This window comes from Neovison vison, chromosome 6, assembly GCF_020171115.1.
Source record: "Neovison vison isolate M4711 chromosome 6, ASM_NN_V1, whole genome shotgun sequence".
NCBI classification, from domain to species: domain Eukaryota; kingdom Metazoa; phylum Chordata; class Mammalia; order Carnivora; family Mustelidae; genus Neogale; species Neogale vison.
The window spans coordinates 204,941,712-205,000,222 of record NC_058096.1 but is presented as its reverse complement, the minus strand read 5'-3'; the positions used below and the strand labels follow the sequence as shown (position 1 = coordinate 205,000,222).

The window sequence follows — 58,511 nt, the reverse complement described above, 5'->3', positions numbered from 1 at the left end:
GCAAATGCAATGTTCTCCCTTCCTTCTTGGCTCTGCAGAGCATGGAAGTCCGGTCCAAAGTCACCCTGCCCTTCCCAACCACTTCCTTCTGTGTGGCCCTCTGAGCCTCCCCTTCCTTGTCAGTAAAATGGGACTGATGATATGGGCACCCATTCACCAGGGCCTGTGTGAGCTTACAAAATAGAGAGCAGTACTACTGGGTATTTACCCTAAAGATACAAACGTAGTGATCCAAAGGGGCACGTGCACCTGAATGTTTATAGCAGCAATGTCTATAATAGCCAAACTATGGGAAGAACCCAGATGTCCATCAACAGATGAATTGATAAAGAAGATGTGGTATATATATACAATGGGGAATACTATGCAGCCATCAAAAGAAATGAAATCTTGCCATTTGCAACGACATGGATGGAACTAGAGGGTATCATGCTTAGCGAAATAAGTCAGAGAAAGACAACTATCATATGATCTCCCTGATATGAGGAAGTGGAGATGCAACATGGGGGGGTTAGGGGGGTAGGAGAAGAATAAATGAAACAAGATGGGATTGGGAGGGAGACAAACCATAAGTGACTCTTAATCTCACAAAACAAACTGAGGGTTGCTGGGGGGAGGGAGGTTGGGAGGGGGTGTGCCGTTATGGACATTGGGGAGGGCATGTGCTATGGTGAGTGCTGTGAAGTGTGTAAACCTGGCAATTCACAGACCTGTACCCCTGGGGATAAAAATATATTATATGTTTATAAAAAATTAAAAATTAAAAATTTTTAAAAATTAAAAAAAAAAAAATAGAGAGCTGTGCTGAGTCCAGTGCTGGGCCTGGCCCAGGTGCTCCATGCTTGCTTCTCCCTCTCTTCCCTGCTCCCAGCCCCGCCTCCCTGCCCCCACCCAGGGGTTCAGGGTCCTATTCTTCCCCTTCTAAGTCTGGACCCTGTGGAACCAGTCTCCCTGCTCTGGTGCAGGGGCTGGACTGTTTCCATGGTCTCTCCTAGAGGGTTGGGGCTCATTGAGAGGGGTGCAGAGTCAGCAGCTGAGGGATTGGGGCCACGCCAGCCTGATTAGAAGGGCTGGGGGCTGAGCTGGCTTCACCTGTCCTTGTCTCTCATTGGCTCTTGGGAACCCCTGGCCCCCAAATCCCACTAAGCAGCCCCACCAGGCCTGCACAGGTCTCTGGAAAGCCAGTCGATTGCCAGTCCTGGGGTCAGAAGGGTGTTGGGAGACCTGAGCCCGGCGAGCCCGGCTCTGGGGATCCCCTCCATCTAGAAGAACCAGCCAACCACTCTGTTCGCCTGCTGCTGGGACCATGGGGGCTGGGGCTAGTGCTGAGGAGAAGCACTCAAGGGAGCTGGAAAAGAAGCTCAAAGAAGATGCTGAGAAGGATGCTCGAACCGTGAAACTGCTGCTTCTGGGTATGGGTGTGGGTCCAGGTGGGGGCGCTACCACCAGGTCGCAGGCAGGGGTGGGGGGCAGGCAGGTAGCTCTTCTGTGAAATGGGTTACTTGGGAAGCAGAATGATCCTAAGAACTGAGTGGAGCCCTGGCCCTGGTGGGCAGTACTCTGACTCCCCAAGGCTGAGTATCCGGTGGAACCCCTCTCCAGGGGGCCCTGACTTAGGCACCCTCCCCTCTGGAGAAGCCCTGGTGGGCAGGGGTCAGGAACGAGGGGCTTCCTTGGGAGCCCTACAATAGGGCTGCTTCCTTGGAAGAAGGAGGTAACAGTCCTCTGGGCGTGGGCATCCTTTAGCACCATCCAGATCCACAGACAACGGCCCTTAGATTCCAGAGCTTTGTTGTGGGCAAACCTAAAGAGGGTGTCCCTCTTTAGAGCTACTAAGACCCCGGGAGAATAGATAAAGCCAAGCACTTTGGTCCCATGGGAGGTGAGAAGAGGTAGGACTGAGGCAGTGCCTCCAGGTCACTACCTTCCACAAGGGGAAAAAGGAGCTGCTTTGAGAGGCAGTGCAGGTCCCACCCCAGGCTCTCCAGGACCCAGTCAGGCATCTGGTGTGGGCAGAGAGACCAAGCCAGAGCACCCCAGGGAGACAGAGACTAAGCCAGAAATCCCATTAACTGTACCCAAAGCCCCGGCAAGAGCAGGCTCAGAGGGGCTGTCCGCTCTGTCTTCTCCCCCACTCAAAGGCCCTAATTCCTTCTGAGCCTCTAGGAGACACTCCCCTCCCTACAACCCCTGAAAAGCGGGGGTTGACCCGGCTCAAATAATCCTCTGCATGCAGTACCAGAAACTTCCACGGTGTGGCGCTCCAGGTTCTCCTTATTTGGGTTTCAGAGCAACCAAGAATGGAAATACCAGGGGTCTTGGAGGCTCTCCAACACAGCTGAGGTCGTTGATTGCCCTTGTCAGCCCCCTCGTCACTCCTGGCATTTACAAATGTGTTTCCTCCAGGGTGTCGGGACCTTGCTTTGGGGTGGGGGGTGGGGGAAACAGGTGGAACTGGGGTTTGGACTGGTACCTGCCTTGAGTCTGCCGGTCCCCATCTTCTGAGCCCGGTTGCGGGGGGGGGGGGGGGGGGGGCACACGAGGGGTAGGGGGTGTAGAGGGTGGGGGGGAGGGTCGTAGAGAGGTGTGGCAAGCGCAGCTCTGAGGAGGAGTTTCCCTTCCAGGCGCGGGTGAGTCCGGGAAGAGCACCATTGTCAAGCAGATGAAGTGAGTGTCCTTGCCCTTTCTGAGGTCCCTGAGGGTGGGCGCACCCACGGGGCCTGTCCTTCCCCACCAGTCCACTTGGCCTTGACCCGGCTCACCCTGGCCACAGGATCATCCACCAGGATGGGTACTCGTTAGAAGAGTGCCTCGAGTTCATCGCCATCATCTACGGCAACACGCTGCAGTCCATCCTCGCCATCGTGCGCGCCATGACCACACTCAACATCCAGTATGGAGACTCTGCCCGCCAGGTGTGCAAGGAGACTGGCTGAGCGGGGCCTCTGGGGACTCGAGGCACGAGACTGGGCTCAAGTCCACGGTCACCACCACCAACTCCTACCCCACCCTCAGGACGACGCCCGGAAGCTGATGCACATGGCGGACACCATCGAAGAGGGCACGATGCCCAAGGAGATGTCGGACATCATCCAGCGGCTGTGGAAGGACTCGGGTATCCAGGCCTGCTTCGAACGCGCCTCTGAGTACCAGCTCAACGACTCGGCCGGCTAGTGAGAGCGCAAGCGGGGCGCGGGGGTGCGGGCGAGGTCCTACCATGCCCCTCCACCACACCCACCCACACCCCGCGGTCTCCCGCAGCTACCTCTCGGACCTGGAGCGCCTGGTCACCCCGGGCTACGTGCCCACTGAGCAGGACGTGCTGCGCTCCCGTGTCAAGACCACAGGCATCATCGAGACGCAGTTCTCCTTCAAGGACCTCCACTTCCGGTACAACCCCGCACCCGCGCCCTGGTGCTCCCTCAGGGGCTGTGGCTGCAAGTGCAGCGCCCCCAGGCCCTATTAGAGGCCCTGTCCCAAAGAGACCCTGCCCCTCCTCAGACACCCCACACTCCAGTCCCATCCGAGTGCCCCCCCAGCCAGCATTAGAGGGCAAGGGGATGCCTGTGGGCGCGTCCATGGCGTTCCAAGCGCGGGTTCAGGCCCCAACTGCTCCCCAGGATGTTCGACGTGGGCGGGCAGCGCTCAGAGCGCAAGAAGTGGATCCATTGCTTCGAGGGTGTGACCTGCATCATCTTCATCGCGGCGCTGAGCGCCTACGACATGGTGCTGGTGGAGGACGACGAAGTGGTGGGTGCCAAGCCGGGCCAGAGTGTTTCCAGGGAAAGCTGGAGACGGTGCTGCGGGAGCCGGGAGGGTCTGAGAGCGAACACTCGTTCCAGAACAGTCGGAACGAGGACACAAGACAGCCAGCAGCCACGCTGAGGGGGACCGTGGGGGAAGCTGACTTGGGGCTGGCTGTCAGCAGGATGGCCCCGGGTGCCCCGGAGCCTCTGGGCCCCGGCCCCAGGGGGATGGCAGCCCGTGCCCCCCCACCCGGTGCCCGACAGCTTCTGTCCTCCTCAGAACCGCATGCACGAAAGCCTGCACCTGTTCAACAGCATCTGCAACCACCGCTACTTCGCCACCACGTCCATTGTGCTCTTCCTCAACAAGAAGGACGTTTTCTCCGAGAAGATCAAAAAGGCGCATCTCAGCATCTGCTTCCCGGATTACGACGGTGAGAACCCCCTCCCCGCGGCCTGGCCGCCAGGCGGCGCCCCAACCCCGTCATCCGGGCCTGCGCTTCTCCCGCCGCGGGACGGAGTGGGGACACGGACGGAGTGGGGACACCGAGGGAGAGCACCCCTTTCCCTGACAGGGCCCAACACGTACGAGGACGCAGGCAACTACATCAAGGTGCAGTTCCTCGAGCTCAACATGCGCCGCGACGTGAAGGAGATCTATTCCCATATGACTTGCGCTACTGACACACAGAACGTCAAGTTCGTCTTCGACGCAGTCACAGACATCATCATCAAAGAAAACCTCAAAGACTGCGGCCTCTTTTGAGGTAGGCTCCTCGTGGGCTGGGATACTCCCCTGTCTTGCCCCTTGGTCTCAATACCTCACACTCCATCCCCAGCTCTCCACCCCACCTCACTGCGGCAGACCCCACCCTAGGTCATCAGGTCCTGCGCCAGCTCTCCAGACCCATACCACGCGGCTGGTGGCTGGTGCCAACCCCCAATTCCCAGGCCCCACCTTGGCCCCTCAGGCTCCATGCCACTGCCCCACCGCCACCCTGCCCTCCAGGGACACAAGGCCCACTCACCTAATCCCTTCTGACTTTGCCCCATCCCTCTGGTGTCCTTGCTTACAAGCCCACCCCAACAGTGCCTCTCGGCCTGTGGCCAATTATTTTGGAGCTCAGGGATGTGTTGACTTGCTTCCTTTTCTCTGTTCACAGGTGCCTGAACTCATGTGTGTCCCTGACACCCTGTAGCCCTAGCCACCTTGTAGCCCTAGCCCACAGGAGCCTATCAGCACACCCCCCCTGAACTCCTGGACCCCAGCCTGTGGTCCCACCAGCCACACACCCAAAACCCTGAGCCCCACTAGCCTTGAGGCCCTGACCCTCCCCCGTGTCTCCCAGAGCCCAGTGCCCCCAACCCCACTGCTGCCCTTCACGGCCTGGCGGCACTGGACTCCAGGACCCACCACAGCCAGCCCCAGCTAGGAACAGGCAGGACTTGGGACAGCTAGAGCTCACAGTGACTCAGCAGTGCCCAACTGACCAATCTCCGGCAGGTCTCTCTCCCCAGGGGGCCCATGACTCACCTGGTGGGTCTGGGTTCAGCAAACAGCCCTCCCTCCCAGGTTCACGAAGAGCGAGGGGCAGGCAGAGATCCCTCCTCCAAGCAGGCCTACTGCTTACCATCAGCCCATTCCAGCCTTACTACCTCCATGTGACAAGTCTGGCACCTGTCTACCCAGTGGCCAGTAACTCCCTCTCAGTAGCTTCAGGGGTCCAAAGTCCAAGCCACTCAGGCCTATGCGGCTCCCACATGAATGAATTAGTGGGTGGGGGGCATGCCTGGGAGCCCCTGGGTGTCAGGAAGAGATTTAAGCTGGACCCTTCCCCATACAGCAGGCTCCGAGTAACCCCCTATCTCCCTCCCCCACATGCTCTTCGCCCTCCATCCTTGGACACCCGATCCATGTCCTACCTCACCCCCACCCACCCACAGCGCTTCAGGCCAGCCAGCCAAGGGGATGGTCTGTTGAGGGAGGGTACTGTTGACACCCGCTGTGGCCAATGGTCAAACTGTGCTGAGGGGTGGCTGGGGGCAGAGTCCGGCTGCATCGATCAGCTCCAGGCAGAGGATTTGGGACATGACTGAAGCCCAGGTTGGGCCCAGAGGGGTCTACCTCAGGTGGGGGCACAACCAAACCCAGGTAATCCTCCCACCCCTGCCAGCAACTTCTCTCACCCTTTCCTTTCAGGGCCCATTCCTTGGCAGGAAAAGCTGAAGGCCATGTCCAAATTTTGTCAGGGACAGAGGCCCATGTCCCTGTACCCCTGCTCCCAGTTCCTCATCAAGCCCCAAGTCCTCGCTGGGGCCCGTGAGCCAGGACTTATGCTAAGTCAAGGACAGGAGCTTCCATCTCTTAAGGCCAGAGGACAGTCCACACTCCCCTCAGGTAGATGCAGACTCAGCAATAAACCTTCGCATCAGGCCCCAGCTGTCCTTTCTTGTGGGGAAGGGAAAAGCGTTCATTGTCACGAGTCATGGGCATTTATGAAGTGCCCAGTGCTGGGCTGGACATCAATGGGAAGATGGAAACTTCCAGGGAGAAGAACCTGGCCTGGCATGGCAGGAGCGCTCCCGGGGGCATAGGACGAACTGGGGCCTCTCAGGAGAGGGCTTTAAGGGGAAAGGAGGAGCCATGAGAAACGTTCACAGGGATAATCTTGGATCAAGACGGAGTTCTGAGGTAGAAGTTTATTCTGTCAGGGAGAGTAAGGGGTAAAAGGCCCAGAAACGAGGCTTGTGGGCCATAGCTCAATAGGGCAAGAGCAGGCAAAGGGGACATGGGGTGGGGAGACAATGGGCGGGTGCCAAGTGCCTGCCTGAGGTCCTGGGCTTCCTCCAGAAGCTAATGGGTCTTGGAGGCCCTTAAAGCTAGGACCTAATAGCAGGGCTGGCATTTGTGTGAAGCAAAAGAGGCACTCACCTGGGGTGCAAAATGTAAGGTGGTGCCAAAAAGTTCAGTAATCAAGATAAAGAATTTATTAACGCAGTACTTTTTAAATTCAAAATTACTGCAGGGGATTCTGGCTGGCTCAGTCTGTAGAACATGTGACTCTTGATCTCAGGGTTGTGAGTTCAAGTCCCATGACCTACTCAAAAAAAAAAAAGAAACAAACAAACAAATCACTGCAAAAAACCCATGATGAACAAAATATTAAAATTTTAAATAAAGACAAGATCCAAGAGAACTCTGCTGAGCTATATATTGGAGCCCGAAGCAGAAGGAAAATGTCCATTCCTATATATGTTTTTATGTATTTTTAATGGTAAAATTTTTAATAGACTATTAAATTAGGTGAAAAAAAGATTTGAAAGTAGATATATTCAAACTCAACATTATTTTAAGCTTAGCTATTTTGTCTATATCTGAAACAATTTATAATCTTCTTTTCCTGGCTTTAATGGAAATAAAATGGTCAATAATATTTTAAAATTCTTGTTTCTGGAAAAAAAATCATTAAGATTTTTCATGAAAAAAAATTTATTTTCATGAGAACAGGTATGTAGGGGCACGCATTTTTTTTCCCCTGGGGGCCAGCGTGAAAGGGTATGATGGCAGAGAGCAGCAGGGCTGGGGACTCCATGCTATGTCCTAGCAGAAGGAGGAGGGCAGAGCTGTGAGCCGGAAGTGAGATGGACAAAAGGGGAGTGAGGGGGCCCCGGCCTGAGCACAGTGTGGTAGTAGAGGGACCTGGGATGGGTTAGGGAACTCAGCCATGCTGGTGCTGGTCAGAGGCCAGAGAAGGGGATGGGGCTTGGGCCCGAGGGGAGGCTGGGGTTCGGACCCTCACCAGGTGATCTTGGGCCTGGCTGAGCTAGGCTGCTCACCTCCACTAACGACCCGCTGACAGAGCAGTTTACTAGAGTGAGGGGAGTAAGTTCAGGATTTAGTGGCGAGAGGCAAGGCGGAAGACAAGAGGCTTTGAGGAGCTGGGAGTGGTAGACTTGGAAGGGAGGAGGCTGTAAGGAGAGGTGGGCTAATGGGGTCTTCCGCACAGTCATCTTGCCTTAGAAGAAAAGTAATGAGCTCCCCAGCCTTCCTGAGTCTGGACAGAGAGAAGCCCATACACCAGACAGGGGCTGGACCCCACCCTCCAGGGAGTCCCCTCCACAGACAGTTCTGATCCCAGGGTCGGGGGATTCAGGACTGGGATTCCTGGATCCCATGGGCTGGGGCTTGCCCTGCCTATGGCCACAGATATGCTGGGGTCTGGGGTCGGGGCGGGGTGGGGGGGGCGGGGTCGAGTCCCCCAGCTTGGAGCCCTCCCCGCTGGCCCCACTCAGGCCCCACTCACCGCATGTATAATTACACCCTAAGGAGCAGAGTCAATGGGTGTTCAATGCCTGAGTCACCCTTGAGGGCAGAGGATCAGAGCTAGACCGAGGCAGCATAGGGGCCGCACCCTAGTCTTGTAGGTAAGGGTCATTTACTGTGGGCACCCCCACTCACCACCATCCCTGCCTGACCTGCAACCTCAAGGTGCCCTCGAGGGCCCTCCCGGCCTTCAGCTCTGGCTCTGGCGGGACTAACCTGGCCCGGCCACAGACCAGAGATTAGACAAGCCTGGTGGACGGTTAATGCCGCTGACGTCAGGGCCTGGTCGGGTGGCCACTAGGGGCTCTCGGGCCCTCCCCACAGGCAGTAGCATAACCCACGTGACCTGGGCTCATTAAGCCGCTTCAGTGGCCAGAGAAGCTGGGGGCCAGATCTCGGGAGAGAGGGAGGGCATGCCAGAACTGTGGGAGCGGGCCTCAGCCAAGAGGTCATCAGCTCTGAGGACCCAGGCTGGGGGAGGGCTAGATGGGACTGTCTGCTTATGGGTCCCTCACGGGGTTCCACACCCCGTATTATACCAACTAAACCCCTACTTGTCCCTGAAGAGGAGCCTCCCAGACACCAACCTGGGCAGAGTATAGTCAGGAGCTCTGGGTGTGTGTCCTCAACAGTGGGGCGTGGAGGTGAGAACCCTTCTCTCCTATGAGGCCTTAAAACCCCCCAAAATGACTCCAAGCCACGTGTCCTGCCCCCATGCACACCACCTACTGGTGCAAACTGCACGCTCATACTCACGTTTTCCTGTAGTCGGGCTGTTTCCTCTATCCGAATGCCCTTTCTCTTCCCCACCCTGGCATGTGCCTTTCTTCCCCTTGGCAGAGCCAAGCCCACCGGTTGCTTCTCCATCAGGCTTTTCCTGACTCGCACCCTCCAACCTGGCAGGAGCTTTCCTGTCTAGACAACCCAGAGGGAGCTCTTGGAGACACAGGCTGCTTGGTGGGAGAGCAAGAGGGGCCACGTGAAGTACAGGAAGAGCTGGCCAGGCTGTTCAGAGGCCGCCTCTCCGGGGTGTAGAAGGACAAGTGAGAGCCTGATGAGGAGGTGGGATGGGGTGGGGAACCCGGAGGGCAGAAGGTCAGGGAGAGGAAGAGACTGGCATGTTCTGAGAACAACAGGAACACGTGCAGCCAGCCGGGTGGGGTAGGGGAGGCCAACTGGGACAAGAAGCCAGTTGGGAGGGTGTCCAGGAGGCCACCTGAGTGTGAGGCAGGGCCCTGCAGACTATCTGAGAAGTCAGTGGGCACAGATGCTGGGCTCTGGAGACGACTGGGTTGGAGGTGAAGATGGGGGCTCACTGTCAGAGAAGGGTCCTGGGGTACCATGTGGATGCCGTGCCAGGGGAGGTGGGGACACGGTGAGAGGAAGCCACCTAGATGGAGGCTGAGAGGACATGACTGAAGAGGGAGGAGGAGAGCAGAGGGCTGCCAGGACCCTGGAAGGAGAGTCTGAGCGATCCTGGGACCCTAAGTTCTGCTTCATGTGTCTGGCCACGTCTCGGGCCCATGTCTGAGTTTCTGGAGGTGGAGGACTAGGGGTGGGGGTTGGGCTGAGGGCTGAGATAAAGCACCCTCCCGGCCCTCCACTCCTGGTGGCTGCCTCCACCACTGTGTTACATCAGTGACATTCCCTCTGGTCCCCGGGAGAAGGCGTCCGGCAGCTCTGAGTCCCATCCTGGCTGCCAGCTGTCCTGCCACCACAGGCTGGGCTGGGAGATTCGGCAGGTGGCGGGGGAAAGGCCTCGGGGCTGTGTTTGCCCTGGCTGGGGCCCAGACCTAGCATCAACAAACAGCAGCCCCTCCCCCTCCTGGCCACAACTGGTCTGGCCCAGAGACCCCACATCATGCTGCCTCAGGCCACCCACAGCAGCCCAGCCCAGTTCAGCTGGCCTTTCCTCCTCCTGTCAGGACTGAGGACCCCAACATCCACATGCTGGGGTGACCTTGATGCCAGGTTTGGGCCCTCAGGAACTGCCAGTGAGAGCACTCAGCCCTTTTTGCAAATGGCTTCAGTGAGCATCCAGGATATATATCGCTGGGTCGGGGGGTGGGGATGGGAGGTGCGGACCTGGTCAGTTCCTCACCTACTGACTCTCCAATGGGCAGTCCTCAAGCCCCTTTGGAGAATGAGAGACTTAGGGTCCCTCATGACCAAGGTAAGCTCTGATCTGGGGATTACGCTAGCCCCAGATCAGGAGGGAAAGCCAGTCCCTTCCTATTTTTCAGCCATAAGAAGGGTGGGAGCTTGAGTGGTTTCAGGAATTGACACCATCCCAGGGCCTTTCTCTTTAGCCCTCCCAGCGCCCTGACACTCCCAGCCAGAGTCCCCTGCCCTCGGCTCACACCTTCCCCTTCATCCATTCCCCTCAGGCCAGGGGAGAGAACAGAACCATTTCCCTGTGACACAAGGGGAAACTGAGATAGGCTCAGGCTTGGCTCTGGTAGTGCTGTGAGTCAGTAGGAAGAGAATCCAGGAGTCCTGACTCCCACACCAGAGCACAGGAGAGGTTAGGCCTGTCCTCCGAGGGCATTCCCTCAGTATCAAGAGAGGGGCGGACATGACACAGAGACATCCAGCTTGGCTAGGAACAGCAGAGGCCATGGGATTAATCGGATCAAAGCCAGTGGCTGAGAAGCAAGGGACACAGCTGTGCTGGGAAGCCCCCCCAGCTCACCCCCAAGGTCAAGGCCTCTCCCAGCTCCCTGCTGGCTAGGCCTGGCAGGGGGGGCCTTAACACCAAACACCCACCTCTGAGCACCATGGCCTTGGGTGGGAAGCAGGCAGGGGTGGGATAGGAGCCTCCAGCCAAGAACAAGACAGCCTAAAACCCTTCACCCCACGCCCTAGGGCACTAAGTCCTGGGTCCCACTTCCCATGGGCAGACACAGCTGTCTCTTACTCCTTAGAAATAAGGAAAGGGGAGGGGGGGGCATCAGGGAGAGCCCAGCAAGGCTCATCACAAGCCCATCGGTGCTCCCCTCCTATCTCAAAAGCCCTACCCCTATCTGTTCCAGCCTCAATCTCTTCGGAATATCTGGGGTGAAGACGGAGAATTGATGCAGTTAGCCCCCCGTCCTTACCCGATCCCACCTCTGCTTGGGAAGGGTGAGGCAGGCAGAAAAGACATTTTGTGTCGGACTGATAATCTGAAGTTCCCCACCGAGAGCACCCTTCACCGACGTTAAGCACTGCTCTGTTCTCTTCTGGCTTCGGGGAGGTGAGGGCCAAGCATTTCAGGGGTTAAGGGGCACTCAGAGAGAATCTGCTCCGGACCGAAGCCTTCCTCCCACAGCACTCCGCTAAGCCCCTCTCAGAGCAGCTGCTCTTCTACCTAGGGGCTCTTTAGCGCTCGGGCTGCCCCTCTGCTCCGAGCGGGCCGGACCCCCTCCCCTCCGCCTCTCCCCAGACCAGCCCCTCCTCCCGCCCGCCGCTTGGGATTGGCGGGCCGGGGGCGGGCCAGGGGCGGGGCCGGGCGCCCTTCATCCCCCGCCGCTGCGCTCTGCCGGGAGCAGAGCGGACAGCGCCAGCCAGAGCGGAGCGCCGTGCGTCCCCCACCCGCCGGGCCAGGTACCGCTGGGTGCGCCGACCCCCGCCCAGGGCACCGGGCGGGCAGAGCCCTACTGTGCACTTTCCCGTCTGTAGCCGGGCTCTGGGCAGCTCCCCTCGCTCGCCCTGCCCCGGGCAGGCGCCCCAGCTTCCATAGAGCTGGAACCCCGCGCGCTCTGGGCTCAGGTCCGGGAACCCGCCAGTCAGGGCTCGGCTCCGAGCTGGAGCTGGTATCCCCGGGGAGGCACTTCGTCGCCTCGGGGCCTGTCGGCCGCGGCAGGCGGGACAGCAGGAGATAGCAGCCTTCGGGGCTGGGGCCGCAGGACTCCTTGTCCCGTCTCGGGCGGTGTGCGAGGGGCTTCCCGAGGCAGGACTAGCGGGGACAAACTGGAGAGGGTCCCGGAGCGGGGCCGAAGAGGGGCCGGGAGCGGGCCCTGGAGCGCTGCCCCGACGGGCGCCTGACAGGCCAATCTGCCCGGCTGGCACGCCGGGAGTCCGGGTATATTTATCCCGGCCGCGTTGGGCAGGGGCTTGAGGGCAGATCGGGCCAGGCCGCCTAAGGGGCCGCGGGGCACATGTTGGTCCCAGAGCCGCTGCCATTTGCAGCCGGGCCAGCGGGCACGGCGGGCACAGGGCGCGTGTGGCTCTCTGGCCTGAGGGCGGGGCTCTGTGCGCGCTCCTTGCCGCCTCATTGCCGGGTGGGGGTGTGAGAGCTGGCGCCACGCACACGCGCGGAGGGAATGGACGAGGCCTGGGTTTGCAGGAGCCCGCCCCCGCTCCATTAGCCCCTTGGATTGGCCACAGCGAATGCGTGCGTTTGTTTACACCCGGGGAGGGGGAGGCCAGGGGCGGGGCCTGTGGGAATCCGCCCTCTCCCCCCACAGTGACCTGAGCCCTGAGCGCAGGCAGGTACAGGCTCTAGGACAAGTCTTAGAGGGACTAAGTCAAAGGTCCTTGCACCTTGCACCCTGGGGGACCCTCAACCCAGGCCCATCCTTCCTTCAGCCGGCCAGTCCTGTCCTTCCTTCCGTGGCGGCCTTGGGCCACTGTTCTGTGCCTGGAAGAAGCTTTTGGACCTTCCACCCCTTCCTCTTCAAGTACACAGTCTGGCATGGGAGCTCAGTTCCCTCTAGAAAGGAAGAAAATTCCTCAGAGCTTCTCTTTCTGAAGCATAGAAAGTTGGAGAGATCTGGAGACGGTTCCATTTTGGGAGGGGGAGGTTCTGCACCACCTTGGAAGTCTTCCTGAAGGAAGCACCAGAGGTGGGAGGAATCAGGGGTGGGTGAGGCCAAGCCTGGCACATCTCCAAGAGAGCTGGAATGACTGGAATCAGAAATGAGAATCTCTGACCCCTTGGGGTTGGGGACAGGGGGCTGGTTCTCTGGAGAGGTTGTGGGTCTATGTCTCAAAACTTCACTCTGCCTGGTTTCATTGAGCCCATGTATTCACTGGCTTCTCAAACCCTTCTTTCTTGGGGACTGGTTCTTTCGGCCCCCATCACTACCCCCCATCCCCTACCCCACCCTAGTCCAGGGCTCCAGGTGGCCAGACCATGACAGATTACCCCTGTCCTGGTGCTTGCTGCCCTAGCAGGCGGCCTTGGAGCCGTGAGCAAACTGAGAAACAGAGGCACAAGATAGCCTAGGTGGTTCACAGTCGCTGGGTAGGGCCAGGGAAGGTTTTTGAGCTGAACTGAGGGTACCCTCAAAGCCCAGGCTGGGTGTGGAAACAGGCACTCATTCAGAGGGGAAAGCATGCTTTAGGGGAGTGACTGACCGCAGGGGAGGTTCGGTTTGGTATCTGTGTATGTGCAGAAAGCTGCGGTGGGATGTACAGCCTATGCTGTGGGAAAATAGGAGCCCTGCAGGCACACGGTCTAGTGTAGACACGCATGGCCAGGGGCCACTTGGAGCTAGGCTGAGATGGGCTGGGGGCTGGCCAAGGGCCTTGAACTGGTTCTGTTCACTTAACAGCATGTACTGAGCACCTACCGTGTGCTCTACACACCTTCAGTCTGGGGGGTGGACAGCTGGCCTTTGACTCTGGATAAGAAGACAGATGTGGGGGTGGGGGGTGCACTCTAGAGGACCAGGCGGGGCTTCTGGGGGCTAAAGGGAAGGACCAGCTGCTGGGGCAGGAGGGGCTTTCCGGTCAGCGGCCTGGGGTGGCTTGGTTTTGAATTTCCGCTCTGCGGGCCACGTCCTGTACACAGCCTCTCGGCCGGCACGTCTGCACACGTGCGTGGCTGCTGAGAATGGGGGTCACTTCAATCGACTGTCACCTCTGTGTATATTTTCCATTGTCCCGGTAGACAAGCGCTGGACCGGGAAGGGGGTCTTTCCAGCTGGGACTGGCCGTGCACCGGCTTAGTCCCACCATCCGGATGTCCCTGCACCTAGCTAATAGAGGCCCAACCTGCCCGTTTAGGATCCTGCAAATGCCGTGGCAGCCTTCTTTCAGGCCCCCCCCCAGTTTCTGCCTGGCCGTCCCTGTGGTGCCCGCTGGGCCTGCTGCCCACTCACCTGGGCCTCTGGCTCCCTCTTCCCTTCTCACTCTTTCTGGGGTTCTCTCTGTCTTTCACTAGTTATCTCCCTGTTTCTCTGTCTCTTTCCACTTGGCTCTCTCTGGCTGGCTGGCCAACTCTGTCTCTCACCTCCCTGCTTGTCTCTCTCGCTCTCTGTCTCCTTGTCTGAATGTCTGTCCACCTCTCTATGTGTGTGCATTTTCCTGTTTGTGTACCTCTATATCTATCTGCATTTCTCTTTCTCCCTGTGCCTCCCTGTCTGTCTGTCTGTCTGGATCAGTATGCGTGGACACATGTACCATACATATGTGCTTTCTGTTCTTCCTCTTTCCCAGTCCTCTCTTCCCTCCCTCTGCTTCTCTGCTTCTGCCTGACATTGGATGGTGCCTCTCCTCCAGCCCGACCTTGCCTTTAGCCGCCCCTGCCAGGGTCTCTAACGAGTCCTGAGCTGCCCCAGGCCCCTGCTCCAGCTTTCCTTGGGGCTAGAAGTCCGGCTGTCCAAATATTTGGCCGCCTCCAGGGGATTCCGGGTCAGGAGGGAGGAGGATGGGCTGGCTGGCTCGGGGTCTCCCCTGCCCCTGGGGGGCCACAGGCACGTGATGTCCTGTCCTTTGCCTCAGCTGGGCCTCGGGCTGCACGTCCCTCTCAGCAGGCTGGCCGTGGGGGGGAGGGGGCTGCTCCTGGCTCTGGCCCAGTCTGGAGCCAAGAGGTTCCAGCTGCAGCGTCCACTGGGGGAGTAAGGAGGGTCCTGGGCTGGGTGGGAGGAGAGGCCTAGGTGTCTCGGGGTAGGCCCAACTCTACACGGCTGTTGAGTGTCTAGAAAATGTACCCTGTCACAGGAAAGTCCAACTTCCGGCCCCAGCTGGGCCCCTCAGATCCTCCTAGACACTTCCGGATGCCCAGAACACAGACGCACCGACCCCAGACACCAGGGCCAGGGAGCTGAGACGAGGAGAGATTGGTGTTGCCAACACATCAGCGTTCTGGGCCATCTTCCTTTCTCTGGATGTGCCCCCTCCTGCACACCCCCGCCTCAGGACCAGCCCCGCCTTGACCAGCTACTTACCCAATATTGTGGACAATGAAGGAGTAGTGGATGAGGGACTGGGTCTACTGAGGTCAAAATCTGGATTTGTACACCTGGAGGAGGGGCTAGGGGTGTATAGGGCTTTAGCACTCTCCCATGTTCAGAACACCTTCCTGATATGCCCTATGTCTAGTCCCTGACCTCAGCAATCATCTCCCCACCAATCCCTGGGGCCGGACCTTGAGAACGCATGTCTCAGACACGTCCATTGAATCCCGTTTCCCTGTTGACTGATAAGTTGTTCTAGGATGGTGCTCACCCTCTGAAGCCTGGAGAAGCAGGTGGGCAAGGGGTGTTGGGGTAGGAGGGGCACCCTGTCTTCACCGAGGTGGGGAATAAGGATGGCTGAGCTGGACCTGGGGGCAGGCCTCATCCCTGAGCCCCCAGGGATGACCACATTGGACCCACAGGCCAGGTCAGCTGCCTCGCCCAAGATCTGGGCTGAGGTTAGGACTGCCCGTGCCCCAGAAACCTGGGAGCTGCTGCAGCAAGTTCTATGGGGTCTGTGCCTTTACTAAGCATATGTGGCCGCAGGACTGAGGGAAGGACAATGTGGATGCCTTCCTGGGGATAGCCCTCTACTTCAGACCCACTAATGTCCCTGAACACTGGGGAAGAAAGCGGTGGCCCAAGGATCATGGGACCGAGAGATATGTATCCCACAGCAACTGATGCAAGCAGTGGCCTGGATTCCTGGGCCTCGAAATCTTTAATTAGCCAAACTCAACACCTGTCGAGGTGTGCCTGACAAATTCTCACCCCGTGATGTCCGTGTGGGCGAGCGTTACCTGCGGCACTATCCCAATTGCTCCTGGCCTCGCCTTATCTCCCAGCAGAGCAAACAGGCCCCAGGGCAGTGGCCTAGGCCATCGATTTCCTGCCCAAGTCCATGCTGCCCCCACGACAGATGCCATTCTGATGATCTGCCCAAGGTTGCAGTGATCTCTCTACCCTGGAGCCTGACCCTTCTCTGGGAGCCCATGGCATGGTCTAGGACAAAGGCCTTGGAGAAGCTCCTCTCTCTGTCTCCAGCTTTGCCAAACCTCATGGGACCCTGGAGGAAAGGAGGACACTGCAGTCCTGAGTGGGGATTTCTCTGCCCATGGTCACAGGGTGAGGCAGGGCCAGGCCAGGACTCAGACTCAGAATGTCTGCTCTGGGTTGTCCCAACAGTAGGTCAGACTTGGCTGGCAGCTTGCTTTAGGCAGAAGCTGTCCCTGAGTCTACCCTGATTCCCTGATACAAAGGAGCATGCTAGGCGATAGGCCTGAGGGCTGGGAAATGTCAGAAATGGGCTGCCAGCCTCAGGGAATGGCTGGGGGCCATTCATCTCCACCCTGGCTTCTCAGCCCTTAGCCCTGCCCTACCCTGAAGTACAGAATGCTTGACCTGGCTTTCAAGGCTTTGTCAGCTTTGTTTATGGCAGTGGAACCTTCTACAGTCTGTCTCCCACCACACCTTTGCCCAAGCTGTGCCCACTGCTTCATGTGCTTTTTCCTATTCCATGATTTGGGACTCCTGAGATTTCAGAACTGGTCACAACACCTCCTCCTCCAGGAAGCCTTCCTTGATGCCTCTGTCTCCCCGCCGCCCCGCCTTTTAAAAGAAATTATTTATTTATTTGACAGAGAGAGATCACAAGTAGGCAGAGAGGCAGGCAGAGAGAGAGAGAGAGAGAGAGAGAGAGGAGGAAGAAGGCTCCCCACTGAGCAGAGCCCAATGTGGGACTCGATCCCAGGACCCTGAGATCATGATCCGAGCTGAAGGCAGAGGCTTAACCCACTGAGCCACCCAGGTGCCCCTGTCTCCCCTTTTTTAAGCACTGTATGGCTTACATTTAGTTACTATAGGAGACATAGTGTGGGGGATATGTTTGGGATTTTGTCCCTTCCAGACTGGAAGCCACTTAAGGCAGGATATTCCATGTCCTCTCTGGGATCTCAAGCCATGCCAAGACCCAGCAGTGACTGGTTATGAGTAATAGACAGGTTGTGAAAGTCCAGGCCTAAGTCCTACTGGGGGGATGGGGAACCTGGAGACAGGAACTCGCACTTTGGCCATGACCATGCCATGGGCTGTGGTCTCCCTGGAGGTAGTGCCTGGCTGCTAGGGAAGGATATTAAGGCAGAGAAGGGTGCTTTGTCCAAGCTGCCAAATCAGCACACTCTGAGGGCCTGTCCCAGCCTGCCCAGGGTGGGAGGCCTGAAAAGGGCAACCCCAGCTGAGAGCCAGGGGGCACTCTGGAGTTACTCTGGAGATAAGGTGCTGGTATCACCACACCCAACTGGGACCCTTGGAGAGGGGCTGGTGGTGGGGCTTAGGGCAGGGGCATGAAGACAGCCTGACTTCGGGGGCTCCCGGCCAAGGCAGGAGAGCACGAGAGGAGCCGGTCACATTGTCATGGTCCTGAGTGGGCAGGGCTGGAGGTGCGACAGTTTCAGATGCCAGCATGAGAAGAAGGAGAGGACGGTTGAAGGAGTCCAAGGATGCCAAGTGTGGGGTCCTCAGGACCGAGGTGCCTGGGATCTGCACTCTGGCCTGGGACTGCCTAGGGCAGCGGTGGGCTGGTCCTTTGGTCAGTTCTCTGTGCCTGGGGCCTGAGGCCTGAACCCAGCTTCCTATCTCAACTCATAGCCCTGAATGCTAAGACCCCCAGTGCTCTGGGTTCTAAGCAGACCTGAAACCATCAAGGTTCAAAGGAGGCGGGGCATTCAGCATTCCCAAGCAGACAGGGTCCATGGCATCATGACGACACTCTGGTGGGGTCCCCCGCCCCGGCTCAGTCGGTAGAGCCTGTAACTCTCCATCTTGGGGTTGTAAGTTTGAGCTCCATGTGGGGTGTAGCAATTACGTAAAAATAAAGCCCTAAAAAAGACTCCGTTTTGGCAGACCTACATGGCGGTGCTGTCCCGTCCTTGGTTTCCACTCGGCTCCTAGCTCTCCTGCTGGCCTCTCTGGCCTTCAGGACGTCCTTATAGACCTGGGGCACTGTGTCCAGGTACCTTCTGGGCATGAGGTAGGTGGCTCCCAGCCCCTGTGATGGGAGAGGGGCCAGTGAGGTATGTGGCAGGGGGCAGGGGTAGTGGAGGGGAAAGGAGGGGAGCTGATTCCTTGCAGACCTAGCAGAGCCATGCCCTGAGGGCAGGGAAGGGAGGATGATCCAGTGGCCCAGGCCCCTCTATAGCAGCCTCAGGCCCTGAGTTCCTGGCCTGGGGTTCCAGGAAATGGGGAATCTGCTCAAAGGGTCCACTCCTGGATGGTGACCCCCTAAGGGGTGGGGGTATTCCCTAGCAGGGGAGGAGAGGTTCAAAGGAGAACATGGCCATAAGGCCAGCGCTGTGTGGAGGGTGACGCCTGTGTGGGCCAGAGAAGTCGGCCCTGGGACACTCATTTCCTGGAAGGCCCCCTGAGGGCCCTTCGAGGCCAGGCGGGCAGGGCCCAGGTGTCCAGCCACCCAGCACCGCCTCAGGCCTCCTGGCTCCGGGGGGGTACCCTTTGCGCCTGCCGTTCCCAGCGCCAGCTCTCAGACCACAGAAGGGCCTTTGTTCCGGCTGCCAGCAGTGCCCGCCGGGCGGCTGGGAACAGGGCCCACAGCCCTCACCCTCTCCCGAGGCCTCCAGCCGTCGGGCAGTGCCATTCTAGGTTGGCTAGGAGGCCCCTGGCACACAGGGCCAGCACAGGAAACCGTCTCCCGGTATTAATGTCAGGGAGGGGGAGTCGGTCCGGGGCCCACCCCCAGAGTGCGGTCTGGATGCCTGGAACTCAGCATCCTAGGGTCCATACACCACTGGGCTCTGAACTCAGGTCATCTAGCTGATCCTCGCTGGACAGATGGAGAAATGAGGCCCCAATGGGCTTGCCTGGGCTGACATGTAAGGCAGGGGAAGCAGGGAGCGCTAGGTACGGGCCTAGGGGCATCCCCTCAGGGTGTCCTGGAGAACTCAGGTATCTGAGTTCTACTCCCCCAAAAGCAGGGCCCAGGGAGGCAGCAGACACAGCTGCACATGGCCGTAAGTCCTGAGTGACCTTCCAAAAGGTCTAGAGCCAATATGGCTCTAGACTTCTGGTGGGAATCCCGGGAGCAGGGATAACCAGAGGGACCCATCACTTCACAGACTTCCACGTCACTGTGAGAGCCAGCACTCCTGGCTGTGGCTCCTGACCATGGAGGCGCCTCTGCAGACAGAAATGGTGGAGCTGGTGCCCAATGGCAAACACTCGGAGGGGCTGCTCCCAGGCACCAACCCCACAGCAGGCAACCAGAGGTGAGCCGAGGAGGGACCAGGTCATGGCTTGGGACAGGGCAGGGTGCTGTGCAGGAGCTAGAGCTGAGCTGCCTGCTCTGGCCTGTGCCTGCAGGGTTGAGGGCCCCAGACGGAGCTGCGCAGAGGGCGAGGGCTTCCTCCAGAAAAGCCCCAGCAAGGAGACACACTTCACTGATGTGAGCGGGGGTGCAGCAGCGGGGGCTTGGGATACAGCGGGGAGCACGCCTGCAGCAAGGAAGGGCTCTGGGGCAGCAGCAGGAGGCTAAGGGGCAGTGAGGGGGGAAATGCTGGGAGATCCTCCGTGCTTTGCCGACCCCCCCCCCCGCCAACCTCCCATTTCACTCTGGTGCCCGCAGTTTGAGGGGAAGACCTCATTTGGGATGTCGGTGTTCAACCTCAGTAATGCCATCATGGGCAGCGGCATCCTGGGGCTCGCCTATGCCATGGCCAACACGGGGATCATCCTTTTCCTGTAAGTCCCCTCAGCGAACCCTCTGGAGACAGGAGCCCTAAACAGGCCACCACCAGCCATGACCTCCCAGGACCCACCAGTTTCCCATCCCAAGACCCAGGCTACAGTGAGTGGGCTTAACCCAAACCACAGCTAAAAAAAAAAAACAAACAAACAAAAAAACCCTCCACGGCCAGACAAACATCTCTCATTTCGCAGCAAACCCACTGAGATTACGACACTGGGCAAGCCTAACAGACCCGAGTCTATCCTTCTACCACCTTCCCATGTGATGATCAAGCCTCCATGGCCAGGCCTTGTGCGGGCACACATGTCCTTTACCTGGGAGCTCTGCCCTGCTGCCCAAATGGAAAACATGTTTGTTCCAAGAACATGAGGAGGTGGTGCTCAGAGGCCCCTTCTGGGTCATAGCTCACCCTGGGTCAAACTGGGAGGTGTTCGCCACTGCTGGGGCTTGTTGAACTTGCATCTAGACCTGTTGGGGGTCCAGAGACCTGGGTCGCAGACCCACACACCCTGGCCTCCCAGAGCTCCTCGCCCCTGCCAGCCCAGGAAGACTCAGATGTCTTCCTTTCATCCATCCTCCTCAGGTTCCTGCTGACGGCCGTCGCCCTGCTCTCCAGCTACTCCATCCACCTGCTGCTTAAGTCCTCAGGGATCGTGGGTGAGCCTCCGACCCAGCCTGGAGCAAGGGAGGGAGGGACTGGGGGGAGCACCCCTGACTGTTCTGACTCTTCGTGCCCACAGGCATCCGTGCCTATGAGCAGCTGGGCTACCGGGCCTTTGGGACCCCTGGGAAGCTGGCAGCAGCCCTAGCCATCACACTGCAGAATATTGGAGGTGAGGCTGGCAGGTAGACACAGGCAGGCGGCGGGCAGGTGGGCAGCCCAAAGGCTGGCTGCTTCGGCTGAGCCCAGCGCCTGCCTACCCCTCTCCCCCCAGCCATGTCCAGCTACCTGTACATCATCAAGTCTGAGCTGCCCCTTGTCATACAGACCTTCCTGAACCTGGAGGAGCAAACCTCGTGAGCCCCAGGGTGGGCGGGGCTGGGTGAGGGCGGGAGGCCTCAGTCTACCCCTTCATGTGTACTGCCAGCCCCTGAAACCCAGGCTGGGCTAGTGGGAGTGATGAGACCGTGCTTGCAAGTGGCTGCTGGAGGGGCAGAGAGCTGCCAGCAGAGCTAAGATTCAGTGGACACTCATTTAGGGAGCACATAGGGGAATCCCCCAGAAGGGCCAGCTGGGATAAGGGGTGGGGCGAGGCTGAGGTAGCCGGGCCCCACCTGGGCCTGGACCCAGCCTGTGAGCACGGGAGGGCCTGAGAGCCTTGGGCTTAGCTCTAAGCACCTGCTATTCCTGACTGTGGCTTGGGTGTTAGCCACCCCCCCACCAAGAAATTAAGCCCATGGTGTCCCAGTTGCCCATCGTCAGTTTAGCCAGCACTAATGGCATCAACCATGTTTTGTGGGTGGAGACAGAGAAGACAGCCAGGCCCTGCCCTTGGCCACACAGCCCAGGTAAGCAGATGGATTTGAACTTGAGAGCAGCTCTGGGAGGAACCCGTCAGGATTCTTCCTTGTCCCCCCTACCTCCCCTCCACCCCTTACCCCCAGTCCTGGGGACCTTTCCCAAGGAGTTGGCCTTTAGGCTTCCGTGGGAAGGAGGGTCTCATTCCTTATCCCTTCAGTTCTCTATGACCCCTGTCCCTTGGTGGGGGGGGGTGCAGGATGATGCAAGATACAGATGCCAGGAGGGACCACAGGGGCACTGGAAGTTGGCAAGTGCCTGAGACCCACTTGGAAAATGTCCCACCCCACCCCCAGAGCCAGGTTCTTTCATTCGGTGTCCCCCCCCCACCACCTCCCTGGGGCCCTGGGGGCCACTCCCTGGGGAAGCTGGACCCAGACCTGTGTGTCCTGAGAAAAACAAGAGCAGTGACTCTACCTGTGGTGATCACCAAGCAGGAGCCGAGTGCCCTAAGTCCTCACCTCGCCCAGGAAAGTGCTGAGAGAACATCCATTTTGCAGATGGGGAAAGGGAGACTCAGAGCTCTGAGCGAGTATTTTTCAGAGGTCACTCAGTAGCACCGTGGGTGGCACTGATTAGGTATGGAGACAGGCCCCCACCCCCAAGGCTGAGTAGAGTGACGTTGGCTCCCCCCTCCTGTCCTTGCAGGGACTGGTACATGAATGGGAACTACCTGGTGATCCTAGTTTCTGTCACCGTCATTCTGCCTCTGGCGCTGATGCGGCAGCTTGGTGAGTGCGGCAAAGCCGTGGCCTTGCAGGGGGATGTTGGAGGGGTGCGGGAGGGGACCCCAGTCTCACAGCCCCTCCCCACTTTGCAGGCTACCTGGGTTACTCCAGCGGCTTCTCTCTCAGCTGCATGGTGTTCTTCCTAATCGCAGTGAGTCGCCCTCCATGCTGGAGCGGAGGAGGGCAGGTCACCTGGGGGAGGGTGCGGGGGGGGGGGGTGCTCCTGTGCCAGGCCATGGGGTCAGGCCTTTCTGGGAAGCCTGGGTCAGAAGGCAGCTCCTTCTGCCCTGACCCAGATGTGGCTTCATAGTGATTCTATGAAGCCTGGCCCTGATCTTGCCATCCTTCCCACAACCCAGGTCATTTACAAGAAGTTCCACGTGCCCTGCCCACTGCCCCTCAACTTTGCCAACGTCACAGGCAACTTCAGTCTTGTGGAGGTCACCAAGGAGGAGGCGTCACTGCAGGCTGAGACCCAGACCGCAGCCCTCTGCACCCCGAGCTACTTCACACTCAACTCCCAGGTCCCGACAGGCCAGGGTGGAGATGCTGGGCCCCGTGAGAGTGGGGTGGGCTGCCCTGACGTGGTCCCTGTGTCTCCCCAGACGGCGTACACCATCCCCATCATGGCCTTTGCCTTCGTCTGCCATCCTGAGGTGCTGCCCATCTATACAGAGCTTAAGGAGTAGGTGTCTGTGGCGGGGGGGTGGGCGGGCCCCTGGAGCTGGTTTGGGGAGAACGAATGTGATCCCGACAGGACAGGGGGTAGGGGGTGGGGAACGACGGGGGCCAAGTCACTTTTTCAAACATCTCCATGGCTGCCCTGAGGGGCGACTGGGGGCAAGAGGGAGACATCCTCAGCTGCCAAATGGTGAGGGTGTGGTGCCAGAGAGACCCTAGGGCCCACGGGGACCTCTGGGGTGGCCCAGCTTGGCACCAGTCCCCTCCCCTGCTTTGCCACAGTCCCTCCAAGAGGAAGATGCAGCACATCTCCAACCTGTCCATCTCCGTCATGTATGTCATGTACTTCCTGGCTGCCCTCTTCGGCTACCTCACCTTCTACGGTATGGCTGGAACATGGGGGCAGAGGCAGAGGCCAGGCTGGGGGGCACGGGGCTGGCTGGCAGCCATGGCGCCCTGCATACTATAGGCGCTAAGTAGGTGCGCGCTGCCTGATTGTGCCCTGCAGCTGTGGAGGTGAGTCTGTTGCCACTCCCCACAGTGTCAGGGTCAAGCCAGGCTCAGAGCCCACCCCCCCTCCCCGGGCCGGCTGCTGACCACCCTCCCTGCCTGCCGCAGACGGAGTGGAGTCGGAGCTCCTGCACACCTACAGCAAGGTGGACCCGTTTGACGTGCTGATCCTCTGCGTGCGTGTGGCCGTGCTCACAGCGGTCACGCTCACCGTGCCAATCGTTCTGTTTCCGGTGAGCCGGTGGGTAGGAGGACCAAGGCAGGGTGGGCAAGAGGAAGCTGACAGATTGGTGACTCTTCCCACCCCTCCATCCAGGTGCGCCGTGCCATCCAGCAGATGCTATTTAAGAACCAGGAGTTCAACTGGCTGCGGCACACACTTATTGCCATTGGCCTGCTCACTTGCATCAACCTGCTGGTTATCTTCGCTCCTAACATCCTGGGCATCTTCGGGGTCATCGGTGAGGGTCTGGCCCAGCTGTGTTTAGAGGCAGGGCACTGACGCATAGAATTTCCTATCTGCACATCCTGGCAGATTCCTGAGATCATGCCCTACATTTAAGTGATGGCTGCTGGCCAGGTGCACAGCTTGGCTTCCTGTCTGAGATTTTTTTCCTTAAGGCTATTCTAATCCTTTCTGAGGGCTCAAAACCAGAGACAGCTCCCCTTGCTAGGGGATGGGATGGAGCCCAGGTGCCAGGGACCTCTGCAAAAGATCTCACTGAGTCTTGTCCCCATTTCATATATAAGGAAATTAAGGTCCATCATGATTAGGGGAATAGCAGAACCATACGGCTGTTAAGTAGGGGGCCTTGATTTAGCTCTAGGATCATGGAACTATAGGTTTGGTGTTCTGTCCACTATCCCATCCCAGTTGGGGCTCTGAACTAGAAGATCTGATAATTCTAAGATATCTTTGGGGTGACCCAACTCAGGAGACTCAGAGACCCAAGTCTGCAGGGACCAACACATAGGCCTGGGGGCTGAGTGTCAATGATATCATAGACAGGACTGGAGATTCTATGTATCTGAAATCTGACTCAAAATGATTTAAGCAGAAAGGATGTATTGGCTCAAATAATGAGAAAAACCTTCAGGAAGAGCTGTATCCAGGAGTCCATTATCTTCAGGGCTTTGTCTTTATCTCGTAGCTTGCCTCTTTTCTTTGCTAGCTTCATTCACTGACAGATTCCTCTACTGCCAGCAGCACTAGCTTTCCATCCAGGTAGACAGAGAACAAGGGGAGGGACTGGTAGGCTCTCCAGAATCAGGCAGAGCTCTCAAGGGGAGTCTCCAGGTGAGACTCTGACAATAAGGAACGTTTGATCTCATGGAAGGGTCCACCTCCGGACCTCAGCCAATGTGCGGACATGCCTCGTTCTTTGCAGGTGCCACATCGGCCCCGTGCCTCATCTTCATCTTCCCCGCCATCTTCTACTTCCGCATCATACCCACTGAGAGGGAGCCTGCAAAGTCCACCCCCAAAATCTTGGTGCGAGGGTCCTGGAAGTTGGCGGCCTGGTGTGGGGCTGAGGGGGCTGCCCTGACCTCACCCCTGACTCTGATTCCTGACCTCACAGGCACTTTGTTTTGCTGTGCTTGGCCTCCTGCTGATGACCATGAGCTTGAGCTTCATCATCATTGACTGGGTGTCAGGGACCGGCCAGCATGGAGGAAGCCACTAGGAGGAGACACCCATCCTGTTCTGTCTACTCGTCCAAGTACACCTGCCCAGAGTCTTCAGCCCCTGCTCCCCATCCAGATAAGGGGGAGGAGAAAGACGTGGTTAACACTATGGCATTGGGCCCTGCCTCACGTCCTCTCCATGGAAGGTTTTAGCTACAGCCAGGACCAAGGCCTTTAGGCCACTACCTTGCTGGGCTCCCATACTATCGGGATTCATGGGCTGTGAGCAGGGTGGGGCTGTACCCTTGCTCCCTCCCTCTTGCCTCAGGCCCCTCCAAGCCTCTGTTCACCTTGCACAGATGCATACACTAAGGTCCAGCCGCTGCCTCTTGAGGTCACACAGCCTGTAGGGTAACTAGAGCTGGAACCTAGACCTGCAGCCATCTCCCCACTTGCTGCTGGGGCGTGGTCTGCACCCTGGGGCCTCATCTCCCTCAGCACACTTGCCTTTTTCCACTTCTGTCCCCCAGGCCCCTTTTAGGCACTTGGACTCAGGCCCTAGGCTACTCTTGTCTCCTTCTCCTGGCCCCGTCACCAGAAGCAGCACCCCCCCATACCTGGAGCCAGCAAGTTCTTTTGAGTGTGAGGCTGGTGTGGGCACCCCCAAGGGACCCCTACCCTGGCCCTTCACCAGTCCTGGGGAGGCTGGGACTCCCCCCACCCCCACCCCAAGCCTGGGCCATAGCTCACATTCCACTTCTGTGAGAAGAAAGAAGCTAGGGACCGGAATGTCTCTGCCCCTGGGAGCCGAACACCCAGGGGCTGCTCTGGGGCAGGAGTGGAGAGGCAGTGGGCTGCCTTTTATAAATATCATACATCAGACCAGCTCTGTTGTGTATCCATGATCCCTGTGGGCCCGGTGCTCTTGGAAAGTGGGTAGAGGTCGGGAAGTGGATGGTAATGGGAGCCCCTCCTGCCTCCTTCCCTGAGATGAGGGTGGGGATGGGCCCCCTTCCTCCCAAACCGGCCAGTGGCATGCTCAGATTCAGCTCTGGATTCGGGCCAGGCTCAGCACAGACCTGCTTTCTCACGGGGTGAGGTGGGGAGGAATTAATGAGGCCCCAGGAAATGGGACAGAGAGAGGCCTCCGGAAGGAGGCAACGTGAGGTGCATCACCAGCAGCTCCAGGGAGGGTCTGAGTGGGGGGCAGCCGAGCCCTGCGGAAGCCCTGCCGAAGGGCCCCCTGCCCTCCCTGGCTGCCGCATCGGCCCTCTGTCAATGCCTTGAGTCTGGGAACAAGAGCCCAAGAATCCTGTGACCTGTCAGGCTGATCTTCTATTGAGAGTAAAACCCACTGTGAATAAAGGTGGGTTAGTCAGTTCCTGTACTGGGGGCCCGGGGTTTTGAGTAGAGGGTCCAAAGCAGGGCAGGGCTAGTCTAAGGATGCAGGGTGGCCTCAGGTGCCTTGGCCCCCGCTGGGACTGGGAAGCTGCCCATTGCCTGGGGCAGGCCTAAACCAGCTGGTATCCAGCAAGATGGAGCTGCCCAGGCCTTGGCACCAAACCCTCATTAGGAGAGACCCCGCACCCGGCTAGGCTGCCGGGGAAAGGGCAGCAGGAAAAATCCGGTTTGAACTGGCAGGGCAGTTGCCAGCTTGGGAAACCCCTGAAGAAAGAATTTCCTCAAGCTGGTAGCTGCGAGGCCCCTGGCAGTGCCAGCTGACCAGAGGGGGGCTTCCTGAACCTAGTTCCTTTTAGCCCCAGGCGCCTGACTCCAGCCTGGGGACTTACCCAGGAGGCCTGCAGCCCCAGAAAAGAGCTGGGCACTGGCCTAGAGGGGGCTGCAGCCTTATGGGGGTCTCTGGCTTCCTCCTTATCGGACTGGGTCATATCCCTGCGTGGAAACTTTAGCTCCTGGAGAGTGGGAGGCAAGGAAGGACAGGGTCCAGCCTGCCGACAGACCCTGGGGGTCTTTTCTCATACTCCGTCTCTCCAAAGAAGGCTGCAGGTCAGGGCAGCTGCAGGCCTGCCTGGATTCCTTTCAGACCCTGGGCCTGACTTAGGCTTCTCAAACCAAGAGGATTGGCTCACGGTAACACCACCTGCTCCTCCCCCCTCCCCACCCACACAGAGCCAGGGTAGAGGAAGAACTCTGGCCCCCCCAGAGGCCTTCTCTGCCTGCCCACCTAGGTCTCCCCCAGCCTGGCCACTGGATAACCCTCTCCGGGGGGGGGGGCAGATGATGCGGCCACCAAACTATATCTAAAAGCCAAGTGTCCACATGGCTGCTTAAAAATGAGTATCCCTTGTCCCTGGCTGTCAAGGTCCAGCTGGTCAGGGGTGCCTCGGCGGCTCAGTTGGTTAAGTGTCAGACTCTTGATTTCGGCTTATCATGATCTCAGGGTCGTGGGATTGAGTTCCGAGTCAGGTTCTGCCCTGGGCAAGCAGCCTACATGGGATTCTCTCTCTCCCTCTGCCTCTCCCTCTGCCTCTCCCTCTCTTGAGCTCTCTTTCTCCCTCTATCTAAAAAAAAAAAAAAAAAAAAAAAAAAAGTCCAGCCACTCAGCCCCCATAAGGGTGGGTCTGCAGGCCCTGGATCATATTTAAGCATTTTTGTATGTTTTGAAGAATTTCCTAGGTCTTTTTTCTCTTCTTTTTTCCTTTTTAAAATTTGCTCTGCTTGGGATATTAACAAGTTGAAGCAGCCGGAAAGTTCAGCACAGGGGTCTTCTCTTCACTGCTTTTCTTACGATTGTTTGTAATAGCAAAGTGAGATGATACAGACCAGGAAAAGGGGCCAAAACCCCGCTTTGGTCTTATCTGAGCCTCCCTCCTTACCTGTGTGCGTGTGCACACCTCCCCCTGCTGATGGAAAAGAAGTTCATTCATTTAACAAGTGTCTATGAAGATTTCCCATTCTAGGCACTCTGCCAGCATTGGTACACACAGCAGTGACCAAAGTGAAGGCCCCTGCCTTCCCGGAACTTACATGCTAGGCATGGGATTGAATTCAGACCAGAAACATGAAACATAATCAGGGAGTGACATCCTTTGTTAGAAGATGGTCAGGCAGTACCTTAGGGACTGACAATGGCAAGATAAGGGCAACAAAGAGTAGGGGTTCTGGAGGTGGGTCCAAGGTGGGCCTCATTAAGAAAGAGATGTTTGACCAGAGATTTGGAGAGGGAGGAAGTCATCTGGATGCCTGCAGGGAACATTCCAGCCAGAGGGATCAGCCTGTGCAAAGCCCTGAGGCAGAAGTTGCCCAAAAGAGGGGCAGCAGAGAAGTCATTGTGGCTGATGCTGAGGCCGTCAGACAAGTCTAGGGTGACTCTAAGGCTGTCCAGGGACCAAACTGGCACCGCATCTGCTGAAGGAGGCAGTTCTTGGAAGGGAGATCAGTTTTGCCTATGAAATCTTTAAACAGGGGCACCTGGGTGGCTCAGTGGGTTGGGCATCTGCCTTCCACTTGAGTCGCCATCCCAGGACTCTGGGATCAAGCCCCACATTGAGCTTCCTGCTCAGCAGAGGATCTGCTCATCCCTCTCTCGGCCCCTCCTCCCACTTGTGCTTGCTCCCTCTCTCACTCTTGCTCTCTTTCTCTCAAATAAAAAAAATCTTTTTAAAAAAGATTTTATTGATTTATTTGACAGAGAGATCACAAGTAGGCACAGAGGCAGGCAGAGAGAAAGGGGAAGCAGGCTCCCAGCAGAGCAGAGAGCCCGATGCAAGGCTCCACCCCAGGACCCTGAGATCATGACCTGGGCCGAAGGCAGAGGCTTAACCCACTGAGCCACCCAGGTGCCCCATAAATAAACAAAAATCTTTTAAAAGAAAGCTTTCAACACTGACTGGACATCAAAGTGGAGATGCCAAGTCGGCGGCTGGATATGTGACTCAAGAGTGGCCAGTGGCCAGTGCTGGGGCTTTGGGTCTGGGAGGCAAGGAGCCTAGATGAGAAGACAGTGGAGTACAGAGTACAGATAGGAGGACAGCAGTCAGGAGGGAGCTCTGGGACCCTCCTATTAGGAGGAGGAGAGATGACGTGGGATCCAAGAAGGAGCTGAGCAGGGGGAGCCAGGAAGAGGTGGGAGAAAATGCAGGAGGAAGCAGGCTCCTGGGAGCCAGGCAGGGGTCAAATGCCTGGGAAGGTGAGCGTGGAGCTTCAGCTGGGTTTAACAATGTGTGGGGTCACTGAGGACCCGGTCCAGGGCTGTTTTGTGCAGGAGGGGCAAGCCTGACTGGAGGAGGCAGAGGAGGGCGCGGTAGGACTTGGCGAGACCAGGTATAGGTGACCTGTGTGCAGTGAGAGGAACAGAGCCAACAGAGGCATTTAGGAAGACTGGGGAGAAGCTACTGAGGGAAAGAGAGTAGACCGTGGGTTGGAGGTAAGTGAAGGCCAGGGCTCTGGAGACACTGGGCTGGAAGACAGTAGCTGGAGGTTGGAAAATAAGCACCACGAGTATACACGGCAGACCCTACCAGGCCTTGCCAAGCTTTGATAGCCAGAGACATGGGAAAACACATGGAGGGATCCAGAGGACTCATCCAGATACCTGCCTTGACCTCTGTTTAAATTTCCTCCAGCAACTGACTTTCAAATAACTTGGAACAGTAATAATTGACTGGAAGTCACTTAGAAAGAGTAGGCCTGGAAAAAATCTGAAAGAACAAAGCTGCTTTCAAAACCATAAGGTTGCAAACCTGCCCTCCAACGCACAGCGGGACCTGGACAGGATTAGACCGCGACGTGAGTCCCCACACCTCCACCCGCACCCCATCCTCTGTAGAAGGCGGCCTCTGCTGTCCCCTGGCGGCCAACAGCCGGAGTCCGGGCTACGCCGTGACCCACTCAACACGTTGCAGGGCTGGGTGGCTGGGATGGTCAGCTGTGGCTGTGCAGCCGGGCCTTGAGACTCTGAGGCAGTCTCCAAAGGCTTCCGGGCTGGTGCGTGGAAGGAAGGCAGGCAGGAAGGCTCGGGGAGGGACAGGGGGAGGAAAGGTGGCCAAGGAGGGGCCGGGACCTTAATGGGGGGCGAGGGGGCTGCGGGGAGGGCATCCTGGGCAGGTGAGTGAGGAGCTGCCAGTCCCACACCTGGCCAGGTCCTGGGAGGATGGGGGAGCAGGCCGGGACCTCTACAGGGTTGCCTGATCTGGAAGGAAGAAAAGGGCTGGACTCCCAGAGCCACTCTTGGGATCTAGCCTTGATCTTGCCTTCTGAGAGTCCCTCTCCGCGTGACAGAACTCCTCTCCTTATCCTACCCACGTCGACACCGCGGTCAAACTCAGAGCCCCTCACTGCGCAACCAGCCCTGGGCTGGGCGTCCACGGTAAATAGAGAGCCCGCTGGGAAGTGCCTGCCAGGACAGTGCCCCATAGGCGCCTGAGACGCCTGATCTCCGCTGTGAATTTGGGGAGGCAGAAGCGGCAGAGGGTCCTGGAACGGAGGGTGTAAAGGTGCCAGGACCAGAGAGAGCTGAAGGCAGCTGTTAGGGCACGTTCTGGGGATGGGCCGAGGGAATGCTCATCCTCTATGGCTGGAAAGGCTTGGCAGGCTGGGACCAGGCATGGCAGAAGGCCACGCCACGGAGGGCTCGGAACCAGAGGACGCTGAAGGGCTGCTGCCCTGTGGAGAGAGAACCTGAGTGGCCTCTGATGGCAGGCAGGTCTGCGGAGGCCGGGGCCAGAGCCGGAGACTAACCGAGGCGAGAAGGCAGGCCTGCGACAGCCAGTAGAGCAGAAGGAGAGGGGGAAGGCTGCGCGGAGGCGGAGGCAAAGGCGTAGGGCGGGGGAGCGCCGGATCTCGGTTCCCGCGCTGCGCCCGAGGCACGCCAGGGGGCGCCGCTGCCCCGCGAAGCCTTGCCGTGCCTCCTGCGGCCACCGAAGTCCCGCACTCCCGCCTAGAGAGGCCCCGGAAGAGGCGGGGCGCGCGCTGAGAGACGGCTTCCGGCCTCAGTTCGGCCCGAGAGGCGGGGGGTGGGGCGCGCCGTGGGTGGGGCCTGGGTGCGAGAATTTGGGGAGTGGGGTCAGAAATGGGGCGGAGCTACAGGGCAGCGGTGGGCGTGCGGGGGTGCGCGGGCTGGAGGCGGCAGGACTGGAGCTAGTAAGCCGTGTGCCTGAGCTCCGGGCCATTTCTCTCATGAACTACAGTCCCAGGGCTCCGGGGGCCCTAGCGCTGCGCAAGGCCTGAGGGCAGGGCATAGAGCCTTGGAGCAGTGAAGAAAGGGGAAGGGAACTCCAGAGGGGAGGTGAGAGGTGCACAAAGGTGGGGAAAGCAGGTATGGGACGCGGGGAAGTGTTTTGACAGATTTTCTTTAAATGTCCATCTAGAGGCACCTGGGTGGCCCAGTCGTTAAGCGTTTGCCTTCTGCTGGGATCGTGATCCTGATCATTGATCCATGATCATGATCTTCTGGGATCAAGCCCCTCATTGGGCTCCCTCCTGGGGTTGGGGGAAGCCTGCTTCTCCCTCTCCCACTCCTCCTGCTTGTGTTCCCTCTTGCTGTGTCTCTGTCAAATAAATAAAATCGTTAAAAAAATAATAATAGGGGCGCCTGGGTGGCTCTGTGGTTTAAGCGTCTGCTTTGGGCTCGGGTCACGATCTCAGGGTCCTGGGATCGAGCCCTGCATCTGGCTGTTTGGCAGGGTGCCTGCTTCTCCCCTCACCCCCACCCCCAGCCTCCCTGCGTACTTGTGATCGCTTTCTCTGTCAAATAAATAAAATCTTTATTTTTATTTTTTATTTTTTTAAATATTTTATTTACTTATTTGACAGAGATCACAAGTAGGCAGAGAGGCAGGCAGAGAGACAGAGGGGGAAGCAGGCTTCCTGTCGAGCAGAGAGCCTGATTGGGTGCTGGATCCCGATCCCAGGACCCTGGGATCCTGACCTGAGTGGAAGGCAGGCTTTAACCCACTGAGCCACGAAGGCGCCCCACAAATAAAATCTTAAAAAAAAATAATAATAATAAACATCCATTTGGAGGAAAGGACAAATCTGTGGAGAGGGGTGAAATTGCACCAGCCAGCCCAAACCTGCTAGAGGAAACAAGCTCAATCCAGGTATACATGCCCTCCCCAGTCCATAGGGTGAGGCTACTTTCTAGGGGATGATGGACAGCCATGTCTCAGTAGGCTTCCCTCCATTACCTTCACCCCCTGCCTCCCTCCCTGCCTTCTTTTTTGTCCACAGGGGCCTGCCATACTCCTTATAGCTGCCAAAGGGAACTTTAAAATAGCAGATCATGGGGCACCTGGGTGGATCAGTCCTTAAGTGTCTGCATTCTGCACAGGTCATGATCCCTGGGATCCTGGGATGGAGCATTGGGCTCCCTGCTCGGCAGGAAGTCTGCCTCTCCTTCTCCCACTCGCCCTGCTTGTGTTCCTTCTCTCACTATGTCTCTCTCTGTCAAATAAATAAAATCTTTAAAAAATAAAAAATAATTATAAAATAGCAGATCAACCTCCCTTAAACTCCCCCCTAGCTCTCAAACGAAACAAAACAAAACCCCTAGTTGTTTCACAATTACATTTGGAATAAAATCTAAACTCTTCTCTGCCCCCATGGCCCTGACGATCTGGCCCCTGCTGACCACCCCCTAGCGCTAGCCCACAGCCTGGACTGTGCTGTGACATCCCGACACCCCATGCCAGCCCAGGACTTTTGCCCTGTCTGGTAGCATCTCAGAGGCTTTTCTCCAGCAGCCTAATGCCGTCCCCAGGCAGGCTCATCCCTTTCACTGTGTAGCTGGCTTCAGTGGCAGCATTTGTTCCCTGCAGTAGGGCAGAGCAATGTCCCACCCCCCAACCCCCCTATTCCCCCCAACCCATGCTCCTTGCTCAATGACCAGCATCCCTCCTGGGACAAGTCGCCTTTCTCCTGTCCCTCTACTCCCAGCTACCATCTATAGGAGGCCCCTGAGCCCAGGTGGCTGGGCCTTGGAGGCACCTCAGGGGCTGCTTGCTCTTGCATCACCTTCATTAGGGCTGTTTTTGCTCCTTCATTAAATTAAATTCCAGGAAGCATTGCTAATGAAGGCCCTAACGAGTCGCGGGAGAGGCTACCAGCCCCAGCCTTTGGACAGAGTGACAGAGAGGGCTAGGCAACAAGGTGAACAGAGAAATGGCTCCTGGGAACAGGCTGATTATCATTTCCCAGGCCCTCTGAGGCCCCGGGGTTTCCTGGGGAAGGTGGCCTTTAGAGTCTGTGTCTGCAGCAGACACAGTGAGGAGCTGGACCACAAACTCTTCAAGGATAAGGAGAGGGACTGAGCTTGGACTCTGCCCCCAAGCCCCGAGGGCTCCCTGGGCAGTTCTCCCCCAGTCGTGTCAGTAGCAGCCTGAGCTCCAGGACCAGTTGGCTTTGCAGAGCCAGGCGTGGGTCACAGGCTGAAGGCTCAGATGTACCCCTGCCTCAGCATCTCTTGGGGACTTGGGAAACCCCTGCCTGCCCTACTCCTCAATAAAGCCTCTTGGCAGTCTTCTCTCACAGCTTTGTACCTCTTGCTCTTGCTATTCTGGTCAGGGTGGCCTCCTTTCTGTTCTAGGAACATGAAATATCTTTCTACCCCAGGGTCTTTGCACTGGTTGTCGCCTCCACCTATCACTCTCCTCTCGGTTTGTCACCTAGTTGGTCCCTTACCATTCAAAGTTCTTCTCAGACTGTTACTCCTGGTTTGTCACCTAGTTGGTCCCTTACCATTCAAAGCTCTTCTCAGACTGTTACTCCTGCGTACACTCTCAGTGGCTTTCTTGTCACCCTGTTGATTCCCTCTGAAACCGTGGAGTTCATTTCCCTGTTTACTTGTTTGGCATGGGCTCTTTTTTTTTTTTTTTTTTAAAGATTTTATTTATTTATTTGACAGAGAGAGGGATCATAAGTAGGCAGAGAGGCAGGCAGAGAGAGAGAGGAGGAAGCAGGCTCCCTGCTGAGCAGAGAGCCCATGCGGGACTTGATCCCAGGACCCTGAGATCATGACCTGAGCCGAAGGCAGCGGCTTAACCCACTGAGCCATCCAGGCGCCCTGGCGTGGGCTCTTGAAGGCAGGGTCCCAGCAGCCTCTCTCCCCCTAGGGTTCTCAGCACAGTGGCTCATGTGGGTTCGTGGGTTCGCAGTAGTCACTAGCTGCATAGATGACTCCTCTTCGCAGATTAACACCCCCTCCCACTCCCCCCCCCTCCCTGTCAGGTGGAGTCCCCTAGCCCATCCAGTAACTTCTGGCCTGAGTTCTCCCAGTGAAAGCCAGTTATCTCTGAAGGAGGAGGATGACCAGGAAGGGGGATCCTGGACCTCAAGTCCTCCCAGGCTTGGGACTCTTTCTCTGGGGAGTAAGAGAACCCTGGGAAGAGAGGTTTGGAAGGAAGGGGCAGAGAGGGCAGGGTAGCTGACTCCAATCTCAGAACTGCTCCTGGCCTAGAACAGGAAGGGGGAAGTGCAGAGGTTGTACCAGGAGGTGGAGCCTGGCTTGGGGCTGTAGGGAGGGAGCCATCTCTGGCCACTGAGATCTATAAGCAGAAGCAGCTGAGGCTCTTATCTGCAAGGCCTGTGATTCCGGGGCCACAGAGTTTTGTTGGGGACTCCCCGCCACCTGGGAGCCATGGAAGTGAGGGTGGTCAGGATCCTGGATTCTGGGTGTCCCTGTGGGGTCCTGCCTGTTCCTGGGCTCTGGGTAAGGGCAGACACACCCACCTCGAAACTGCTTTTGAGGAAGTGCTGGTAGCTTCCCCTTCCTGGAGCCTGTGGGCTGGGGTGTCACAGCCCACTGAGAGGGTCTCCATTCCTCCCCCTGCTCAGGCTGGTACATGGTAGGACCTCAGTTCCAAGCTGGCCCTGTGTGGCCTGTGGCGAGTCCCGGGGCTATTCTAGCTGTCCCAGTGACCAAGATGCTAAGCAGGCATCTGCCACTTCTCCATTCCAGCCCCAGTGCTGTCCCCACTTCTGCTGGCTGTCATTTCACTGGCTTTTATGGTCTAGTCCAGGGACAAGTCCTGCCTCCTCCAGTGCCCATGAGGCCCTGGCTAGGCAGCTGTCCCCGGCCTCCAAACCAACATCTCTCAAAAGGACTCCCAGGTTCTGAAATGCGAAGGAAGCAGACACCTGTGTTGTCCTTCACTAGATGACCATGAATGGGTCCTGGCCCCTTCTGACCCTCAGTTGCCTCAGAGGCAAAGCAAGGGGTTTCTCCAGCATGACCCTTGACTTTCTCACGGGCCCTTCCCCAAACCCACCCTCACAGTCCCACCTCCAGGTTCCCTCTTGCCACCTCATCCTTCCTCAGCGCTCCTCTCCCTGTACCACTGGCCACATCACCTCCACCAAGCAGCCTCCTTCCCCAGCACTGGCAGTTTCTCCCTTCTCTCCCTTCTATGCCACACATGACTATGACAAATATAGTGGCAGCAAGATTAGTTGCTTTCAGTTTTCCCAGCTCCAGGAGGGGGGACCCCTGGAAAGGTAGGGTAGGGATTGAGTGATTCATTCATTTAATTTGACAGATATTTTATGTGCCACCCTCCAGGATTATGCTGTACGGGGTCTGGAATCAGAGACCTGGGTGGAAGAGAGTTACCACCAGGACAGTGGGATCTGGGCCGCGGGTGGGGGAAGCTCCAGAATGGTGGGGTCCTAGAGGCTCAGCTCATAGCCGTGCAATGAGAAATAGGGAGGAAGAGTAAGTAGAGAGGGGTCAAGGAGAAGAGGATGGGGTGAGTGAGGCCAGTCAGATGGCTTGAGTGCTAATGTGTTAAGTGAGGGGGAAGAGGAGGTGGCCTTGGGTGGGGATAGGGCCTTGCAGAAATTGCTGTTATAACAACTCAACCCTACTTAGAGTTTTCCATGTGCCATGCATATTCTGAACATTTTACCTACATTTCCTCCCTTAGTGCTGACCTCAGCCAGTGTAGTAGGTAGATGTTACTGTTAGGCCCATTTTACTGATGAGAAAACTGAGGCACCAGGAGTTTCTGATATTTCCCCAAAATAAGAAACCTGGCAAGTTTGTAGTCTGTATCCCAGAGTCCTTGCTGTCAACTGCTACTCGGCCACTTCTGTCTCCTGCAGAGTCCAAACTGGGGTGTCCTGATTCTCAGGACACTGGGGAGCGACAGAAGGTTTGTGAGAAGAGAGTGATGTGATTTCTTTCAACAGGATCCCTTGGCTGCTATGTAGAGGATGAATTGTGGAGGAAAGAAGAGAGCCAGGGATGAGGCTGGAGGCCTTCAGTAAGGGACACGGGACAGGAACATATTTGAGGGGGAGTTAAGAAGGGGAAGAGACTGACGGGATGTAGGGCTAGGGACAAAGGGGTCATGAGTCTGGCTGGCGAAAGGTCACAAAGTGGAGATACCAGGAACGAGGGCCCCTGGAGGTGCCTGAAGTGTGTGGGAGAGATTTCAGACCAGTGATGGACATGGGGCTGGTGATTAGGGGGAGAAGCTGGGCTAGAGATGACAGAGTGGGGTTCTGAGCCCCTGGAGTGGGAGGGAGGCATGTGAATGGAGTGGCAAGCAGAGGCTCAGCCATAGCCTTGGGGCTCCCATGAAGCCAGAGAGGGGGCAGCCGGGAGGGGTGAAACAGGGGTTGCTGGACACTAGGGGAAGAATGCACAATTGGAGGGTGTTACTATCTGGTGTAAGTGTGCAAGGACGGCACAGCCTGGCTTGGGGCTGGAGGAGGACATGCCTCTCCGTGGCCCTGTCCTGCTCTGCCTCCATTGATTGGGGTCTGTGTCTGCCCACCTCTGGTGAGCCTGGCCTCTAAGGGGCTGACAGGTTCTCCCCGTTGCCCGGCAACTCCAAGAGCGGTTGGCTGTTGCTAGGAGCCAGCTGGGGAGGCCCAAGGAGGGAGGATCAGCTCTCAAACGTGGGGCGGGGCTGGCTGGGGAAGAAGCCCGCCTTAAAGCTGGGTTTGTAGCCTATGCATGGACAGGCTGTGTTTTTGGCTGGGTGCACCCATTTTATTATTATTTTTTAAATATATATATATTTTTAAGATTTTATTTATTCACTTGACAGACAGAGATCACAAGTAGGCAGAGAGGCAGGCAGAGAGAGAGGAGGAAGCAGGCTCCCCATGGAGCAGAGAGCCCGATGTGGGGCTCGATCCCCGGACCCTGGGATCATGACCTGAGCTGAAGGCAGAGGCTTTAACCCACTTAGCCACCCAGGCGCCCCTGGGTGCACCCATTTTACAGTATGTGCAGTGGATTTGAGGCATGGTGGAAGCTGGGCCTCTACCTGGGTGAATAGTGCATATCTCCTAGTGTCTTTGTCCCTGAATGGCCAGTATATGTTTTCATCATGTTTGCTGCATGCTTGTGGCAGGACAGGCCTGAGCTTTGGCTCCAGGCAGGAGAGGACCCTGGAGGAACAGCAGGAGGACTTACAGGCCAATGGCTGCTCAGCAAGGGGGCCATTCAGATAGGGATCTACAGACCCTTCTGGGAGAACAGACAGCCTGAGGATTTGGAGCTGAAACAAGATGTGTGGTAGGGGCCATAAGGAAGGAGTCTATGCAGAACAGGGGTCTGTGGGTGGCCAGCTCCCTTCCTGGCTTTGTGGATGTTCCTTGTCTTTGGGCTGGGGACTCCTCGCCTCATAGCACTGGGACCACACAAGACATCTTTCTCAGTAACTCTTGGTACATCCTTTCATTGGAGGCCCATTGGAGGTCAGGGCTGTGGGCTCTTCCAAAGAGGATCAGAAAGATTGCAGTGTTCTGCTGAAAACGCTGCTGCCTCCACTCCTCTGCCCAGGAATAGGGTTGCAGCCACTGCTCAGTGGGGACAGACCATAGCATCATGTCCACTTATGCTTCCGGAAGTCAGGTGGACCTCTACACTCTTTGTCTCTCTCTTCGACCTGGTTGCCATGTCCCAGGCTGGAGTCCATGATGACTACGTGTAGGAAGATGCCTCCTAGAGCCGTGAAACAGGATTAAACCCTTGGGTGACAAGGGAAGGCACCCTGGCTGAGAGAGACAGCCTGGACAAAGGTGTAGAGGTGGCAGTAGACATTTTTTTAACTGCAACCCAAGAGAGAAGAGGCCAAACCCGCCGTAAGACAGAGAAAGCCATAGTTCAGAGAGGCTCCGGGGCTCTGTAGGTCCTGAAAGAAGTTTACTGGGTTCATTAACTTTAACGAGACGAAGACACGCCTCCTCCACCCTGCTGGTCCAACTTGCTTAAGCTCGAGGGTTGGTTTCTGCTCAGCCAGCGAGGTGTCCCGGATCCCCACCCTCGGGCTACAAGATCCGCCCGCCCCCGCCGTCGGGCAGCGGAGCTCCCGGCGTTCCGCATCCAATCGGAGCCCGGCCCCGCCTGCCTCTCACCCGGAGCCCAATCCTTCTGGGCTTGGCTCCACTCCGGCCCCTATTCCTCGGCGTGGCTCCGCCTCCAGCCCAAACCCGAGCCTGGGCTGAGCCTAACTTCTACTTCGCTCCGCCCTCCAGCCAATCACCGGCCCCGGATCTCCTATGGCCCCGCCTTAGGGCCCGCCCCGGCCCAGTCCCGGGCCTGGCCTGCTTCGGCCCCACCCTCGGCCCGCCCCGCCGTCGGTGCGCGGCGGCCAGGAAGGCACCGCCCGCAGACGCTCGGAACTGCCGACCCGAGAGCTACCCGTAGAGGGCCGGCGGCGGGAGCGGAGTGGGTCGGGCGGGGCCGAGCCGGGCCGGGGGCCGTGTGGGGGCCGGGCGGCGGCCGGGCCGGCGGACGGCGGGATGGGCTGCACCGTGAGTGCCGAGGACAAGGCGGCGGCTGAGCGCTCCAAGATGATCGACAAGAACCTGCGGGAAGACGGCGAGAAGGCGGCGCGGGAGGTGAAGTTGCTGCTTTTGGGTGAGGCCGCGCCCTGCTCTGGGACCCCCGATTCCCCGCCCGAATCCCCAGACAAGGACTTTGGCCTCCAGACTGAGGGCCTTGAACTCCCGGACTCAGCCTGGACCCCCCACACCTGGACTTGAACTCCCAGACCCCGCCTGGTCAGGACACTCAAACACTGGTTCAAAACTCTGGGTTGGCCTAGACCTCTGATCCGTCTAGCCTAGATTCTTGGTTAGACCCTCAACTGGCCGCAGACGCCAAACACGGAGACCCAGAACCCTGCTTGACCATCCACCTTCGCTGACCACCTCACAGACCCTCAGAGTCCCTGCCTTGTCCTTCCATCCCCCCTAGACTTTACTCAAAGCCCCAGAACCCCACTTGGCCCCCACCCTCCGGCACCACCTGTTTCCCCCACCTGCTCCCCTGGTTCCTGTTGGGCGTGAATATTTCTGGGGCCCCCACCAGGACCCCACCCACTCCCTCCTTCCCCCTCTGTGCCCCATCCCTTCTCTGAACCCTGTATCCTCCACCTGGGCGCCCTGACACCACGGTACCTCTCAAGTGGAAACTGTGATTGCTCATGAGCCCTCACTCCAGCCAGAACCTCCAAAGCTTTAGAGATCCTTGCTCCCTCTTTCTGGCCCACCTGGTCCCTCTCTGCACACAGTACTCCTCAAATCCGCTGCTCCTCCTCCCTAAGTCCTCTCCCACACTTTGGCCTACCTCAGATTCCCCCCGCCCCTCCTGCACCGGGTGGGCCCGGCCGGGATGGGAGGAGGGGGCGCAGACTGAGGGGCTGGACGGAGGATCCACTGGTTGCACTGGGGGAGGGAGCCAGGCCTCCAGCTTCCCAGGGAGATTCCGCCGGCTGGCTCTTTCCCAGTTTCTGAGCCCCATCTGGGCCAGTGAGGGGGGCGTCTGGGGAGTAGGAGGGAGTGTGAGTGTGGAGGAGTTTGGGTTGCGGCGCCTCCAAGGCCAGGGAAGATGGTGGCTGCTTGAGGGGTGGGGGGAAGTGGAAGTGGTGAGACAGCCGACATATTGCTGTCCCGGCGGGCGGGCCGAGGAGATACGCTGACGGGTGCTGGTCTTCCCGCACCCTTTCTGGGCCCAGCAGCCAAGGACTTGGCCTCTGGGAGTGGGGGGGGCCTGTCAGATTGTGAGGCCCTCTGAGGGTAGACCAGCTAGATGCGGACTTGGGGGCCAGCCGGAGTTGGGGGGCATCTGAGGTGGACTTTTGCAAAGCCTGTGGGCCTGATAGTTGTCCCCGTCCAGCCTTCCACTGGGGAGCAGGTGTGGTGCCTGGTGGCTGCCTGATTCGGAGGCTTCGGGGGTCGGGGGAGAGATGCCCTCACAGCAGTGCTGGAGGCTGGACAGTGTATGTGTGGGGGGGTGTGGCCCCTCAGCCTTAGAGCCACCGTGGGGTCCCCAGGCTCTGAAAAGCAGAGCTTTCCTTGCTGGGGGCCTGGCCAAGGGACAGCGTGTCTTCCATCTGATCCCATCTGTTGACTGTCCCTGGGGGCCTGGCCTCAGGGGCACAGCCCAGAGGTTTCAAAATGGCATCCGTTCCGCCGCCGCTGCGGGTAGGAAGAGAAGGGGCGGGAAGGGGCGGCGGCCCAGCCTCCTGGGCTGTTTTGCGTTGGGCGCTTGCCTCTTCCTGTCTTTACTGCGAGTGCGGCAGCCCCAGTGAGTGGGTGTCGCCAAGGTGGAGGGCCGGTTGCTGATGGCCGCTGGGCCTGGGTAGGGTGCTTCCGGTATCGCTGTCTCCTGGTGCCCACCCCGAGGCCCCTGGCCGGCCCCTTCCCAGGCGGATCGGCCGAAGAGATGGGCCACTGGGCCCTAGGGCCAGGGTACAGAGGGCTTCTGGCCCCCTGTATCCCAGCCCCATGCCACTAGCTTCACTCCTTGGAGCTCAGCTCAGGTTTTGGGCCTGGCAACCCCTCCCACACTGGGCTGGCAGCAACCGGGGTGCAGGGTCTGGCTAAGCATTTTCCAGGCTGGGGAGTCCATCTCAGCATCCTGCTCCTCAGGCCTTTGCTTCCTCTGTTGAATGGGCTTCCTGGGTTTGGGCCAGAGGAGTGCTGGGCCCAGGATGGGGAGAACAGGGGCCTCATGGAGGTCCCTGTTAAGGGTAGGGAATGGGAGCTAAGACCCTGCAGCGGGTGTACCTCAAGGAGCTGAGAGACCTACCTCTGCCTGAAGTTGGGGACCCTTGGCTGCCTGGGTAAGTGTCCTGGCCGGCCATCCCTTTACCATCCAGGTCCAGGGAGGTGCTGGGAGCCCAGCTGGGGCAGCTTCAGAGTGCTGGGCGCCTGTCCCACATAGCGGGAAGAACTCTGTCCAGGCAACGGGACTCTTCGGTTGGGCAATTGCCAGCTTTCCCTTGCAGCCAGAACCACGCCTGCTGCCCCACCCGCATACTGGCTCCTTGCCCTCCTGGGTAGCCCTGCTGGCGGATGGGCACCGGGGGCAGAGGCAGAAGCGCTGCACGCCAGTGAGTGTGTTTTTCCTGGTAGCTTGGTTGGATGGGGGAGAGCCTCCATACCAGCCCTACTTCAGGGACACCCCCTGCCGCCACCTAGCTTAACCTGACTGACAGTCCCCAGGTGGAATTTGGCGCCTTAGGCTGGGCACTTAGGGGAAAGGAAGCCAGAGTGTGTGTGTGTTGGGGGGATGTTTCTGATTTGGGATGGGCTTGTGTGGGCAGCCCACAGAGGAAGGAGAGGCTGTCCCTGGTGGGTTCCATGCAGGCTTCAGAGTATAAATACAGCCCTTCTCTCTTGCCCCTGGGACTTTGTATCTACTCTCCTAGCCTGGCATGCATTTCCCTTCTTTCCATCTAACTCCTACTTGATTGTTCTTCAAGACTCTTCTCTGGGACCACCTCCCAGGATCCTTCCTTGACAGCTCCCCTTCATGGAGGCCACTTCATGCTCCTCCTCTGGCTCTTCTTGGTGTTGCTGCTTTTGCCATCAGCATCATACTTGCCTGGGTGACTGCTGCCTTTCCCTGAGACTACAGGGGCAGGCTGTGTCCTATTCGTTTCTGAGCCTTCTGTGCCAAGCATGGGAGCCTGGCACTTACGGAATGCTTCTTACCTGTTTGTTGAATGAAGGAAGTGCTGCTAGTCTGAACTCAGTCTTGGGGATGAGTGGGTGATGGAGGAGTAAGATGGGAGTCACTGAACCTGACATTGTGGGCAGGTGACAAGGCCAGTGATAGGGACTGATGGGGGATAGCCAGAGAGAAATTCTGTAGACTCTTTCTTCCTCAACTCCCCACCTGCCCGGTCAGACACAGCCTTCATCCTACCTCGTGCAGAACTCTTGCTGACCAGTCCAGAGCCTGTCACAGGGCAGAGCATGTGGTCAGGCCTCCACCGTTCCTAGGAGAGTGGCGTGGCATGCTTCCTTTCAGCTCAGGCAGTTTGGGGACTGCAGCAGGCCTGCTGTCTTTGCTGCTCCAGGAGAGCTGATCTAGCTCTCAGGGCTGGGACTGCCCCACAGCCTGGGGACTGAGGCTAGAGCAACGCCACAGGAGCTCCTGGCCTGGCCAGACCAGGGACTGCCCACACAAGGACCCAATTAGGTTTACCAAAAGAAAAAGAAGGGAGTTTTGTGGTCTCTGTCCTGTCTGTGTGTCTAACAAATGGCCTGGCATACAGTAGGTGCCTATTAAGCATGTGTGGAAAGAATGACGCTATAGAGCACAGGGATAAGTAATTCTGGGGCTGTTGCTTGGCCCTTGGTCTAGCTGGAGAAGGGATAGCCTGGGGTCCTGGTTGGCTGGGTAATGGGAAGAGACCAAATGGAGTGTGTGTGCATGTGTGTGTGTGTGTGTGGGTGGGTGTCCTCTGGGTGGCTTTGAAAATGAGCAGCATTTGCCAAGGGTAGGTGTGGGGCAGAGGGACCAACTCAGCGAGAGCACTGAAGCTGGAAGGCCTGGCCTGGGGGAGGAGGGCTCACTTCTTTGGACTAGCTCTTGGGGTTACCCAGATGTGGGTTTCTGTCCCAGCTCCACCTAGTGCATCCTCTGAGAAACGCAGCGACAGGTGAAATCCTGTAGGCGTTCTGTTCCCCATGGGGCACCTGCCTGCAGCCACAGGTGTTGTGGGGACAGTGCACCAGTCTGCAGGTTGCAAAACAAGTGAGAGAGCCCCTAACGGCTCCTGTGGAGTTGAGAGTTGAGAGTTAATGGGGAGGGTTCTCCCCAGCCTACAGGCTGCCTGGCCCCGGTATGGGGGATCCCCCTCCCTTACCCTCAGGCAGCTGCTTGAAGCACGTAGGGAGGCCGAGGTGTGTAGACAGTTTGTGCCAGCTGGAGTGACAGACTGTCCTGGGGACCGTAAGCCCAACCTCTGGGGACTGAGTGGCCTTCCTGGGGGCCTGAGGTTGGGGATGTGGCTGGGCCCTGGACACCAGGTGGGCTGGTACCCAGGCCGCCCTCCAGCCTCCCGGTCCTCCCGTCCTCCCCGGAGCCTCGAGGTCCCGGCTGGAGCTCATTAGCACTTGAATGGGGGGCGGGGTAGCTTGGGGCCTCCCGTCTCTCCTTCCCACCCCTCCCCCAGGCTGGGCGAGGCTTTGTCTTCGCGAGCAGCCGCGCCAGAGCTCCCACGCTGGGAAGTGAGCAAGGGTCTCAGCCATTTCTGAACCCCTGTGCTTGTGTCCTGCCCAGTCCTGCTGGGCCCAGCCCCTCGCCCCTAGTGTTGGTGCAGCCATCATGAGGGACCTGTAGATAGGAGTAGGATTGGATTCCTCAGGGGATACCCTGAGCCAGGAGACTGGGTGAATCAGAGTGGCTTTGCAAAGGAAGTGATGCTGGCACTCAGCTGCGGGCATCCCTGGAGGGTGGGGGTGGCGAACCCCAGGTGGGGCAGAGCAGGTGGCAAGGAGAGAGGGAATGAGCGGCCTCCATAGCTGGAGGTGGAAGTCAAGGCAGCTGGGAGGCACAGGCTTCCATGCCAGGCCCTGAAGCAGCATCAAGCCACCCACTGTGCTCAGCTGGAGCCTGGTCCGTCAGACCAGGGCTGGCGTGGTCAGGGACCCGTTCAGGCTTGGGTGGCCTAGCCTGAGCTGCAGGGTCACTGGGTGGCATCATTGGCGTCCTAGGCCTGCAAACATGGCTCAGCAAGTGACCGCAGGTTAGGGTGGGTCTGACCCCATCCTGGGCAGGTCACTAAGCCTTCAGCCCTGCAGAGGCGGCTTGGGCCACAGGTGAGCACAGCAGTATCTCTTGGTCTTTGTCTCTAAAAGCCACCCATTCTTTAGGCAGGAACGGGATGGAAGATGCTTTGTCCACATAAGCTTTGTCCACTGAGGGACCGGGACCTTGCCCCATCAGACCCTCAGGAGAGGATGAGACGGTCTGACCTGGAGCCCAAGTGCTGCCTCCCCAAAACTGCTTTGTGCTTTGTGGGGCAGCCTTGGGAAGATGGGGACAAGGAGGGCCCAGGCCAGCATCTGTCCTGTCTTCTTAGTATCCTGGGGCAGGATTCCCAATCTCAGAGCACATTGCGGGGGTAGGGGTCATCGGGTGCCGACTAGACCACAGTTCATGAGCCCTGCCTCAGGATGCATTTCAAGGTGCCCTGATGAGGCAGAGGACTAAGCTCTTTGATGGTGGCCCCGGTACCCCAGGCAGGGCTCTCAGCAGCCCCTCTGTCAGCCACAATCACAGGGTGGGGCCCCTCTGCCCAGCTCCATGCAGCCCTCCTCTGACCTGAAGCTCTTGATCCTACTGAACCCCAACCCCATCTTCACCCTCACCCCAGTACTGCTGCTTTGAGTGATGTTCATGCTAGTGGTTTGGGAGAAAGCGTCTCCGTGGAATCACCCAACAGTGGCTGGGTCAGGTTGGGTCACGGTGTTGGCCTTATGCACGCATTTCCAAGGCTTGGCAGCAAGTGCCAGGTCAGCTGGAAACAAAGCCCGAAGGTGGGATTGTCTAAAGCTCCGTGAGAAGCTTGTGGGGAAGGTTTGGAGGACTCTGGGGTGCGAGGCTGCTCCGCTTCAAAATATGCAGGTGTGGGGGGCTTGTCATTGGCAGCATCCACTGTGCCTTGGGCGGGAGGAGGGGCAGTGAAGTCTGCATGGCAGGGCTGGGCCTCTCGGGGAAGTGGTGTCCACACCGGAGGAAAAGGAGGAAGCAGCTGGAGGGGAGGAGCCCAAAAGAGGAAGAAGCTCGAGGCCTGCTTCTGCTCTGTCCTGGGGTGGGGGTGTGAGCCCTGTCAACAGGGAGAGGGGGGATCTGGAAGGTGAGTCCCACCTGCTCAGGCTCATCTCTGTATAGCCCTGAGGGCCGCTGCTGGTAGTCACGAGGTTGGCGTCATTCCAGGCCACTCTGTCCCGTGTCCCACCTCAGCAACTGCTGGGCCCAGGAGCTCAGAAAAGGTGGTGCCTTTGAGAAGGATTCCAGGCCCCTCCTTTGACCACAGGAAGTGGTGGCTGGGAGAGGGACAGGGGCAGGGTGGGGGGGGGTGGCTAGCAGGAAAGCAGAGGGCTGCTCTTCTATTCCCGAGCGGCCATTGCCCTGCAAAGCCGGAAGGCCGGCTACAGGCCGAGATGAATGCCCGGAAATGGAGCAGCAGCCGTGGGATTAGCTCACTCTGGGTTTCCCCTGCCGGGCAGTGGACAGAGAGGCCCTTAGTCCAGCCTAAGGATTCCCCTCTGCTACTACTACCTGCTGGGCCTGGGGGGGTACCATCACTGGGAGACGAGCTGCTGTTATCACTGGGCCTCAGTTTACCCTCAGTGGTAACAGCAGCTGTCTCTGATCAAACCATGTCTTACATAGAACTGGTCCCTTCAGTGTCTCTCCGTGTTTAACCCTATGAGGCTGGGAGGGCCATTACATCCATTTCACTGATGAGGAAACGGGCTCGGAGATATTACATGGCTTACCCAGTACACAGAGACACCAAGATAGGAGCAGATAGTGACGGAGCACCCCTCCACAACTGCCTTTGTCTGTGAGGAGTCTGTGCCCAACTGGCAGGAATTAGTCAGTCAGGATGAGAGGCAGATTCTGTGGTCTGTGTGTTTTCTACTTATGCTTGGGGACCCGTCTCCGGGGGCCTCGATTCATCTTCTAGGAGATTCTTTCAGTCTGCCTGCTCTGGAGGTGGGGGGCCCAAGAGTCTGTTCGTGAATCTTTTTCCTGTTCTGTGCCAAAAGTCTGCTGTGTGGCCACGGGGTGACTTGATCCAAATGCAGCTGCCATTGTCCCTCCCAGCCCGTGTTCCCTCACAGAAAGACTCGGATCCTAGTTTGGCCACTGAGTACTTCACTCGTCTCCTAACACTATGCTCATTCCTCCCCTAGCCCCCAGGGTCAGGAGGATGGAGACAAGGCCTGAGGAAGGGTCAGAGGCCGTCAGAGTCCAGGGTGGGGGCGCCTGAGTCTGGGAGGTGTCCAGATGAGGCGAAGGGAAGAGCTTTCCCGCAGAGGGCTCCCGCTAAGAGCCGAGGCTGTGGGGGACTGGCAACAGCATGATAGGTGAGAGGCTAGTCCTCAAACTCCTCAGCCTGTGAATCTGAGCGCTGTGGCCTTGCCTTCCCCTGCGGAGGCTCCTGGGGGTTCTGCTCTGTGTTATCAGGCCAGGCCAGAGGGGGCTGAGGAGCCTGAGGGAGATTTTAGGATGGCTAGCACAGATGCTTCAAGGGCCTGCTGGGCCATGAGGCCACACACTAAGCAGAGAACATGCATCTTCATGGCCACTCAAGCCCTTGGGTCCCAGAAAGCCCCCACCCCAACCTTCTTCACTGTGTGACCACAGGCTGTCCTTTTCCCTCTCTGTGTTCCAGCGCTGGGACCTGTCATGTCCTGATTCTCAGCAAGGGCCCATGGCTTGTGGGCACAGAGACACGCTGTGCGCTTGGGCTGAACCTTGGGGCAGTTGAGTGTGAGGGTCCGAGGGAGGCTGCTCAGGTCAGGCCTTGAGTTTGGCACACTCCCTGGAGGGGTACATCTCACATATGGGAACCCCGAAGCCTGGGGGCTGGGCATCTCACCCAGGGCCCACAACAATGAACCCAAAAAGAAGTTGAGAGGGCACTCAGATTCTTGGAAAGCAGCAAAGGGATTCCGTCAACAAAGAGGCATCCAGGAAGAGGAGTGTGTCAAAAGGCCTGGCTCCTTGGGTGACCTCGGCCCAGTACAGCATCTCTTGGCTCCTGTAAAGGGTGAGACCTGTAGCATTCGGGCCTCCTCCCCTCCAGGTTGGCTTGCCTTACCCAGTGCCTCAGTTTCCCTCTGTCCAGTGGACAAGGCTCTATAGCAGGGGACACAGCTCTGTCCTGGCAAGCCCTCTCCAGGTCTGAGGCCCCAAGGCCAGTCCCTTACACACAGAGCTCTGACTCTGGAGTAGCAGGCTGGATCCTGGTTGCTGATGCTTCCTTCCCTGGTGGGGGCATCATGAAGGCCTGGACGCCACTGGAGGCTGCCCAAGTGACAGAGACCAGAGAGAGGGAGGTTCCAGGCTTATTAGGGGCATCTGGGGGTAGGCAAGGCCATACTTGTGGGTGGGCATGTCGTGGCCCCCATCCAAGACTCATGTCCCTGCCGCCCACAGTGCCAGACCCTTACTGAGCGCCTTGCCTCAAAGGGAGTGATGGGACCAAAGAATACCACCTGGAGGAAGGAAGAGACGCCGGGGGCGGGGCTTGGAGGGCCTTTGTCTGGCGGAGCCCTCCTCCCCCCCATTTCCATTGTTCCCCGGTGTGCGGGGTCTCCGCGGGCGGAGGGCCTCCCAGGCCTGCGAGAGGGAGTTGATTGAATAAGGGTCCAGGCACCTCCCCCAGCTGCCCCTACCCTAGGCTGCTTTTCAGAAGCGAAGGCTCCCCGGCACTGCCCAGCCCCCACCTCTCCACTCTCTCTGGCTGCCGGGCTCCCCCTGGCGGTGGCGTGGCCTGGGACCCTGAGGCTGCAGGGGAGGGGCCAGAGCCAAGGGGCCCGGAACCACTGGCTGGGCCAGAGACGTGGCACCTTCCTGGGATGAGAGTGGGAGGTGGTGCCCAGGCTGCCTTTGGGGTAGGCTTCCCAAGGTTCATCCCCACCTTCTCCCTGTGCCCCACTAGGGCCGGGTGGGGGGTGGCTGTGAGGCGGGCCTGGTACTGTGGGTTGGAGCTGGGCTGCAGCCCAAGTCTACCCTGTGGTCCCAGCCCTGCTGCTTATGAGAATCTCTGCCCTCAGGCTGCCACGTCAGCTGGCTGCGCTCCCCAGCCCCATGTGTTAGAGGGGAGCCCACCAGCGCAGGAGCCTCTGGCTTTCTGAGCGCAAGGAGTCCGTGAGCAGTGTCTGCCGCCAGGCTCTGGGTGGGAAGGAGGCTCCACAGCTATGCAGAAGTCCTGTCTCATGTGGAGGGGGTGTGATGAACCCAGAGCCAGATGCCCGGAAAGGCCCGAGGGCTCTGACTGCCATCCCAGGGTCTCCGAGTCCCAGCAGGGAGCAGCAGTGCTACGCCAGCCTCTGAGCCACTGGTCCTCGCCCTCCACTGTGCCTTGTCTGAAAGCCTCAGAAACTCTCCTTCCGATGAGATGGCCGCAGCAGGCCACTTTACAGGTTGTGGTTACAGTGACCTATGCAGTATGGTCTTTGGAGGCTGCAGGAAATGAAAGGGTTGGGGACATCTGTGATCTTCCATAGAGTACAAACATAGTGATAACTTTTATCTGAGTGTTCACCGTGTGCCGGGCACTATGAGAAGCGCTTTGTGTCGAATCCTCCCCTCCCTCTTAGAGGAGATAATGGTGGTGTCTTGTTTCATGGATGGGGTACCAGAGTGGGGTGAGGCCCTTGGAGACAGCAGGAAGGATGAGCGTGGGCACCAGCGCTGTGGGAGGTTTGGACCTCCCTCTGGGAGAGGATCTGAGAGTGAGAGTTAGGCCAGCTGGCCACTTGAGGCTTAGCAGCCTCTGCAGAAGGGAAACTGAGGCCGGAGAGGACAAGAGCAGCATGTTAGGGCCTCCCAGCAGGGCAGAGCAGAGCCTTGTCTGGGATGTAGAGGGTCCAAGATTGACAGACAACCATGACTTGACACTGGGGCTGGAGGTCGGCATCAGGCCACAGGTCCCATCGGCCTTGCTGGGGCAGGTGGATTTGCACCATCTCCCTTCCCCCATCCATTTCCCCCTCCGTTGGGGCCCAGCATTCCCAGAGTGGAAGCAGATGTTCTAAGGCAGCCGCTGTGGCCAGCACATCATGGCAATTACTGCCTGCCTGCGGGGGGGCCCAGCAGCTGCGCCCTGGGGCAAGAGCTGAGGAGGTTTCTGCTTGGTGAGAAGAGGTATGGCCCCATGGGAACACCGAAGCCATCCTAGGACGCCTCTGTGGGGTCCTCTGATCTCTCCCAGCTGGAGAAGGGAGCGCCTGGTGGGGTCCTCTGTGGGCGGGAGACTCCTGCCACTTTCTATCAGAGGCACCTTGGCAGCTGTCCAGGGCCAGGCAGTGAAGCCCCTTCCTCTTGGGAAGGTGCAGGGCTGGGTGGGAGGAATCGGGTACCCAGGATCAGCGGGGTACAAGCAAACTCATTCCAGTACTGCCTTATTGGATAGGGGAACACTGTCAGGCCCTGATGGGATACAGCCCCAGGGTGGGGGTGGGGAGCTGGGACCCACAGCTCATGGGGCACCTAGCCCCACCTGTTCTACCATCTCACCCACCTCTCCCCTGCTCCCTGGTCCCCGCTTATTGTTTCTGCTCCTGGGCCCTGCCTCTGCTTCTCTCCCTGTGTTCCCTGCAGCTTCCTGCCTGCCACCGGTACCACACCCTCGTCCTGCCCCTTGCTCCTTCCTGCTTGAGTCACAGCCACTAGGAGGACAAAGAGACTGCCCTGATTCCAGGGATGGGGGCTCCCTGGTTTTGGTTCTGCCCACTTGTCAAATGGGGGCAGAAAATGTCCTCCTAACCCTCAAAATGAGACAGGAAGGGAGCCTGAGGCTGAGAGGGGATAGGAAAGTGGACTCCTTATTGGCTGGGGCAGGGAGCAGGTGTCCTGGCTCCAGCCTGGTCACCAGGTGCTGCCCACCTCTGGGCCTGCCAGGCCTGCTGCTGCTAGGAAAATCACATGCAAAGCAAGAGCGTGCTGTTATCCCTATCTCTGGGCAGGGCCACGGAATGCCACAGCACTTCTGACCAAGAGAGTGGTCAGAAGGCCAGGCAGGGAAACTGGTGCTTCAGGTGGACACACAAGAGGGGACACCTCACCAAAATCTCAGGTCTCCTGTGGCCCCTGCTCTGAGTCTGGAGTTGCCTGGCTGGGGCCAGCATGATTGAACTGACCCATCACTTCACATCCTTGGCCTCTGCTCCCCCACTGAGCCCCCAGTACTGGCTGACACCCCTGATTCCTAAGTCTTCCTCCACTCCAGGATGTGCTTCCATCCTCCTGTGTGGGAGCAAGTGACTAGGTGGCCAGGAGGTCACCCACCCCCCTGTGGTTCGCCCTCCAGTGCTACCCTCCAGGCCCTGGAGGGTGGGCCTCTGTGGTTGGGCATCACTGGGACAGTGAGAAGCCTAGTGATCCCTAGCAGCTGGTGGATGTGTGAGGAGAGCCCAGGCCCTTCTGCTCAGGGAGGCCACTGGGGTGTGGGTGTACCCAGTCCCGCCCCTGTGAGGGCCACAGCTGTGCCTCAGTTTCTCCAGGTAAAATGTGGATCTGGGGTGGGAGGTGGGGTAAATGGAGGTGGGCAGGGACCTTGGCGGGGCAGGGTAGGGGTGCTCTCCTACTGCCTGGAGGGCACTGCAGAGACTGAGCAACGTCTGCTTAGGAAAGCAGGGTGTGAACCCAGTGATAGGTGCAGTCGGGGCAGAGGATGGTGTGGCCCAGCCGCAGGACAGGGCTCCAAGGGCAGTTCTAGGAGGCCAGCAAAGTGGGCCATCCGCAGAGGGAATGATGACCGCGTGACAGCAGCCTCTCCCTGTTTCCTCATTTGCTAGGTGGGATTGCTGGGAGAGGTGATTTAGTTGGTGCGGTAGGTGTCGAGTAGCATCTGGCCCATAGCGGGCGCTGTTTGTGGCTTTGCTGTTAGGAATCTTGCGGCTCGCGTTAGTGTATGTGTTAGCCCCTCATCCTCTGAGGTTGTCCTGACCCACGTGAGGGATGCGGGAGTGTACCCTCCCCACAGACCCCACTATCTGCCCCGCTGAGCTGCTCAGAGGGACCGACCTGCCACATTGCTCAAGAGGGTTGGGACACATGGAAAATGGGGCATAGGACTTGTGTGCCCAGCACAGGAAACTGCATGGGCAAATGCCTGGCGTTGGCAAGAAGAGGCAGGGCCTGGCAGGTGCAGGTGTGACTGGCAGTGATGGGGAAGGAGCAGAGGGAACAGTCTGGGCAAGCACTGGGAGGGAAAGCTGGCCCCACTGAGATGTGATCTACTTGGAGTTTAGGACAGAGAAAGGAGATGAAGTCCTGCCCCCACTCCCAGCATCTCCCAGCCAGGGAGGCAGGGCAGCCCTCCTGGTCTTCACACTTCCCTGCAGAGTCCCTGGGGAATGTGGGTTTCTGGGCTGCACCCCTCAAGATCTGTGTGTCTTGGATGGGACCTGGGAATCTGCTTTTTTCGAAAACATACTCCCTGGGCTTTCTGAGCCACATTCCGAGAAAGGCTGGGCAGCCCAGGTGTCAGTCATAGTCCTGTGTGTCTCCCTGCCCGCCTGAATCCCAGCTGCACAGTCTTGGGCCAGGACTACTTTTCTGAGCCTCAGTGTCCTTGTGTGTGAAATGGGAACAGAAACAGTATGTTTGTGGGGCTCATATGACAGTCATGGGAAAGAGCACCAGCAGATCCCTCAGTACTGGCCAAAGAGAATACAGAATGGGCCTCTGCCAGACTTGGAAGCATATGCGTCGGTCCAGGGGTGTGTGCATGTGAGTCTGTGTATGTGTCGGTCGTGCTGTGTGTCTCCCACGTCCCCATTTCCATCTGCCGAGGGTAGACTCAGGCCATGCCTGGGAGGCAGGAGTATGACCCTGTGCCCCAGCCCAGGCCCCTTGGTGGTTCAGAGTGTGAGGAGAAGAGGCACTACTACCCAGCTGAAGTGTGCGGGGCTCCTTCCTGTCAGCTGTGCCTAGGCACCATGTTGGCGAGCCTGCCTGCCCCTATCCCCATGAGAATGACAGGGAGACTCCAGAGGGCTGGTGTTGTCTCTGACCGTCCCTGAGCTCAGTCAGCACTGGAGGGGCAGGCTGTCTCATGGTGGGCAGTGAAGCTTATGGGAAGCAAAGGCTTGGGGTGAGTCCCCCAGGGGTGCAGGCGGTCTGGGTTGCCTGGAGCACTATGGCCCTGCCAGCTACACCCTGGGTAGCTTTGCCACCCACCCGGCCCCACTGCCTCCATTTCCCTGTGAGGCTGATGAGGTGGGTGAGTTCTGCCTCCAGGACTGCGGGTGGCTGGGCCACGGGTGCTTTGTCCGTGTAGCCCTGCTAGGGCTGCTCCCTGACCGCCTGTGCCCTCTGTTCCAGGTGCTGGGGAGTCAGGGAAGAGCACCATTGTCAAGCAGATGAAGTAAGTGCTCTGTGTGAGAGGCAGCCACCAAACCCTGATGTCCCCTCTTCTTTTCTTCTTCCTCTGAGTCTCTGCTGCTCCCCATCTCCTGCCCCGAGTTATGCCCCAAGACCGTCTCAGAGGCAGCCATCCACCCTTAGGTCCCAGGGCTTGGGGAAGTTTCCTCCTCTCTGTAGTAGGTCCTGCAGGCCCCAGCAGCCCCACGAGGCCATGTGTGGTCCTTGTGCCCTCTGGGCTCTAACTCCTGACCCCTGGCTGCCAGGATCATCCATGAGGACGGCTACTCAGAGGAGGAATGCCGGCAGTACCGGGCGGTCGTCTACAGCAACACGATCCAGTCCATCATGGCCATTGTCAAAGCCATGGGCAATCTGCAGATTGACTTTGCCGACCCCTCCCGAGCGGTATGTCCTCCCCTCAACCCTCACCTGCCTCCCTGAAGGCGCCAGCGCAAATCTTGTCCTGGGAAACCTGGGACTACCCAAGCCTGCGTGGGTCCCATTCTGGAAGCCTCCCTGCCTTGGCCAGGTAGGGTGGGGTGTGCTCCTGTGATTGGCTGATCCCTCCCCACTGTGCCCAGGACGATGCCCGGCAGCTGTTTGCACTGTCCTGCACTGCTGAGGAGCAGGGTGTCCTCCCTGAGGATCTGTCTGGGGTCATCCGGAGGCTTTGGGCCGACCACGGTGTGCAGGCCTGCTTTGGCCGCTCTCGGGAGTACCAGCTCAACGACTCTGCGGCCTAGTGAGTACCCTATGGGGCTGGGTGGGGTGAGGGGGTCCTGGACCACAGGCAGGAGTGGAGGGCTTAAACACTGTCTGGAAGACACTGCCAGTCCCTGTTTTTGAAAGCTGGTGACTGTCCACCAAGGCCTTGGTGGTTTTTGCCTTGAGGTGGGAGGAGTGGTATTGAAAGCCAGGAGGAGGGCCAAGCAGGGCTGCTGTCCCCCAGGGCCAGCTGAGGCTAATCTGTCCTTAGACATAATCATTCTAAAGGACATTTGCTACCACCTGTGTCCAGCCTTGGGCAAGGCTGGAGGGACCCAGGGATAAGTGGAGTGCACGGATTCCCAAGCAGTGACTACCCATGGTGTCCGTGTCATGGTGGAAGTCGGTGTCGGTCCAGAGGAGGGACTGCCTCAGTCAAGTTCTGAGCAAGAGATGGGCAGGAGAGGAACAGGACAAGCTCACACGAGGGGACACAGCATGTGCATAGTCCTGGAGGGAGCTGTGCCGGCTACAGATGTTCACACTGGCTAGAGTAGAAGATACAAGGGGAAGAGACTGGGTGGGGCCAGATCTGTGTGCAGCTTAGAACCCAAGACTCAGCTGGGGAATCCAGGGGGTTCCGGGAGTTTTCCAGAGGCCCAGCCCGCAGGATCATGCTCCGAACTCCTTCCCTGAGCTGCCTACCACGTGCCAGGCCTGGTACCCATGGAAAACAGGACAGGTTGCTGGCCAGTGCGGATGTCCGGGGGGCTGTAGGAGATGTGCACAGGCTTTTTGGACGAGGCCACCCAAAGAGGCAGCTGTCCCTGTGCTCTACCTGACCCCTCCCACCTCTGCTTAAGTCAGCACACCCTCCTATAACACTTTTCCCTCCCGCTGCCCATCCAGTCCTGAGCCTGCACATAGAGGGGCTGGACCAGGGCTTGGGTGGATAGGAGGCAGGCCCTGCCTGGGCCTGAGCCCTAAGCTTGCCCAGTCCCAGGGACTGACTCTCTCTCCTTGCAGTGGCCTGAATGCCCTTGTGAGTGTCGCCGGGAGCTGCAAAATTGCAGCCAAACGCTGTGAGGACCGTCACACCTCAGCATGCCCCTATCCCCAGAGGTCAGAGGCTCAGCGCCAAAAGAGCTGATAGGTCCTAAAAAGCAGACAGGGCTTGGCCCTCCCAACCATTACCACCTCAGTATCCGGGGCATTGAAGGAGGTGAGGATAGGACACCTTCCAGGCCACTTCCCGCTCCATCTTGCCGTTCTTCGTTCCCTGGACATTCAGCACCCACCGTGTGGCCAGCGTTGGTCTGGGTGTGGGGATTCAGCAGTGACGCAGGTCCCGCTCTCCCAGGCAGGTTTAGGCCATGATAAGCTCACCCCCCAAGGGTGGTGGGGGGAGACAAGAGGCAGGGGGTGGATTGGAATGCTGGAGAGGACCCCAGTCCCTCTTCACAGCAGTCCTTCAAGGCTGCTGGCAGGGCAGTGGGTCCCTGTGGTGAGTCCTGCTGGGGAGGAGGGAGAGGCTGGTGTAGAACCCACCAGGAGGCCCAGGAGGCCTCTAGGCAGGAGCTTCTCAGTAGGCGACAGTGTGCAGTAAGCAGGTCACAGCACATGCGTCATGGGCCCTCATGGTCCTTCCTGTTTTTCTGTTCTGTCCCTGCGTCTCTGAGATCATTTCCCCCTGGCCCCAGCAGGCCTATGCCAGGAGTGAGACCTCGGCACTGGGTAGCCGCTCGGAGGACCCAGTCCCCAGGGCATAGCAAAGATACTGAGGCAGACAGCAGAGTCAGTCCCAGAGCCTAGCAGGGGCAGTGTTGCTACTACTCAGGGAGCTGGTAATGAGGAGCCCCTGGGACTCCTGCCGAACAAGTGTCCGTACCCCCACTCCCGCCCCTGCCGAGGAGCCCAAATTTTATTGGGCACCGGGCAAAGAGCCCATGGAGCCTGGAGGGCCCTGACCCATCCCGCCCTGCATTGAGGGTCACGCTGGGCTGCTCTGCAGTGGCTGCCATGATTGGGCCGATTAGCACCCCGGATCCCTCCCCAGAGGACTCATTGGCCCTCTCCCGCCCTCCTCAGTTTGCAGCTCACCAGCCTGGATCCTGTCCAAGGCAGACCTGGCTCAGCCCTGGGGGCTAGGGCTTGGCTTGCGGGGCACAGAGCTGCGCCTCCTACAGGCCCATTCCCCAGGCGGGGGGTAAGGGATGCTGGTCCAGTTTTTCCTCATCTGAGCAATGACTGTGATGAAGGCAGGGGTTGAAGAGGCAAGGGCTTTGTCTGAATAGTGAGGGGAAGGGAGCGATGGGGCCTGGGTCAGCTGGCCCAGGGTCCAGGTAAAGAGGCCTGATGCTGTTCCCCACTGACCCACCTGCCCCCATTTCTAGCTACCTGAATGATCTGGAGCGCATCGCACAGAGCGACTACATCCCCACGCAGCAGGATGTGCTACGGACCCGTGTGAAGACCACGGGCATCGTGGAGACTCACTTCACCTTCAAGGACCTCCACTTCAAGTGAGCCCGCATGTGGGCAGGGTGGAAGGTCAAGTCTTTGGAGGACAGATGGGAGTGTGGGGGGGCGGGGGGATCCCCTCAGGGGGATCCCCTCACTCAAAGGCCCGCTGATGGCTCTGCTGGGCAGGAGGGGCTGTCCCAGGAGTCCTGAGCATCGCTCTGGGGTTTTCGGAGGCTGTGTGGGTGCCAGTGGCCCAGCTCCTCTGCTGCTCTGCTGACCAGCTTCGGCCCTGCCCGAACACACAGGCTCTTGCCCAGAACCAGGCTGGAGGTACACAGCCAAGGAAGGTTCCATGAAGATAGCGCCCCCCTCTGAGCGGGCGTCTGTCCTTAGCCAACTTGCAAAGCGGGGATCTTCTCTGGGAACGCGCTTTCTCTGGAGCTAAGGCGACCCCATGTCTGCAGGATGTTCGATGTGGGAGGCCAGCGGTCTGAGCGGAAGAAGTGGATCCACTGCTTTGAGGGGGTCACTGCCATCATCTTCTGTGTAGCCTTGAGCGCCTATGACCTGGTGCTAGCCGAGGACGAGGAGATGGTGAGGGGCCGAGAGGCCGCTGGGAGGGTGTGGGGGCGGGGGGCAGGGGCCGGTGCTGACCGCGCTGTCCTGCCCCCAGAACCGCATGCATGAGAGCATGAAGCTGTTTGACAGTATCTGCAACAACAAGTGGTTCACAGACACGTCCATCATCCTCTTCCTCAACAAGAAGGACCTGTTTGAGGAGAAGATCACACACAGCCCCCTGACCATCTGCTTCCCCGAGTACACAGGTGTGGGGACTGGGCCTCTGGGGAGGAGCTGGTGGTGACCAGGCGGTGCGCCGGCGCCCCCCGCTGGACAGAAGGGTAACTGCAGGACACTCGCGCAGGAGCTGGGGCCTGGCTTGCGCTCCGGGGCTCTTACCTGCACACGGGGCCGGCGCCCAGCACACGCGCACGGCGCCCAGCACACGCGCACGGCGCCCAGCACACGCGCACAGTCAGGAGCTCCTCTTCACACACACTGGCGCCGCATGTACCACACGCACACCATCACCCCTTCCACACAGGGACATATGTTCTGTGCTTGTGTGTCCATGTGCACAGAACCTTGTCGTTTGTGCCCTGCCTGCACTTGGCCGAGTCCTCACCATCTCATCTCCCACAGGGGCCAACAAGTACGACGAGGCAGCCAGCTACATCCAGAGTAAGTTCGAGGACCTGAATAAGCGCAAGGACACCAAGGAGATCTACACGCACTTCACGTGCGCCACCGACACCAAGAACGTGCAGTTTGTGTTTGATGCCGTCACCGACGTCATCATCAAGAACAACCTGAAGGACTGCGGCCTCTTCTGAGGGGCAGCGGGGCCTGGCAGGATGGTGAGCCCGGGGTGGAGCGGAGCAGAGCTGTGGAGCCCAGAGAAGGGAGCGGTGGGGGCTGGGGAGGGCCGCGGTGGGGGTGTGGAGCCTGGGAGTGCAGGGTGGTAGGTCAGTGGGACGACCTGAGGGGCATGGGCACACAGATAGGCCGGGCCGTGGCCCAGATGGCAGAAGCATCCGGCCGTGCACCGGGAGACCACGGAATGGCTGTCCTGACCACCCCTGGAGAAAGCTTACTTCTGACCCTGTCAAGCCACTGGCCTGGCCTGAAGGAGGCTGGCTAACAGAGGGCCCAGCCACCTGACACTCAGTGTGACCGGCTCTGTGCTCAGCCCTGCAGTCTTTCCCTCAGACCTATCTGAGGGTCCTGGGCTGACGCTGGCCCCACGGGCCGTGGAGGAGATGGGCACGGTTCTGCCAGTGCTGTAGATCCCCCTCCCTCACGTAACCCAGCAACACACACACTGGCTCTGGGGCAGCCACTGTGTCCAGGTGGAGGAGAAAAAGGAGAGAGTCCTTGTCTAGGGAGGGGGGAGGAGAGGCACACCCTGGCCACCTCCCAACCCATGCCCTGACTGTCCCCCACCTCCAGGGCCACCGCCGACTCTGCTTCCCCCAGCTCCTGAGGAAGATGGGGGCAAGAGGACCACGCTCTCTGCCTGTCCGTACCCCCCGCCCTGGCTGCTTTTCCCCTTTTCTTTCTCTGTTCTTGGCTCCCCTGTTCTCTCCCTCAGTTCCAGAGACTTGTGGGAGGAGCTGCCACAGGCCTCCCTGTTTGAAGCCGGCCCTTGTCCTAGGTGCCGGAAATGGCCGCAGTACCCCCCTTCCTGGGCATCTGTTCTGGTTTTAACCATTGTCTTATTCTGTGATGGGGGAGGGGAGCACATGCTGAGTCTCCCAAGGCCTGTGTCTGGAGGGGCACTCACTTCTCCAGCCTGGGACCCCTGGCTTCGCTCAACACCAGCCCGTGACCCAGCCCAAGTCCAGATGTTTACAGGGAGCCTCCTGCCCATCCCAGCCCTCCAGCCGCTTGGAGGCCCCAAAGGAAAAAGCACAAGAAGTGTGAGACACCACCATTCCTGGAGACTACAGTCCACCTGCTCATTCTAGTAGCTTTTTAAAAAAATGAAAGTAAAGGAAAAAAAAAAAAAAAAGACAAAACTGCAAACCTAGAAAACTTTTTAGAGAAAAACTATTTAAAACTGTCAGATCCTGACCAGCACCCACCCAGCCCCCTTCCAGTGATTCCGTGCCTTGAGTGTGTCTGCGTGTTTACACCCTTCCCTCTGCTGGCTACCCCCCTCCCTGTGTGGGCAGCACTCCTGCCCTACCCTCCACAGAATTGGGTTCCAAGGGCTGTTCCAGACAACTGCCAACATCACCGAGGGCCCGTCCCAGTGGCCCTGGGCCCTGGCTCCATTAACCTAAATGTAGCTCTTTAGCGCGCTAACCTAGGAACCGCTGCTGCCTGCTGAGGGCCACGGCCCTCATGCCCTTGCCCCAGGCCCGGGTCCTTCAGCGTTGAACACTTCCTTGCTTTTTTCACATGT

General features: G+C 58.6%; 3 protein-coding genes across 3 annotated transcripts; all 3 read left to right on the top strand.

Moving 5' to 3' along the window:
* The first annotated feature begins 1,306 nt into the window (after positions 1–1,306).
* On the top strand, positions 1,307–4,984 carry GNAT1 (G protein subunit alpha transducin 1). The gene is made up of 9 exons (XM_044255271.1): positions 1,307–1,412; positions 2,625–2,667; positions 2,774–2,915; positions 3,016–3,173; positions 3,262–3,390; positions 3,621–3,750; positions 4,027–4,180; positions 4,322–4,513; positions 4,910–4,984. The coding sequence occupies exons 1-8, from the start codon at positions 1,307–1,309 to the stop codon at positions 4,510–4,512; spliced, it is 1,053 nt and encodes a 350-aa protein (XP_044111206.1). The 3' UTR covers position 4,513; positions 4,910–4,984.
* A 6,620-nt stretch (positions 4,985–11,604) lies between these two features.
* Positions 11,605–25,938, top strand: SLC38A3 (solute carrier family 38 member 3). Its single transcript, XM_044253528.1, has 16 exons — positions 11,605–11,655; positions 19,361–19,510; positions 19,605–19,686; positions 19,867–19,982; positions 20,573–20,646; positions 20,730–20,822; positions 20,925–21,006; positions 22,157–22,239; positions 22,329–22,387; positions 22,596–22,760; positions 22,842–22,921; positions 23,200–23,300; positions 23,536–23,660; positions 23,744–23,888; positions 24,816–24,919; positions 25,008–25,938. Exons 2-16 carry the CDS (start codon positions 19,410–19,412, stop codon positions 25,110–25,112), a joined length of 1,515 nt encoding a protein of 504 aa, XP_044109463.1. The 5' UTR covers positions 11,605–11,655; positions 19,361–19,409; the 3' UTR covers positions 25,113–25,938.
* A 12,795-nt stretch (positions 25,939–38,733) lies between these two features.
* GNAI2 (G protein subunit alpha i2) lies at positions 38,734–58,115 on the top strand. Its single transcript, XM_044253526.1, has 9 exons — positions 38,734–38,884; positions 52,334–52,376; positions 52,639–52,780; positions 52,957–53,117; positions 55,474–55,602; positions 56,008–56,137; positions 56,217–56,370; positions 56,747–56,961; positions 57,554–58,115. The coding sequence occupies exons 1-8, from the start codon at positions 38,767–38,769 to the stop codon at positions 56,935–56,937; spliced, it is 1,068 nt and encodes a 355-aa protein (XP_044109461.1). The 5' UTR covers positions 38,734–38,766; the 3' UTR covers positions 56,938–56,961; positions 57,554–58,115.
* Positions 58,116–58,511: the final 396 nt, after the last annotated feature.

What these genes read in the sequence shown, in the direction of transcription:
- GNAT1 (XM_044255271.1), top strand. Translation starts at nt 1,307, where the DNA reads ATGGGGGCTGGGGCTAGTGCTGAGGAGAAGCACTCAAGGGAGCTGGAA. An exon ending in CGTGAAACTGCTGCTTCTGG is followed by an intron (nt 1,413 to 2,624) that starts GTATGGGTGTGG and finishes TTTCCCTTCCAG; the next exon opens with GCGCGGGTGAGTCCGGGAAG. An exon ending in CTCAACGACTCGGCCGGCTA is followed by an intron (nt 3,174 to 3,261) that starts GTGAGAGCGCAA and finishes GGTCTCCCGCAG; the next exon opens with CTACCTCTCGGACCTGGAGC.
- SLC38A3 (XM_044253528.1), top strand. Translation starts at nt 19,410, where the DNA reads ATGGAGGCGCCTCTGCAGACAGAAATGGTGGAGCTGGTGCCCAATGGC. An exon ending in CCCACAGCAGGCAACCAGAG is followed by an intron (nt 19,511 to 19,604) that starts GTGAGCCGAGGA and finishes CTGTGCCTGCAG; the next exon opens with GGTTGAGGGCCCCAGACGGA. An exon ending in TAAGTCCTCAGGGATCGTGG is followed by an intron (nt 20,647 to 20,729) that starts GTGAGCCTCCGA and finishes TCGTGCCCACAG; the next exon opens with GCATCCGTGCCTATGAGCAG.
- GNAI2 (XM_044253526.1), top strand. Translation starts at nt 38,767, where the DNA reads ATGGGCTGCACCGTGAGTGCCGAGGACAAGGCGGCGGCTGAGCGCTCC. An exon ending in GGTGAAGTTGCTGCTTTTGG is followed by an intron (nt 38,885 to 52,333) that starts GTGAGGCCGCGC and finishes CCTCTGTTCCAG; the next exon opens with GTGCTGGGGAGTCAGGGAAG. An exon ending in CTGCTTCCCCGAGTACACAG is followed by an intron (nt 56,371 to 56,746) that starts GTGTGGGGACTG and finishes CATCTCCCACAG; the next exon opens with GGGCCAACAAGTACGACGAG.